Source organism: Haliotis cracherodii, unplaced genomic scaffold (assembly GCF_022045235.1).
Source record: "Haliotis cracherodii isolate W230 unplaced genomic scaffold, xgHalCrac1.p SCAF_5, whole genome shotgun sequence".
Classification (NCBI taxonomy): Eukaryota; Metazoa; Mollusca; class Gastropoda; order Lepetellida; family Haliotidae; genus Haliotis; species Haliotis cracherodii.
The window spans coordinates 13082844-13154932 of record NW_027266308.1 but is presented as its reverse complement, the minus strand read 5'-3'; the positions used below and the strand labels follow the sequence as shown (position 1 = coordinate 13154932).

At 42.3% G+C, this 72089-nt stretch overlaps 2 protein-coding genes across 3 annotated transcripts; one reads left to right on the top strand and one right to left on the bottom strand.

Annotated features, from left to right (window-relative positions):
• The first annotated feature begins 20712 nt into the window (after positions 1-20712).
• On the top strand, positions 20713-28445 carry LOC139443977 (uncharacterized). 2 transcript variants are annotated; one of them, XM_071224865.1, is made up of 5 exons: positions 20713-20861; positions 21609-21893; positions 24288-24519; positions 26429-26576; positions 28163-28445. In XM_071224865.1, exons 2-5 carry the CDS (start codon positions 21615-21617, stop codon positions 28329-28331), a joined length of 828 nt encoding a protein of 275 aa, XP_071080966.1. In that variant the 5' UTR covers positions 20713-20861; positions 21609-21614; the 3' UTR covers positions 28332-28445. The 2 variants fall into 2 exon arrangements, with proteins under 2 accessions (XP_071080966.1, XP_071080965.1); XM_071224864.1 differs by having other exon boundaries at positions 21604-21893.
• A 6264-nt stretch (positions 28446-34709) lies between these two features.
• LOC139441963 (C-1-tetrahydrofolate synthase, cytoplasmic-like) lies at positions 34710-70287 on the bottom strand. The gene is made up of 24 exons (XM_071222708.1): positions 70207-70287; positions 64070-64154; positions 62361-62474; positions 60820-60879; positions 60499-60575; positions 57473-57573; positions 55966-56102; positions 53668-53779; positions 53116-53285; positions 52357-52415; positions 51793-51966; positions 51128-51264; positions 48212-48441; positions 47283-47385; positions 46590-46666; positions 45798-45938; positions 44414-44482; positions 43883-43994; positions 42702-42883; positions 41893-41993; positions 39520-39697; positions 38579-38686; positions 36511-36663; positions 34710-35180 (listed from the first exon to the last, which is right to left on the bottom strand). The coding sequence occupies exons 1-24, from the start codon at positions 70239-70241 to the stop codon at positions 35091-35093; spliced, it is 2805 nt and encodes a 934-aa protein (XP_071078809.1). The 5' UTR covers positions 70242-70287; the 3' UTR covers positions 34710-35090.
• Positions 70288-72089: the final 1802 nt, after the last annotated feature.

Below are 72089 nucleotides of genomic sequence, written 5' to 3'. Positions count from 1 at the left end.
GTGGTGGATTATTCGGTGCCCTAAGGAAACAACCTTCCCCGAAATGTTCCATATCTGTTCCCGAGGTTTATTTGTCTTTCCATATACATAAGTAATGTTTCTTTTCTTAATTTTTTATCCTCGTGCGAGAAACTCCACATTGTGGATAAAAGCGTGCAAGAAAAATCAACCCTCGGATGAACATTCACAAGTCATGAAGACGAAATCCTGCAGGAACATATCTGTTTTTCATGGCGGTAGTAGCGGTTTTGAAATGTCTAGGTTATCGTAAATCACATTAATTCTTTCTTGTGACAAACGGAAATGGTATTAGGGACGCTTCGCGTGGGAGTGACGAAGAGAGGCGGGAAAAAGCAGGGTGTTGGTTGGGGGGGTGGGGTGGGGAGGGGGGGGGGGGGGGGGGAGTAGAGTCACTTGCTGTCGTTCTGTTTTAATCTTTTGGAGGGAATCTGTGTTTCCATCGTCATACTTTGTTTCTGACGACGAAACTAAAATACAGATTTCTTATTTAATGAACCTTGCAAATATCTTTAAGAGCCCCGGAGCTACCTCAAATACATCACTGTAATCTAGACTTGCCACAACATAGTTTTGGTTTGAAGTCACAGGGGTGAGGGTCGCAGTCACAAGTTACGTTATATATATTTTATGCACGTCCAGTCTCCTGTTTCAAAATGCTACATTGTGCAGAAAAAACACTGCAATAAGGCGTGACGTTTCAAAACATAGGTTTTGATACGCGTGAGTGAGTATGATTTTAGGCCGCTTTTAGCAATATTCCAGCAATATCACGGCGGGGGACACCAGAAATGGACTTCAAACATTGTACCCATATGGGGAATCGAACCCGGGTCTTCGGTGTGATGAGCAAGCGCTTTAACCATTAGGCTACCCCACAGCCCAGGGTTTTGATCCGGATATTGTGAGTGTCCTTGTGGGGTGTGATTGCTTGGACATGTTGTAATACGGAGATTGTGAGTGTCCTTGTGGGGTGTGATTGCTTGGACATGTCGTAAAACGGGTATTGTGAGTGTCCTTGTAGGGTGTGATTGCTTGGACATGTAATACGGATATTGTGAGTGTCCTTGTGGGGTGTGATTGCTTGGACATGTCGTAATACGGATATTGTGAGTGTCCTTGTGGGGTGTGATTGCTTGGACATGTCGTAATACGGATATTGTAAGTGTCCTTGTGGGGTGTGATTACTTGGACATGTCGTAATACGGATATTGTGAGTGTCCTTGTGGGGTGTGATTGCTTGGACATATCGTAATACGGATATTGTGAGTGTCCTTGTGGGGTGTGATTGCTTGGACATGTCGTAATACGGACACTGTGAGTGTCCTTGTGGGGTGTGATTGCTTGGATATGTCGTAATACGGACATTGTGAGTGTCCTTGTAGGGTGTGATTGCTTGGACATGTCGTAATACGGATATTGTGAGTGTCCTTGTGGGGTGTGATTACTTGGATATGTCGTAATACGGATATTGTGAGTGTCCTTGTGGGGTGTGATTGCTTGGACATGTCGTAATACGGACATTGTGAGTGTCCTTGTGGGGTGTGATTGCTTGGATATGTCGTAATACGGACATTGTGAGTGTCCTTGTGGGGTGTGATTGCTTGGACATGTCGTAATACGGATATTGTGAGTGTCCTTGTGGGGTGTGATTACTTGGATATGTCGTAATACGGATATTGTGAATGTCCTTGTGGGGTGTGATTGCTTGGACATGTCGTAATACGGATATTGTGAGTGTCCTTGTGGGGTGTGATTGCTTGGACATGTCGTAATACGGATATTGTGAGTGTCCTTGTGGGGTGTGATTACTTGGATATGTCGTAATACGGATATTGTGAGTGTCCTTGTGGGGTGTGATTGCTTGGACATATCGTAATACGGATATTGTGAGTGTCCTTGTGGGGTGTGATTGCTTGGACATGTCGTAATACGGACATTGTGAGTGTCCTTGTGGGGTGTGATTGCTTGGATATGTCGTAATACGGACATTGTGAGTGTCCTTGTAGGGTGTGATTGCTTGGACATGTCGTAATACGGATATTGTGAGTGTCCTTGTGGGGTGTGATTACTTGGATATGTCGTAATACGGATATTGTGAGTGTCCTTGTGGGGTGTGATTGCTTGGACATGTCGTAATACGGACATTGTGAGTGTCCTTGTGGGGTGTGATTGCTTGGATATGTCGTAATACGGACATTGTGAGTGTCCTTGTAGGGTGTGATTGCTTGGACATGTCGTAATACGGATATTGTGAGTGTCCTTGTGGGGTGTGATTACTTGGATATGTCGTAATACGGACATTGTGAGTGTCCTTGTGGGGTGTGATTGCTTGGACATGTCGTAATACGGATATTGTGAGTGTCCTTGTGGGGTGTGGTTACTTGGACATGTCGTAATACGGATATTGTGAGTGTCCTTGTGGGGTGTGATTGCTTGGATATGTCGTAATAGTTTTGCTTTTGGTATTCAGCTTGCCAACTGAATTATCACAAGCTTCATGGCAAATTAACTAAACATGTGTACACACTTTACTTCAATAATTGTCTCCTAGTTTCGTAACACTATGAAACATCACAGTATCCCATACGAGCAGTATAAACATGTATACACATATGCATGTATATAAAACAGAAAAAAACCCAGAAAGTTCTCATTCGGCGGAATTTGTGCAAACAATATGTTGAACTGCAAGGAGGCTTAACCGACACTTCACACGCTGCAATATACCCAGTAAATTTTTAATAGCAATAACAAATCTGAATTAGTGGTTTTCTTTCCACGCTACCGACCAGTATATTTTACGCCTAAAAATCAGCAAACCAAGAAATACGAAATCTTGACTAAGACTTCAGCGTTCACAAATACGATCCAACGCCATCAACAACAGCGTCAATAGACTAAAATCTAGTCTCTGAAATGAACATATCGTACATAAAAAACAGTTGTTCAGTTATCTTAATAAAAATATAATAAAATGGAGCCCAGTGACTCTCTTCATTTTCAGATACTGCAGTGATCTAGACTTGCCAAACATTATAGACTTGCATGGGCTGTATTTGATATATATTTGTATCAGGGTCTGTATGACAGACCACAGCGTCAATTGCTGGGCGTTTTAGAAGCGACAAAATAAGATCTAGTGGACAGGCTCTGTGTCTTGACTGACTTCTGCCATTGTTTCCCGGTGGCGTGGATGACTGCCTTTGTCATGAGTCTCTGGTTTGAATATTGAGAAGCTTCCGAGACAGAGGTGGAATATTGGTGACTGGGGCCTTTAACTACCGCTCTCCACTACGCAAATACAATCCTTATTTATTGACGATCCGCTTCCGCTCTATAAACTGACGCTGCTTTTGGATTTACTTCACGTAGCGCCAAGCTTATAAACAAGCCGAACAGAATCATTAAGCTTATTCCAATGTCGATTTCTGCTCGGGAACGTAATACCCGTAAAAATCAGACCCGAAAACACAGAGGATTAATACAAGTCTTCCTGAAGCTTCACACAGGTGGAAGATAAGAGGTTCGTTAGGAACCATTTTCTCCATTCTACAATTGGTTGTCAGAAATACAATACTCGGCGATTCCTCAAATATCCGCTTCCTTGCTTCAGTCACCCAATGCCCCACAAAGAACCTCTCCTCAATCAAACAATGGATGTTGAGAAGAGAGGATGCCATCACTTCACATATCCGTTAATAGAGCGGCAAAGAATTATTGTATCATTAAGTGGAAACGCGCAAACGCCAACGCGCAGTGCAGACGGTTTCCGGTCAACAGCACGTGGCTGTCACAATGAACTGAGTGTATATAATCACGTTTGTCATGTGTGTATGTTATGTAGCCATTTATGATATACAGACTTGTGTGTTGGGGAATAGAGGGTCATAAATTAAAGGCTCGCCGCGCGGTGTTTATTAAAAAGGTCAATTTTTATTAGAGCAAGAGAGATAGTTCAGTGGATATACTAGTTCTTTATTACAATCAGTGCGACGTTTCGGTGTACATACTAACATCGTTATCAGATTCTTTTCAGTTTCAGATTCAGATTCTTTATTCTCCATAGACCACCGACGGTGGCACAAGAGCATACATAAAGTACAGCGATAAATATAATATGTACATCTAGACGGCCGTGTGCATTTAGATTTAGCATTCAAAGTGTTAAATACAAATAATACATATTTTGATAGACGTTTTAGCTCGTTTAGTTTGGTCGTTGAAAATAGGCTTCTTAAGGAAAACACATTTGACCAAGTTAAATATCTTCTAGGAATAAATGCAAGTCTTTTGTTATCAAAAGGTTGACATCGAAATATATAATGGAATTCATCTGTTATTGCTGGGGAGTTACAGAGTGAACATTGACGTTGTTCTCTGGGTACATTATTCCAGCGGCCAATTGTGGATATTAGTGCGAAATTTTAAGAGCGGGTAATAAACAGATTTAGGTAGGAAGAGATAGTTTTCAAATAATGGCATTTCTTTGAGATATTTATAATAGAAACCTTTTGAACTCCAAAATATTGAACTTCTTCAGGATTGTAGAAAATGATCGGTCAATATACAAGGAAGTCACTCAATGTAATAGAAAAGTTGCTCATACAGAGTACGTTTGTCCTTGCACATACCAAGCACATCGCATTTCACACCATACGGGGTCGGGTGGTCAGGCTCGCTGACTAGGTTGATTCATGTCATCGATCCCAATTGTGTGGATCGATGCTCATGATATCAATCACTGGATTGTCTGGTCCAGACTCGATTATTTACAGACCGCCGTCATATAGCTGGAATATTGCTGAGTGCGGCGTTAAACAACAACAAACCAAAAAAACCAAAGCATTTCACACCACACACGTGCATGGCTGAAGGATGGACCTTTTAAATGAGCGAGTTGGTTTGACGTTACGCCGCTTTGAAAAGTATTTCACATATATCATGGCGTGTCAGCTTATCAACGCTGCTCTCAGCAATATTCCAGTATATACAACGACGGTCTGATATTGTGAGTCACATTCAGGTATTCATTTATGCATATATGCCAGTTACTCACAAACCGCGCGTGTCAATAATGGTCTGAGTTGAGAGCCCCGTTGAAGAGCCGCTCTCTGATGACGTTACTGAATGGGCATTGCTAAACATGCACAAACAACCTAATGCAGATTCACTCCCTTCATCACGAGGAAGACGACCAAGTGAGATCTCTTGACAGATATTTCGTTACAACAACCAATATGAGTATCGATCTCTGTCAACTAGGTGAATTGTTACGATCTGTGATTGTTTGGTATTCGCTTCAGCCAGCGCCGCCAAGTCTCCTCACAGCGACTTTGCCGTGCAGCGCATGCAACACGGTTGACCGGAATGGGCCACGTGGTTTAGTGCTGAGAATTAGAGGCCCGGTGGGCTCTCTGGCTTTCAGAAAGCAGTGACATTATGCCATTATCATTTGACCGGTTCCATAAAGATGGCATTGAAGCAGCGCTCCTCGATTGATCCCAGATAGATACAAGAGGTCGGCACCATGGGAGAAGGGAACTTGTCCACTATCCTAAATCACAGGGGGAATAAGCGGCAGTGTCAGAGATCGGGCGCATAGGCTCTCAGCATATATATGGTGGAATGACTGGGCAGTGGGAAACTTGAAAATGTTAAGATATATATGTCGAGGTGAGATTCTTGTCAAATCATGGTTACATGGTATTACTGCAGAAGGAATGAATTGTATTTTAACCCATACTCTTCTGTGCGATGTTAACATGGAATAAGCATGACACTTAAACCTTGTTTGTTTGTTTGTTTAACGCCGCACTAGGCAATGTTCTAGCTATTTGTCGGCGGTCTGTAAATTATCGAGTCTGGACTAGACAGTCCAGTGAGCATCGATCTACGGGATTGGAATACGATGACGTCCAATTAACCAGGCCAGCGAGTCTGACCACCTGATCCATTTAGTTGCCTCTTACGACAAGCATAGGCTGCTAGGGACCTATATTCTTACCTGGATATGCACGGTTTAGTCAGCAATGAGTGAGTGAGTTAGAGTAACACTTTGAACATATCATCACAGTGTGCCTCGTGAATACTGAAACAAACCCAACACTTGGCCAGAAACCTACGATTGTGGGTTCGAATCCCGGTTCGACCCGATTATGTTTCTTGGTTTGTCAGCACTATACCCGTGCTCGTGTGTTTCACCGAAGTGGTAAACGTCTGAGACCTGCATCACTTCGTGCTTTCCTCCCACATTAAGCTGACACGCCGTGATATAACTGGAATACTGTTAAAGCGGCGTTGAACCCTACTTACTCACTCACTCTTTCAAATGATTATGAGCCAGAGGCCTTTCTGAATGTGCATATTAAACAAGTAAAACTGACGCAACTATGAGTCATTTATGCTTAATTAATAGAGACATAACATATCAACTATGTCCTGGTTTTAGTCAGAGAAATCACTTGAACTTGTTCCTTCCGAAAGTGAATGAGTTGCGTTTAACGCCGCTTTTAACAGTATTGCAGTTATATCACGGCGTTTACCACTTCGGTGAAACCCACGGGCACGGGTATGGTTCTGACAAACCTAGAAACATTATTGGAGCGAACCGGGATTCGAACCCACAATCATAGGTTCCTGGCGTGTCTAAGGGACGTAACTCTGCACAGCGAATCGCGGCGCCTTAGAAGACTAGAAAGTAGAATCAAGAGAATCTCATGACTTCTTCATTGGCTATATCCTCTGTTCGTGAGGACCATATACCCATGGTAACCCTGGAGATCCAGGTTAGAATTATATTCAGCAACCCATGCTTGTCGTAAGAGGCAACTAACGGGATCAGGTGGTCAGGTTCGCTGACTTGGTTGATGTATGTCATCGTATCCCAGTTACGTTGACTGATGCTCATGATGTCAATCACTGGATTGTCTGGTGGACTATTGACACACTGTCGTCATGTAGCTGGATTATTGCTAAGTGCGGCGTTAAACAACAAACAAACCATATCCATGCTTGTTTTCACGAAACTGGTAACGTCTATCACTTACGTCGCGTCGGACATGGCCTCACACATTGACAGTAAAATAGTACAAATTATGTTCAAAGGGAACTCGAGTCACCCCACTCTCTGACGTTAAGGTATGGGACGTAACGATCACTTCAGCGCTAAGATCTCTTTGTACACGCTGGTCGTAAAAGGCGACTAAATTGATTGTGTGGTCAGGCTCGGTGACTTGGCTGAAGGTGTGTCCTCGTACCTCGTCGGGGGAACGTCGCTCACAATATCAATCACAGAATTGTTTGGTCCAGATTCGATTCTTTACGACACCGTAATACACATAGCGTTGGTATTTTGACAAGGCCAGAGCACACAGCAAGGGAAATATCACCCACGATCAACCTTTACCGAGCTGCCACCGGCCGGGAATCCTGCTACGCATTGAGCTGTAATCGCCAAATTACGCCATATCTGTGTTTATTACAAAACACTTCCATGGGACCGAGGCACCGTGTGGCACTAGAGTCTAGACGCCACACTTATATGAATCATATAAATCGTTATATCCGCGTGTCTTGTGGCCAGGAGCACTACTGGGGTCGGCTGCTATTATCTAATTATTACTGTAATTTCCCTATATGTTACTATTCTAGAAACCAGCTTATCACAAGGCAATTAAGATACAAACAGGACTGGAATGTGTCCACGTTAATCGCATGAACGGACGCTCTCCATTCTGATATTAGCTGCTCTATGAAGCTGCTTATTTTCCCGATCAAGGGAAAAGAGTGGAGATCTAAACCGATCCTGTAACATATTAATTATGATATTCATTGAAAGACGTCAGCGGGGAGACAGACGGTGCGTGAAGGAACGATGTAACTGCCATCTTTAACGATCTGGGTTTGATCTACACGCAGTGTTATTGTTAGATGAATGAATGTCCAAATGATTATATGGATAGAGACGTTTCATTGATATATCTGATGATTTATTTGCGCTTTGATATTAATTTGACGGATGCAGAAGTTAACGGTGCCTGCTTCAAATGATGATTATCAGTGTTTTAAAAATATTATCTTTCTACACACTCAATCATTTTGGAATCGATTGGCAACGTACGTGTCTGTATAGGTGTTGTCAATGTGTTTGGTAAGCATGTCTGCTGTCTGTTGGAGGAGTCTGTTTTCTGGATAGACGTTTCTGTTGGATGATGTCAGGATGTTTGCAGGGTGTACGTGTCTGGTGGGTGATGTCAAATGTTTGCTTAAAATGCGTGTCTATGGGTGATGTCAAGATGTTTGCTTGAAATGCGTGTCTGTGGGATGTCGTCAAGATGTTTGCTTGAAATGCGTGTCTGTGGGTGATGTCAAGATGTTTGCTTGAAATGCGTGTCTGTGGGATGTCGTCAAGATGTTTGCTTGAAATGCGTGTCTGTGGGTGATGTCAATATGTTTGCTATATGCGCGTTTCTGTGGGATGTCGTCAAGATGTTTGCTTGAAATGCGTGTCTGTGGGTGATGTCAATATGTTTGCTATATGCGCGTGTCTGTGGGATGTCGTCAAGATGTTTGCTTGAAATGCGTGTCTGTGGGTGATGTCAAGATGTTTGCTATATGTGCGTGTCTGTGGGATGTCGTCAAGATGTTTGCTTGAAATGCGTGTCTGTGGGATGTCGTCAAGATGTTTGCTATATGCGCGTGTCTGTGGGATGTCGTCAAGATGTTTGCTTGAAATGCGTGTCTGTGGGATGTCGTCAAGATGTTTGCTTGAAATGCGTGTCTGTGGGTGATGTCAATATGTTTGCTTGAAATGCGTTTCTGTGGGATGTTGTCAAGATGTCTGCTTGAAATGCGTGTCTGTGAGTGATGTCAAGATGTTTGCTTGAAATGCGTGTCTGTGAGTGATGTCAATATGTTTGCTTGAAATGCGTTTCCGTGGGATGTTGTCAAGATGTTTTCTTGAAATGCGTGTCTGTGGGTGATGTCAATATGTTTGCTTGAAACAGCGACTTTGCCGTGCAGCGCATGCAACACGGTTGACCGGAATGGGCCACGTGGTTTAGTGCTGAGAATTAGAGGCCCGGTGGGCTTTCTGGCTTTCAGAAAGCAGTGACATTATGCCATTATCATTTGACCGGTTCCATAAAGATGGCATTGAAGCAGCGCTCCTCGATTGATCCCAGATAGATACAAGAGGTCGGCACCATTGGAGAAGGGAACTTGTCCACTATCCTAAATCACAGGGGGAATAAGCGGCAGTGTCAGAGATCGGGCGCATAGGCTCTCGGCATATATATGGTGGAATGACTGGGCAGTGGGAAACTTGAAAATGTTAAGATATATATGTCGAAGTGAGATTCTTGTCAAATCATGGTTACATGGTATTACTGCAGAAGGAAGGAATTGTATTTTAACCCATACTCTGCTGTGGGATGTTAACATGAAATAAGCATGACACTTAAACTTTGTTTGTTTGTTTGTTTAAAGCCGCACAAGGCAATATTCTAGCTATTTGTCGGCGGTCAGTAAATTATCGAGTCTGGACTAGACAGTCCAGTGAGCATCGATCTACGGGATTGGAATACGATGACATCCAATCAACCAGGCCAGCGAGTCTGACCACCTGATCCATTTAGTTGCCTCTTACGACAAGCATAGGCTGCTAGGGACCTATATTCTTACCTGGATATGCACGGTTTAGTCAGCAATGAGTGAGTGAGTTAGAGTAACACTTTGAACATATCATCACAGTGTGCCTCGTGAATACTGAAACAAACCCAACACTTGGCAAGAAACCTGTGATTGTGGGTTCGAATCCCGGTTCGACCCGATTATGTTTCTTGGTTTGTCAGCACTATACCCTAGGGCTGCAACGATACAGGAAGGTCACGATACGATACGCATCTCGATATTCTGGTCACGATACGATACGTATCTCGATACGCAATGATAAAAAACAAGACTTAAAGCATGTTAAGATTGAACCTTTCATGATTTTGGAACAGTCAAAATTATTTTATAATAACAAGACTACTGAAGTTGTTCAACTTTCCTACAAAACAATTCAAAGTTCAAACACCAGAAAATAATTAATGTACTCCACCAGTGATACAACTTCAAAGAATTTTGATGCAATGGTCGAAGAAATTGTATCTGAAATTAGTTTATCAGGAATAATTTATTCCAATATCGTGTTACCTTAGTTGCAGCTTTTACTATATAATTATATATTTATAATTATAAGCACCACAAGTGTAGCATTTTGGTACTGGTGATTGCTGTTGCAGGATATTTTTACGTATGGAACAATTTGACCAGTCACTCTAGGGACTTCCCGTGCTACATGTATTTCGATTGCGATAACGTGATGTTGACATATATTAAGCACATTGCCACAAATATGACTTTTAACGAGTCAAAGTATGGCATTTTTAATATATGTATCCATTCTCGGGCAACTAAAGTTCGTTTCAATGCGTCAAAAGCGGTAATCTGACCGTGGTTGCTGTATCTCTTCACACATGATTTCACATAACTTAATGAAAACAATATTAAATGAAATTTTGAATAAAATCAATAAAATATATTACAAACACAAGTCCAGATATACAATGAACACGTTTTAATAACAAGATAGTATAATAATGGTATTGAATTGCGTACTTCAGTTCGGATTTGCTGACTGGTATTTTCGGTGTTATGTGCTTGCGGTGATCAGCTGATAATGTTTTATGAGATGGGGAAAAACATCTGTCGGTGTAAAACCTGAGCTTATTAAAAATGTAAGTACGATTTTGGGAGCCATGCGTTACCGCGCGCTATAACCAAGTTTGCGGTTTATTGAAAGGCACAATACCGAGGTAACGCTGTACTTGAGATTTGCGTTCCGTATCGTGGCGTATCGATAAATGGGCCCACGTTTATCGTATATCGTATCGTGGGTCAAGTATCGCGATGCATCGGAATATCGGTGTATCGTTTCACCCTTACTATACCCGTGCCCGTGGGTTTCACCGAAGTGGTAAACGTCTGAGACCTGCATCACTTCGGGCTTTCCTCCCACATTAAGCTGACACGCCGTGATATAACTGGAATACTGTTAAAAGCCGCGTTGAACCCAACTTTCTCACTCACTCTTTCAAATGATTATGAGCCAGGGGCCTTTCTGAATGTGCATATTATATTAAACAAGTAAAACTGACGCAACTATGGGTCATTTATATATAATTAATAGAGACATAAAATATTAACTATATCCTGGTTTTAGTCAGAGAAATCACTTGAACTTGTTCCTTCCGAAAGTGAATGAGTTGCGATTAACGCCTCTTTTAACAGTATTACAGTTATATCAGGGCGTGACAGCTTAATGTAGGAGGAAAGCCCGGAGTGATGCAGGTCTCAGACTCTTACCACTTCGTTGAAACTCACGAGCACGGGTATGGTGCTGACAAATCTATAAACATAATCGGGGCGAACCGGGATTCGAACCCACAATCATAGGTGCCTGGCGTGCCCAAGGGACGCAACTCGCGGCGCCTTAGACGACTAGAAAGTAGAATCAAGAGATTCTCGTGACTTCTCAATTGGCTATATCCTCTGTTCGTGAGGACCATAAACCCATGGTAACCCTGGAGATCCAGGTTAGAATTATATTCAGCAACCCATGCTTGTCGTAAGAGGCAACTAACGGGATCAGGTGGTCAGGTTCGCTGACTCGGTTGATGTATGTCATCGTATCCCAGTTACGTTGACTGATGCTCATGATGTCAATCACTGGATTGTCTGGTGGATTATTGACACACTGTCGTCATATAGCTGGATTATTGCTAAGTGCGGCGTTAAACAACAAACAAACCATATCCATGCTTGTTTTCACGAAACTGGTAACGTCTATCACCTACGTCGCGTCGGACATGGCCTCACACATTGACAGTAAAATAATACAAATTTTGTTCAAAGGGAACTCGAGCGACCCCACTCTCTGACGTTAAGGTATGGGAGTAACGATCACTTCAGCGCTAAGATCTCTTTGTACACGCTGGTCGTAAGAGGCGACTAAATTGATTGTGTGGTCAGGCTCGGTGACTTGGCTGAAGGTGTGTCCTCGTACCTCGTCGGGGGAACGTCGCTCACAATATCAATCACAGAATTGTTTGGTCCAGATTCGATTCTTTACGACACCGTAATACACATAGCGTTGGTATTTTGACAAGGCCAGAGCACACAGCAAGGGAAATATCACCCACGATCAACCTTTACCGAGCTGCCACCAGCCGGGAATCCTGCTACGCATTGAGCTGTAATCGCCAAATTACGCCATATCTGTGTTTATTACAAAACACTTCCATGGGACCGAGGCACCGTGTGGCACTAGAGTCTAGACGCCACACTTATATGAATCATATAAATCGTTATATCTCCGTGTCTTGTGGCCAGGAGCACTACTGGGGTCGGCTGCTATTATCTAATTATTACTGTAATTTCCCTATATGTTACTATTCTAGAAACCAGCTTATCACAAGGCAATTAAGATACAAACAGGACTGGAATGTGTCCACGTTAATCGCATGAACGGACGCTCTCCATTCTGATATTAGCTGCTCTATGAAGCTGCTTATTTTCCCGATCAAGGGAAAAGAGTGGAGATCTAAACCGATCCTGTAACATATTAATTATGATATTCATTGAAAGACGTCAGCGGGGAGACAGACGGTGCGTGAAGGAACGATGTAACTGCCATCTTTAACGATCTGGGTTTGATCTACACGCAGTGTTATTGTTAGATGAATGAATGTCCAAATGAATATATGGATAGAGACGTTTCATTGGTATATCAGATGATTTATTTGCGCTTTGAGATTAATTTGGCGGATGCAGAAGTTAACGGTGCCTGCTTCAAATGATGATTATCAGTGTTTTAAAAATATTATCTTTCTACACACTCAATCATTTTGGAATCGATTGGCAACGTACGTGTCTGTATAGGTGTTGTCGATGTGTTTGGTAAGCATGTCTGCTGTCTGTTGGAGGAGTCTGTTTTCTGGATAGACGTGTCTGTTGGGTGATGTCAAGTTTTTTTCTTGAAATGCGTGTCTGTGGGTGATGTCAAGATGTTTGCTTAAAATGCGTTTCTGTGGGATGTCGTCAAGATGTTTTCTTGAAATGCGTTTCTGTGGGATGTTGTCAAGATGTCTGCTTGAAATGCGTTTCTGTAGGATGTCTTCAAGATGTTTGCTTGAAATGCGTTTCTGTGGGATGTTGTCAAGATGTCTGCTTGAAATGCGTGTTTTATTTTGGATGGTGTTAAGATGTTTGCTTGAAATGCGTGTCTGTTGGATGTTATCAAGATATTTGCTCAGTGTGATTAAAAAAATCAAAAATACACATTCTTCCTTCCTCGAGGAAACGCGCAATCACATTTATGACTTGTTGTTTCACAAAGCCATCCGAGCTGAAGAGTAAGCGCGTAGGTACATACGTCACGATGTCGCTCGTGATTAATAGCAACAATGTAGACACAAGATAGGTAAAACCATAACGCTCTGTCTTCTCGGACACAGCTGGTATCAGCAGACGAGGAAGACTATTTCATCTCATAAATCAAAACAATGCTAATGAGAAAGGTAGAAATGAGTAACATGCGTCTAATGGAGCAAACGCATATTCTTTTAGCTCACCTGCTTGACCCCCGTTCAGCCATATTGAAAATTAGGGCTGCAACGATACAGGAAGGTCACGATACGATACGCATCTCGATATTCTGGTCACGATACGATACGTATCTCGATACGCAATGATAAAAAAACAAGACTTAAAGCATGTAAAGATTGAACCTTTCATGATTTCGGAACAGTCAAAATTATTTTATAATAACAAGACTACTGAAGTTGTTCAACTTTCCTACAAAACAATTCAAAGTCCAAACACCAGAAAATAATTAATGTACTCCACCAGTGATACAACTTCAAAGAATTTTGATGCAATGGTCGAAGAAATTGTATCTGAAATTATTGTTTTATCAGGAATAATTTATTCCAATATCGCGTTACCTTAGTTGCAGCTTTTACTATATAATTATATATTTATAATTATAAGCACCACAAGTGTAGCATTTTGGTACTGGTGATTGCTGTTGCAGGATATTTTTACGTATGGAACAATTTGACCAGTCACCCTAGGGACTTCCCGTGCTACATGTATTTCGATTGCGATAACGTTATGTTGACATATATTAGGCAAATTGCCACAAATATGACTTTTAAGTATGGCATTTTTAATATATGTATCCATTCTCGGGCAACTAAAGTTCGTTTCAATGCGTCAAAAGCGGTAATCTGACCGTGGTTGCTGTATCTCTTCACACACGATTTCACATAACTTAATGAAAACAATATTAAATGAAATTTTGAATAAAATCAATAAAATATATTACAAACACAAGTCCAGATATACAATGGACACGTTTTAATAACAAGATAGTATAATAATGGTATTGAATTGCGTACTTCAGTTCGGATTTGCTGACTGGTATTTTCGGTGTTATGTGCTTGCGGTGATCAGCTGATAATGTTTTATGAGATGGGGAAAAACATCTGTAGGTGTAAAACCTGAGCTTATTAAAAATGTAAGTACGATTTTGGGAGCCATGCGTTAGCGTGCGCTATAACCAAGTTAGCGGTTTATTGAAAGGCACAATACCGAGGTAACGCTGTACTTGAGATTTGCGTTCCGTATCGTGGCATATCGATAAATGGGCCCACGTTTATCGTATATCGTATCGTGGGTCAAGTATCGCGATGCATCGGAATATCGGTGAATCGTTTCACCCTTATTGAAAATACTATTTGTGACCATTACTCGACCTGTTTAGTTAATATAATTAAATTTGGCATGTGGTTAGTTTCAGCACTTGTTCGTTTTGGGGGATACTTAAAAGTTTGAGCTTGTTTTGAACCACGCCCTTAAATTATCTCAAAAGGCACATTTGGTTGACGGATCTGAAATTTGGCATGTATGTTTCTTTTTTTGATAACATCATAATCTTGTTCAAACGTTTAGTGTTAGTCTTTAGTCCTCAGTATTTATGCTGAAAACATTTGTTAAGAGTCTGTCTTTGTTAACATTATAAACAGTTCACTGCATATCCAGGTGAGCTACAGTGCCTTGGCAATATGTTTTAACATAGTTTGTCAGATTAACTAGTATTGACTTGAAATAAATATCAAATTTAAATAGTGGAAGATATTCACAGTGGTGGTAAGTGGGTAGCAACTAATTTCTAACATATGACAAATTATGGACATTCCAACAAAAGGGGGGACGGGTAGCCTAGTGGTTAAAGGGTTCGCTCGTCACGCCGATGACCCGGATTCGATTCCCGACATGGGTACAATGTGTGAAGCCAATTTCTGGTGTCCACCGCCGTGATATTGCTGGAATATTGCTAAAAGAGGCGTATAACCATACTCACTCACTCACTCCAACAAAAAGGAATTTCATCTCCGATTGCAGTTCTGCACCATGTACATTTCTTCCCATGTCCAACAAGTAACCTGTGATTAGTAGTTCTAGAGCGCGTAAAACAAATACGTTGGCAAGGTAGTAAAAATACTAGGTATGGCTCCAAGGAAGGTACCTCTTAATATATCTTATAATATTAGCCTTTTGAAGAATTTGCTCTCAAATGTTGAAAAAAATAAGAACGCTTTTTGTGTTTAACCTTTCGCGGGAAGTAGTTGAGATAGGTGTGAGAGGCGTGTGATGTCTGGCATGTCAGACGATGAACGGCTGGGTGTTTTTATCTCAGGTCGGGGAAGCTGGGATTTTATATAAAACAATTATTCCCTTAACACTGCAACTGCAGTTTATTTCTATCCGGCAGAATATTAGCACAGATAGTATCAAGAAATGTCTGTCTGTGTTTATATAATGTACACAACAAAGGAACACCCCTTTGTAAATTTGCTATAAAAGGCGCAAGCATTGATCAAGATTTTTGTAGGTACTACTACTACTATTACTACTACTACTACTACTAGTAGCTACTACTGCTGCTGCTACTACTACTACTACTGCTACTATCATTACTATTACTACTGTTACTGCTACTTCAACTACGACTACTACTAGTGTTACTATATAGCTACTACTACTAATAATAATAGTAATAATGTTACTACCACTGCGACTAATGTTACTACTACTACTAACACTACTACCACTACTACTACTACACTTTCTGCTACTGCTACTACGACGACCACTACTGTTCCTCCTCCTACTACTACTACTAATTATGATAATGATGTTACAACTACCACTACTACTAATGTTACTACTACTTCATACTTCTACTACTGCCTCTCGCACTACTGGGATGTTAGGGTAGCCTAGTGGTTAAAGAGTTCGCTTGTCAAGCCTAAAATCCGGGTTCGATTCCTCACATGGGTACGATGTTTGAAGCCCATGTCTGGTGTCCCTCTACGTGATGTTGCTGGAATATTGCTAAACGCGGCGTAAAACCATACTCACTCTACTCTTACTATTGTTGTTACTACGTCTACTGCTGTTACTACTACTACTACTACTACTACTACTACTACTACTACTACTACTACTACTACTTCTTGCTCATTATTAATATTAATCACTTGATCGTCTGGTCCAGCCTCGAATATTTACAGACCGCCGTCATATAGCTGGAATATTGCTGAGTGCGGCGTTACACAACAAACAAACCAAACCAAACTACTACTACTACTACTACTACTACTACTACTACTACTACTACTACTATTACTATACTACTACTACTACCACTACTACTACTACTATTACTACATTATTCAGATACAGTGAATACAACATCAAATGTCTTCTGATTGTACAACACAACCTCTGGTCTGTATAGCTCGTGTTGGAACAATGAAGACAACGAAAAATCCCAGTCCCCCTGAAAATGAAAAATAAGATCGTTCTGTACCATGAGCCTTCGGAGAAAACGTGCGAAAACGTCATATGACTGGCGCTCTCGGTAGATATCTCGTCGTAATCAATTACATAGTTATCTTTGGCATGGCAGGGACAAATAAATGTAGCTGTCAGCTAAATGCCAGGCGCCTTTTAATGTTGTCTGTGTCGGTATGCCGAGAATGGTAAGTATCTTAATACTGTTACCCTGTCAACTCGCTACAAAGAACAATACACGTACTAAATGGTGACACGAACATGGTGGTGGCTTGTACAGATTGTGTTACAATGGTGACAACTATTACCTTGTTGTAATACTACTGACTCGACGAATGATGTATCTCCGCCACCACTACAACAACTCCCACTACTACTACTACTACTACTACTAATACTACTACTATACTATGTTTACTACTACGACTACTGACCCATGAAGATTCCGGGGTAGAATAGGTCTTCAGCGACCAATGGTTGCCGTAAAAGGCGACTGCGCTTGTCGTAAGAGGCGACTAATGGGATCGGGTGGTCAGGCTCGCTGACGTGGTTGATGCATGTCATCATATCCCAATTACAGGGATCGATGCTCATGATGTCAATCACTGGATTGTCTGGTCCAGAATCAATTATTTACACACCGCCGTCATATTGCTGAGTGCGGCGTTAAAGAAAACTACGACTACATGTACGTATCGCGGCAAATTTAGCTGCTGCTACTCCATTTTCGCTGATGCTGCCGCCGCTAGTGAGGTGAGGGAAAATGAGGTAAACGTCGCGTCCAAGATTATTGCACTTATATAGCGACGTGCATGCACGTGTGTGAATGTGGCTGCTTGTTCTAGTTCGAACTAATGCCGATTTTTATAGTGCTAGCCCACTGAGATACCATGCCACAATGTAACATGAATACCCCACTCAGACACAGTATACTGACTCCGAGCCGACCAGTCCTTGTTTGTGCCCCTTTTTGCCGAGCGACAGACAGGGTAACAGCAAGTACCATCTTTTTACGTCTTTTGGTATGACGCGGCCGGGGATCGAACCCTTCCGCTCTCCGGGCGGACGCTCTAGACTAGACCACGGAGGCCGCCGTCACCCCAAGTACTGTAATTATCTAAAATTACAGCGTCAACTACTACTCCTGAGACAGCAGCTACTGCTTCTGCAAGTGCCCATGCTGGTGCAAGTGTAACTCAGTCGTCTGAGGCGCCACAATTCGCTGTGAATAGTTGCGTCCGAAATTGGGCACGCCAGAAACCTATCATTGTGAGTTCGAATCCCGATTCGACCCGATTATATTTTAGGTTTGTCAGTACCATACCTGTGCTCGTGAGTTTCACCAAAACTGTAAACACCAAGCTGTCACGCCGTGATATAAATGGATTACTGTTCAAAGCAGCGTTAAACCATACTCACTGCTACTCATAAGCCAGCATCACTGCTACAACTACTCCTGAAGCAGCCTCTACGACTGCTAACACCTACTGCTACTGCAACTGCTCTCCTGAAGTAGCATCTACTCCTACTGCTACTACTGTTACTTCTACAACAACTACGACCACGGTGTCTACGTCTGCTGCTACGACATCATGTACGGCCCCTGCTTTTACTGTTGAAAATGTACAAGGGACGCTCGTTTAGTCGTAACCGTCACAGTACTGCAATATATACATGGCATTACCCTACACCCCTACCTTTCGTCACTACAAGAATGTATCGTGATCATCTCTTAGCAGAGGACGACGCCCCCAAGGCCTGGTCTCGTATTTACCAATAACAAGGTACTCATTGGTATTAGCTAGGGCTGGAATAATTACAGTTCACAAGAACAAAGCCAATCAGGATCAGATTTGTAAACAGACACATCGTCCATCATGCGAGCGGTCAATGTGTGCCAGACAACGTGACGCCATTGGTGTCTTTGTGTCTGCGATTTGCAGGAAATCTCGGCACCCAGCGTCACCATATCGTTCCTCACCTGCAATGGCGGATTATAAGGACCATTAGCCGAGGCCATTTCTGAACGCTCCATTTCGTCCCAAACCAACTAAAGGATTAACGTATACTACATCAAGCAGAAATTCACTTACATCCGATGTTGGGCCACTCAAGCTACATTATGGCTAGTAATGGGAGTTTCAGCGCCGGCACTAGACTTACACAAGTCTCTAAGGCAATAATTATTAGTTTAAATCATTAGTTCTAGATTATGTTAATAATTAGAACAAGTTGTCTCTATAAGGGGCTGTACTGTCCACATATATAGACTTGCCTATTAGGAGGATAGAATTACTACACCTCCATGGATTTTTCTTTCAGTAAAGCCCTGGAGCAAGGCTACGCCGGGTCATGGACAGAGGGGACATAATATTGCCTCGCAAAGCCAACAGAATCAGGATAAATTGTCGAATATGGACATGTCTAATTTAAGATTTAAGTATTTCATGGCACAGTCCAACCTTCTTGTGTCGAACTCTTGGGGACCTGGGGAAGGTTCGAGTTATCCGGGACTTGAGATATCAAGAGAAGTTTAGGCTCAATTTGGATACCTGGGAATTCGACACATCCAAGTTCAACATAACGAGGTTCGACTTAATATGTATGGTGAAATAATGGGACCGGGGTCTAGTAGAAAGAGGGTCTGTCCGGAGAGGTTCGGTCCCCGGCTGTGTCATACCCAAAAGACGTTAAAAGATGGAACTAGTAAACGCAGACACACACGGGAGCAAGTGTGGCCTATTCGTCTTAGAAGGCGCCCCAATTCTCTGTGCTGAGTTGCCTCCCTTAGGCGTGTCTGAATCCTATGATCGTAGGTCCGAATTCTAACTTCTTATTATTATTCTAGGTTTGTGAGCATTATACCCGTGAGGTGCTTTTTAAAAAAAATTGACACAAAAATGATTTAATTCTTTAATGGGCCTGAGGTAAGGAGTTTACATCGATAGAATAGATTCATAGACATGGAAAATATTGTTGGCTGTAAAGATAAAAACGTCAAATATATTGTATATTGTAAATGCAGTAGGTATCTATGAAATACATTTGCACAAATAAAAGTTATAAAATATTGGCTAAGATTATTAAGGATGCCAAGAACTCATACATATCCAGGAACGTGTTATATGATGTTTTTGGTCTTAAGCAACCCATGCTTGTCATAAGAGGCGACTAACGTGGTCAGGCTCGCTGACTTGGTTGATGCGAGTCATCGTATCTCAGTAACGTAGATCGATGCTCATATTGTCAGTCACTGGATTGTCTGGTCAAGATTTTCAGACCGCCGTTATAGAGCTGGAACATTGCTGAGTGAGGCGTTAAACAACAAACACACAAAAACATATACATCGGTGCGTGCTTTAACTTCTTTTGAGTAGTATAGCTAAGTTGACATGTTGTTAGCTTTATTTCCTAGGGGCGGTCGGGAAGCCTAGTTGTTAAAGTGTTCGCTCGTTACGCCGAAGACCCGGGTTCGATTCCCGGCATGGGTAAAATGTGTGAAGCCCATTTCTGGTGTCCCCCGCCGTGATATTGCTTGAATATTGCTAAAAGCGGCGTAAAACCATATTCACTCACTCACTCACACACTCCTAGCTAGTAAGCTAGTATGTGGTGGATACATCTAATTGTTGCTTCAACGTTTGTCCCGAAGAGTTGATAAGATCGGAGGATTTCTCTGATTTCTGGACTCAAAATACCGGTGTAGCTGTCTGGGTGACCCGGGGAAGTGGAATATAGTTCGAGGTTGTGGAGCGCCGAGCGTTCCCTGGCTTACTTCCCCCACCCGAGTAAGTAGGACAAGGCCGGTCAAGCGGTCTCATTTAGCGACATCTTCGGGGTCAACATAGGCGCGAAATATACCCATCTTGTTCGGAGTAAGTTCATGTCTGACTAAGGACCTATCGTGTTTAACCTATATGGATAGTGCCGTTCTAAAGTTAATGTTTTGATGCTGTTGTTCTAGTTTAATACATCTCACTGACCCAATAGATTTAGGACTGGGTGTACCACTGTACTGAAGTGACACCTAGTGAGAAGTTAGTACATACTTTAAAGCTGACACATGAAGCATTCGTCAGTCCTCACAGTATATTTGTATTGTGGACAGAGGGAGCCAAGACAATGACGAGTTAAAGATCAGTCATTGTAAGGGAGGTAACCCAATCATGACTTTTAATGTTCAAAATATGTATTTGGATGTGAACGGTTCGAGCCTCACGACATGAAAGTCACATGTTATGGAACAATGGTTTTTCAACATTAAATCATTTTGTGTTTTTTTTAACTAAAGACAAGACATAAGAAAACATATGGGGAAAATAATTTGGATCTACTAAAATAGTTCATTTTATTCTTATCAAATTTATGATGAGAAGCCTTCTTGAAAAAAATAATGCAGTAATATACATAGTTCAACACTTGTTAATTGCTTAATTGTTATTCTTATAACAATAAATAACAAAGCAAATAATTTGTATCGGTGAGATCACTCTGAACTTCAAATGTAATCTGTTATGGGCACATTTTGTACATTTTGCCCATGTATATAATCATTGTCACAAACATTTATTTAATTTTCTATATAAAAATAATTGCAAAAAAGGATGTTTTCTTTAGAATAGATAAACATGCCGAAAGTATCCAGGTCTGCCCTAAAGAAGACAGCTGATGTGGTCAAGTCCCTCAAAGCTCGGCCTGCCAGGGAGAACGGAGGAAAGAAGAAATTCCAGGAAAGCACACAGGCAGTGCTTTCTCCTCTCACACCACAGATGATTATTGTCGAACTCAGGGGAAAATTCAATACACAGAAGAATGAAATTGAAGCAAAAAGAATGAAAAAATACATGAGAGATCAGTTTGCCTATATAGGTCTTTGGACTCCACAGAGAAAGGAGCTCAGCGCAGAGGTATGTTTAACTTTAGACAAACAAAATACAGATATTCTACCATCAGGGGGCAAGACTTGTATTACTTAGAACTACAATTCAAGAGTAGAGTAGGCCTTAGAGATATATAGTGACACTGTGAATGAGTGAGTAGATGCAGTCAGCAATATTCCAGATATATTGCAGCAATGTATGAATTACAGTGTCTGGGACAGACACGCCAGTGCGAGATAATATCAGTAACTTCCCTCTCTGTGTACGATGACTACATCACTGAGCCTGAATAACAGACAAACAGGCTGAGGATTATCCCCATGGTCGGCATGGTGCAACAGACTGGAGGTAAGGTAATGTAGATGTTAGTTTGAGGGTTTCACAATTAGGAAGACATTTATGTGTTGCTTGATGTTGTCACTGCTGGCTAGTGGGTTGCCCTGAAGTGTTCAGTGATGGCTACTGGCTAATGGGTTGCCCCCAAGTGTTCAACACTCTGCCTCCAGGCCTGACTCTCCTGACTACAGCACTCTGTCCCTCTGTCTCCAGGCCCTGTAGTGTTGACTCTCCTGACTACAGCACTCTGTCTCTCTGTCTCCAGGCCCTGTATTGTTGACTCTCTTGACTACAGCACACTGTCCCTCTGCCTCCAGGCCCTGTAGTGTTGACACTCCTGACTACAGCAGTCTGTCCCGCTGTGTCCAGGCCCTGTAGTGTTGACTCTCCTGACTACAGCACTCTGTCCCTCTGTCTCCAGGCCCTGTAGTGTTGACTCCCCTGACTACAGAACTTTGTCCCTCTGTCTCCAGGCCCTGTAGTGTTGACTCTCCTGACTACAGCAGTCTGTCCCTCTGCCTCCAGGCCCTGTAGTGTTGACTCTCCTGGCTACATCACTCTGTCCCTCTGTCTCCAGGCCCTGTAGTGTTGACACTCCTGACTACAGCACTCTGTCCCTCTGTCTCCAGGCCCTGTAGTGTTGACACTCCTGGCTACATCACTCTGTCCCTCTGTCTCCAGGCCCTGTAGTGTTGACACTCCTGACTACAGCAGTCTGTCCCTCTGTCTCCAGGCCCTGTAGTGTTGACTCTCCTGACTACAGCACTCTGTCCCTCTGCCTCCAGGCCCTGTAGTGTTGACACTCCTGACTACAGCAGTCTGTCCCGCTGTGTCCAGGCCCTGTAGTGTTGACACTCCTGACTACAGCACTCTGTCCCTCTGCCTCCAGGCCCTGTAGTGTTGACTCTCCTGACTACAGCACTCTGTCCCTCTGTCTCCAGGCCCTGTAGCGTTGACTCTCCTGGCTACAGCACTCTGTCCCTCTGCCTCCAGGCCCTGTAGTGTTGACGCTCCTGACTACATCACTCTGTCCCTCTGTCTCCAGGCCCTGTAGTGTTGACACTCCTGAATACAGCACTCTGTCCCTCTGCCTCCAGGCCATGTAGTGATGACTCTCCTGACTTCAGAAGTCTATCCCTCTGCCTCCAGGCCCTGTAGTGTTGACTCTCCTGACTACAGCACTCTGTCCCTCTGTCTCCAGGCCCTGTAGCGTTGACTCTCCTGGCTACATCACTCTGTCCCTCTGCCTCCAGGCCCTGTAGTGTTGACGCTCCTGACTACATCACTCTGTCCCTCTGTCTCCAGGCCCTGTAGTGTTGACACTCCTGAATACAGCACTCTGTCCCTCTGCCTCCAGGCCATGTAGTGATGACTCTCCTGACTTCAGAAGTCTGTCCCTCTGCCTCCAGGCCCTGTAGTGTTGACTCTCCTGACTACAGCACTCTGTCCCTCTGCTTCCAGGCCCTGTAGCGTTGACTCTCCTGACTACAGCAGTCTGTCCCGCTGTGTCCAGGCCCTGTAGTGTTGACTCTCCTGACTACAGCACTCTGTCCCTCTGCTTCCAGGCCCTGTAGCGTTGACTCTCCTGACTACAGCACTCTGTCCCTCTGCCTCCAGGCCCTGTAGTGTTGACTCTCCTGACTACAGCACTCTGTCCCTCTGCTTCCAGGCCCTGTAGTGTTGACTCTCCTGACTACAGCAGTCTGTCCCTCTGCCTCCATGCCCTGTAGCGTTGACTCTCCTGACTACAGCACTCTGTCCCTCTGCCTCCAGGCCCTGTAGTGTTGACTCTCCTGACTACAGCACTCTGTCCCTCTGCTTCCAGGCCCTGTAGCGTTGACTCTCCTGACTACAGCACTCTGTCCCTCTGCTTCCAGGCCCTGTAGTGTTGACTCTCCTGACTACAGCACTCTGTCCCTCTGCTTCCAGGCCCTGTAGCGTTGACTCTCCTGACTACAGCACTCTGTCCCTCTGCTTCCAGGCCCTGTAGTGTTGACACTCCTGACTACAGCACTCTGTCCCTCTGCCTCCAGGCCCTGTAGTGTTGACACTCCTGACTACAGCACTCTGTCCCTCCATCTCCAGGCCTTGTCCTCCTGCTCAGAGTTCAACCAGGTCCAGCTCCACCAGCTCCTGAGACTACTGTGGCAGGAACCCGAGAGGGAGTACCAGCTGTTTGCCCTGGACTGCATGTACAAGTACAGGAAAGTGCTGAGTGGGCACAGCGAGAAGGACAGCCTCAAGTCCCTCATGGTGGTCAAGGAACTCATCACTACCAAGAGCTGGTGGGACACAGTCGACATGCTGGCCTCTAAAGGTAGTGTCAGATTAATACATGCTATCACTCGCTCTACAATCTAGACTCCTTTCACCATCGTCAGTGGAACACCATTTTTGTATATAGGCACTCATCTTTAATTTGTATGTGTTATAATTACCTAAAATGGGGAATTTTGTATATTCTACCATGAATTTGGAAAATACTGATTTGTCTGTCAGAGGTTTCAAATCACTATAATCACCTCTGATAGAAACTGCTGATTTGACATTGGCATCAAAGCAGAGGCTAGTATTTGTGAACAGACTGACCGGTAAAACAATTCAATTGGGACCTATTCTTTGTTACACCGGCAGCGCTCGTGACTCCTCTCCTGGAGAGACATGGCTGACAGTAGCTGAATTCATGTCGATCAATACCTGAATAAAAGTAAACTCCACTGCTGTTTCCTCCATAAGTTTACAGTATTCACAGAAAAATACATTCTCAGTCATCGCTTCTCATGTAGCACATTTGGTTCCAAATTCAATTGAATGCTGTGAAATCTACAGGTGACCGTGTTCTACATTTAAACAACAGTATCTGTGTCTCCTATATGAGTCAATGTTGGGCACCAGTCAGCATATCAAGGCCACACAATCCACATACTTTAACCAACCAATCCTCATTACTCTCCTCATTACTCTTACAGGGGGCACGGGTGGCCCAGTCGTCTCAGGTGTCAGCACCATACCCGTATTCGTGGGTTTCACTGAGAGGGGTAACCGTCTGAGACTTGACATTGCTTCGGACTTTCCTCCCACATTAAGCTGACACGCCGTGATGTAACTGGAATATTGTTAAAAGCGGTGTAAAACCAAACTCACTCACTCATTACTCTTACAACAAGCAAGGAGTAATGGTCATCTATTCTCCTCTGGAATCATGCAGTGGGATTAGGTATTTAGGTGGTCAAATGAGTGAGTGAGTTGGGTTTAACACCGTTTTGAACAGTACTACAGTTATATCACGGCGTGTCAGCTTAATGTGGGAGGAAAGCCCGAAGTGATGCAGGTGTCAGACGTTTACCACTTCGGTGAAACCAACGAGCATGGGTATGGTGCTGACAAACCTAGAAACATAGTTGGGGTGAACTGGGATTCGAACCCAAAATCATAGGTTTCTGGGTTGTCCAAGGGACGCAACTCTGCAGAGCGAAAAGCGATATGCGAAGTGTGACGACTGGCCCCCTGTGCCTCCTTAGGTGGTCGAGGATATGCAGCAATAGCTACAGTAGCCTCTTATATGGTTATCAAATTACTATATCATCACAGTGAGGGCACATAATCAGCAAGGTCACTGTAAATGCCAAATACATTTACATGGCTTTCTATTGATTCTTTCATGGTACAGTACATGTACAGACAAAAGAAGGTTTATATACTCAACACAAAGTAACAGTGATTTATGAATTTACAAGCTACTGAAAAATAATAACAATCATGATGATGTGGAAAATATGGCTTTAACAGATTGATCAGTCATTTAACTGTATACACAACAATCACTGGTCAAAACCAGATCAGGGCGGCTCGGAACTGATTAATGCATATTCGGGTCAAAGAGATCATTCCACCTCAGAGTTTATTCCCTTTCAAACTGCATACTTCTGTAATCGAAACTGAAAATAATAATAGAAAAGCACATTAATTTGTGTAAAGATCAGAAAAATGCAAATTTTAAATTTTTACTTTTGTATTAATTTTATTTTTAAAAATTAAAATATTGAGAAATTTCATTTTAATTATTTTTTTTATTTTTTAAAAGTTTCTTGGGGCCATCTTCAGCCCAGGTAAACAGCAGCGAGGAGTTCTCAGCTTCCAAACATCTACAATATGTCCCATACGAACGAGATCCCATTTAGTTTTGTGCTTGAGTGTATTTGATGTGATGCCTCTTGTTGCTAAAGTGGTTGGTGACCTGGTGGCAGCTCACCGGACGTCCTTCACCCTGATCATGGACGAGTGGATCCAGGACGAGCACCTGTGGCTGAGACGGACTGCCATTCTTCATCAGCTCAACTACAAGCAGAAAACAAACCAGCAACTCCTCTTCAAGTAAATATTTCACAATTCTCCATTTTAACTATTTCATTCTGAGACAAACAAGCAAGAGCTGTGTGAGTGAGTGAGGTTTAACGCTGCTTTGAACAGGATTCAGTTATCACAGTGTGAACTAGGTGAGTGAGTGAGTATGCTTTTACACAACTTTTAGCAATATTCCAGCAATATGATGGTGGGGACACCTAAAATTGGCTTCACACATTGCTTGATGTGTATGGAAATCCCAAAGTGATGCACGTCTTAGATGTTTACCATTTTGATGAGTGAGTGAGTTGGGTTTAATGCCTCTTTTAACAGTATTCCAGTTATATCACGGCATGTCAGCTTAAGGTGGGAGGAAATTCCGATGTGATGCAGGTCTCAGACGTTTACCACTTCAGTGAAACCCACGACCACGGGTATGGTGCTGACAAACCTAGAAACATAATCGGGGCAAACCAGGATTCGAACCCATAATCATAGATTTCTGGCGTGCCCAAGGGACGCAACTCTGCATAGCGAATCGCGTTGCCTTAGACGACTGGGTCACCCGTGCCCCCTCCATTTTGATGAAACCCACAAGTATGAGAAAGGTGCTAAACAAACCAGAAACATTATCGGGGCAAATCTTGGATTGGAACCACCATTATAGGTTGCTGACACTCCAAGATGTTCCAGAACGCTGGCGAGCATTATGATGGCAGAAGTCAGTGGAGTCTGAGAAACAAGGCTTACTCCAGTTCATTAGGCCTGTAGTATTTCCTGTGTTAGATGTTTCTGCCCAAGATGGAAGTCAGAAGAAGGAAGGAACTTGAAATTACCTCAACAAGTATCTTTGATATTTGAGCACTCTATGTGTAATGAATGTCCACATTTCTGTAAAGACAGAACTCATGACTTTGTATCACAGCAAACTACAAAAGTTAAGTCATTTTTTGTTTGTTTATTATTTTAGTTTTGAGACAGGTGGTGAAATTTTTTCAGAAAAAAATGTGTTTTTGTTTTATTTATTTTCACATCCTACTAAAGAGCAGTTAATCTTCACCTGATTCTTTCACATTACTGTAGCTAATCTGTCATGACATGGCAGTAATATGAAAGAAATGGGTGGTCCTTAACTTTTACGTAGTGGAATATGTGATGAAAATAGGGGTGGCGAATATGTGATCCAACAAATACAAGATGGACTCCTGTTATGTCTGCACTATTTGAAGGTTCTTGGTTTTTAGACATAGTGCCACATGGTGTTTTGTTTCCATCAGCTGACCTGTAGAAAGTCAGGATTTATCATCATACATCAGACAGGAACATTATTCAGTATTTCTGACCACAAGCCGTTAATCCATTATGCAGCATGCTAAGTACTCAAACTATTTGTAATCTTGTCACCAATTGGAATTTCTACTCAGGCACAGGAATTTGTAGCTGTACGTTAAATATCAATTATCATACCCCCTAATATTACCTGTGGTTCAAGATTGCCTCCGTGGTGTAGTGGATAGAGCGTCTACCCAGAGAGCAGAAAGTCTGTGGTTCAATCCCCGTTCATGTCATCAAACGATAATTGTTTTTACCCTGTCATCTTTGTTCCTTGTTCACAGATACTGTCTGATGTGTGCGGATGAAGAGGACTTTTTCATCAGGAAGGCGATAGGCTGGGCTCTCCGTAACTACTTCAGGACAAACGCTACTGCTGTCAAGACTTTCGTCAAGTCAAACAAGGACAAGTTGTCTCCCTTGAGCAAGAAAGAAGCTCTCAAACATGCATGACTTGGAGTCTGGATTTGCTCATGAACTGCAATTCCTCCATGTTTCTTGTACTCTCAGGAACTTCACCTCATCTGCTACGGTACCAGCAATGTCATCCTCCATTCTATCGTGATAAATTCTTTGGACCAATTTACCGCCGTAATTTGTTTCGGAAGTGATGTAAACCATCTGAATCTCTTATCACCAACTCAGAACAGAATTTCTCTTGTTCATGAGTGTAATTGATTGGTTGGGTATTTTTAGATTATGTAATGTAAGTTAGGCTAAAACCAAATAATGGTGATATAATATACTGTAGAAGCAGGGAAGCAGCAATATCAGGCCACAATAAGTTAATTTTGACATGTTCATTCAACTTTTCTGAACAATTGAGGCGGGAGACACTTTTTGTATATTCCAAACATTTGCATGTGCACCAAAGTCAGTTAACCATTCACAACATTGTTGCAGCCTCCGGGGGCACGGGTGGCCCAGTCATCTAAAGCGCCACGATTCGCTGTGCAGAGTTGCATCCCTTGGGCACGCCAGAAACCTATGATTGTGGGTTCGAATCCCGGTTCGCCCCGATTATGTTTCTAGGTTTGTCAGCACCATACCCGTGCTTGTGGGTTTCACTGAAGTGGTAAACGTCTGAGACCTGCATCACTTCGGGCTTTCCTCCCACATTAAGCTGACACACCGTGATATAACTGCAATACTGTTAAAAACGGCCTTAAACCCAACTCACTCACTCACTCACTCACAGTTGTAGCCTCCTGCTGCCTGTTATCACACCGCACGTGTCAATAACTTCGTCAAGGAAAGACACAAAGTCATTTTCTTTGTCTGTAGGTTGTTGTTGTTTTGTTGTTTAACGCCCCACTCAGCAATATGCCAGCTATATGAAGGCGGTCTGTAAAATAATTGTGTCTGGACCAGACAATCCAGTGATTGACATGGATGAGCATCGATCCACGCAATTGGGATCGATGACATGCATCAACCAAGTCAGCTAGCCTGACCACCCAATCCTGTTAGTCGCCTTTTACGACAAGCATAGTCGCCTTTTACGGCAAGCATGGGTTACTGAAGACCTACATGTATTCTACCCCGGATCTTCACGGGTCTTGTCTGTGGGTACTTAGAGACAATAAATTATGGGAGTCCAGAGTGTATGGCAGTGAGGAGAATGTTTGGTAGTGAGGAGAATGTTTGGCTGTGAGGAGAATGTTTGGTAGTGAGGAGAGGGTTTGGTAGTGATGAGAGTGTTTGGTAGTGAGTAGAGTGTTTGGCAGTGAGGAGAGTTTGGTAGTGAGGCGAGTGTTTGGCAGTAAGGAGAATGTTTGGTAGTGAGGAGAGTGTTTGGCAGTGAGGTGAGTGTTTGGCAGTGAGGAGAGTGATTGGTAGTGAGGTGAGTGTTTGGCAGTGAGGAGAGTGATTGGTAGTGAGGAGAGGGTTTGGCAGTGAGGAGAATGTTTGGCTGTGAGGAGAATGTTTGGCTGTGAGGAGAATGTTTGGCTGTGAGGAGAATGTTTGGTAGTGAGGAGAGGGTTTGGTAGTGATGAGAGTGTTTGGTAGTGAGTAGAGTGTTTGGCAGTAAGGAGTATGTTTGGTAGTGAGGAGAGTGTTTGGCAGTGAGGTGAGTGTTTGGCAGTGAGGAGAGTGTGGATGAAAATATATAACAATCTATTCATCATGGCCTTACTATGGCATTTCTGGGTTTTGCGTTGGGTTATTCAATCACAAGAAGTCCTGTATACCAAGGTTCAGTCAGGTCATTGTGGATGTCCTTTTTTTGAGAGTGTCACATTATTGTTAAATCCCTCTATTCTGAGGTTTAATCAGTTCTTTGTTAATGTCCTGTATACTGAGGTTCCGTTAGTTCATTGTGGATGTCCTCTATACTGAGGTTATGTCAGTTCATTGTGGATGTCTCTATATTGAGGTTCTGTCAATTATTTCGGATGTCCTATATATTGAGGTTCAGTCCATTATTGTGGATGTCCTCTATATTGATGTTCCGTCAATTATTGTGGATGTCCTCTATACTGAGGTTCAGTCAATTATTGTGGATGTTCTCTATATTGAGGTTCTGTCAATTATTGTGGATGTCCTCTATACTGAGGTTCAGTCAATTATTGTGGATGTCCTCTATACTGAGGTTCTGTCAATTATAGTGGATGTTGTCTATATTGAGGTTCCGTCATTATTGTGGATGTCCTCTATACTGAGGTTCCGTCAATTATTGTGGATGTCCTCTATGCTGAGGTTCCGTTAGTTCATTGTGGATGTCCTCTGTTAATGAGGTTTTATCAGTTCATGTGGATGTCCTCTATGCTGAGGTTCAGTCCATTATTGTGGATGTCCTCTGTTAATGAGGTTTTATCAGTTCATGTGGATGTCCTCTATGCTGAGGTTCAGTCCATTATTGTGGATGTCCTCTGTTAATGAGGTTTTATCAGTTCATTGTGGATGTCCTCTATGCTGAGGTTTCGTTAGTTCATTGTGGATGTCCTCTATACTGAGGTTCAGTCAAATATTGTGGATGTTCTCTGTATTGTGGTTCAGTCCATTATTGTGGATGTCCTCTGTTAATGAGGTTTTATCAGTTCATTGTGGATGTCCTCTATATTGCGGTTCAGTCCATTATTGTGGATGTCCTCTGTTAATGAGGTTCTATCAGTTCATTGTGGATGTCCTCTATATTGAGGTGCCGTTAGTTCATTGTGGATGTTCTCTATACCGAGGTTCTGTTAGTTCATTGCGGATGTCCTCTATACTGAGGTTCAGTAAAATATTGTGGATGTTCTGTATATTGAGGTTCCATCAGTTCATTTAAGATGTCCTCTATACTGAGGTTCTGTCAATGATTGTTTCATTGTGGATGTTCTCTGTATTGAGGGTCTATCAGTTCATTGTGGATGTCCTCTATACTGAGGTTCTGTCAGTCATTGTGGATGTCCTCTATATTGAGGTTCTATCAGTTCATTGTGGATGTCCTCTATATTGAGGTTCTATCAGTTCATTGTTGATGTCCTCTATACTGAGGTTCAGTCAATTATTGTGGATGTTCTCTATATTGAGGTTCCATTAGTTCATTGTGGATGTCCTCTATACTGAGGTTCAGTCAATTATTGTGGATGTACTCTATATTGAGGTTCCATCAGTTCATTGTGGATGTCCTCTATACTGAGGTTCAGTCAATTATTGTGGATGTTCACTATATTGAGGTTCAGTCAATTATTGTGGATGTCCTCTATATTGAGGTTCCGTCAATTATTGTGGATGTCCTCTATACTGAGGTTCAGTCAATTATTGTGGATGTTCTCTATACTGAGGTTCCGTCAATTATTGTGGATGTCCTCTATGCTGAGGTTCCGTTAGTTCATTGTGGATGTCCTCTATACTGAGGTTCAGTCAATTATTGTGGATGTTGTCTATATTGAGGTTCCGTTAGTTCATTGTGGATGTCCTCTATACTGAGGTTCAGTCAATTATTGTGGTGCCCTCTATACTGAGGTTCCATCATTTAATTGTGGATGCCCTCTTTACTGAGGTTCCATCATTTAATTGAGGACGTCCTCCAAACGGAGATTCAATCAAGATCCGAGTGTGTTTTTTTCACAAATATTCCAGGAATGTGATCCGAGGACGATGCCATGTGGCTGGGGAAACAGACAAAGTGGCATCCCCAGTGACACTGAGATTGGGTCATCCAGGTTAATAGCCACATGCCCACATTCCTCCCAATCTACAAGTACGGTATACCATAGAAAACAAACACATAAAATGGAATATTCTTCATTTATTACCAAAACCTCAATCATTCTTGAGTACAGGCACTGAACATAAACATAATCAAATCCTTAACACCATTCTGTTCCAGACCCATCTCTGAACCTGTTTCCACAACTGAACAATGATGTTGATAAAATGCTTGGTAAGTTCAAGCACATGTAGTACACTGCTTGGTAAGGTTTTGATTGTGACTCAACAGGCGATTGCACCAAATCTTCCACACAATAAAAGCTTAATGCCACAAAACCTAGTCCCATACACCTAGAGCACCACCAAATATGGAGTTGCCACTATACATTTCTTGGAATGTTTTACCCCCCCCCCCCCAGTGGTATGTGCAAGGGTGGATCCAGCAAGAGGGAGGGGTCCTAAAGTACTCACGGAAATGAAAAAAAACTGTTTTTTCGACCTCAGATCTTAAATTATTGCAGTTAATATACAAAATATGTAAATATTCAAACAACTAAATTAATACTAATTGGGCCATGACACAAATACAGCGTATCAAATGTTTTTATGCCTTTTTACACGTAAAAGTGTGTAAAAATGTGAATAAAACAGACTATTGTGAAACAGGGCATAACCAGGTGTAAGTAGATCAAGGTGACCTATGACACCTTGGCGACAGGTGAGAACAGGTGCATAATGCCTATAGTCTGTTTCTGCTATGTCAATTTGGACTTAGTTTTATTTTTGAATGTTGAAAGTGCCGAAAAATTACCTCCTGTAAAGTACATTTTGTATTGTTCACTGAGATCAAACTAGCAAATCCAGACTAGTACTTTTCGAGTTGTTTTGTTATTTCGTATTTACAGCTACGTAACACTTTGTGTCGATTTTTAAATTGAGAAAAACAGTTTTTTTTCATTTCGGTGAGTACTTTAATTATCCAAGATCCTCTGGGTTATGGGTGGGGGGATGCTGTCTCTGGATCCTCCTCAATATATGTACATGTCATGTGTCAGAGATCAATGAAATCATGCTGTTACATGGAAATAGTATTCATGAATATTTCCCATGGTATATAGAGTGTTTTCTGAAAATATACTTTCTAAAACAGTGGTTTGTTGTATTAAATCTTCACGTTCCCACCTTGCACATCACACAAGTGAATGACTGATAAGATTCATTAACTGTAATGAATCTTGCATTTTCGAACCTCTTATACCACAATTAACATTACGATCATGTCCGAATATGAATGTCACCAGCAGCACAACACATTGAAAACAATGATTTGGGAAGTCAATGATTTCAAACATTAAATTCTCTTAAACAGTGTCATCAAATGTACAGATAACATCTGAATAGAAAACAACAACATATAACAAATCAATTTGAATCTCAAACAGAATTCGTACAATTCATAACAATCCAACTCCAACATCCATGCATGAATCAGCGATTGATTTACATCACTTTTAGCAATGTAATCAACCCTCACTCTAACACAACTAGCTATCCATGAAGCGTGAGAGCTCGTCACCATGAGCTAGGGAGCGCTCCTGGGAAACTGCGGTTAAAAAATCTTCAACACATGAAAGATATGATCCAATATAAAAGCAGTATTCATTGAGCACCAACAGCACCTATCCAATAAAATCAGATCTTAGTGCTTGCTACCATTAAACATCTTGTGAAGCAGTATCTAGTACCAAGGGTGATCAGTCTTACATGGAATTACCCCCATCTGAACAAATATTGCCAGCGTAATTGTATTGTGGAAACATTTTTGTTGTAAAATCTGTTCGATGGGAGTAATTCCCCTGGAGAAATATAGCAAAAAGGAACAATTTCTCTCCAGGAACAGACACCCTATGACACTCGCAGTAACATCTGATTTTAATGACATCACAACATGAACGAAGCAACATTTAAAAGTGGTTTGAGCGGCATACTCCATTATATCCGTGAATATTAATGATCAAATACTGACTTCCACAGGATATATACAGTTATATATTTTCAAATCTAATGCAAGAGATTCTAATTTTGACTAGTTTTAACTTGAAAACAAATTTTAAGGCTATTTCTATGTCACTAAACAACTGTCAAAACATCAAACTCAAATCTCATTTCATGCCAGGAACGTCGTATCTTCTGACAGTCATTAATTGTATATTTTGTACAAGAGAAAGACATTTTGGTCTTTAGTTCATAAACACACAAATGCAGCAAAAAGGTATAACTATAACTATGACTCCAATAAGCACGATTTACAATAATACAAATTACAAAATTCTCAAGCAGGTATCTTGATTACATTAGGCCATAAATGAAGTTATACGCATCTGCAAATAGACGAGTCTGGACCAGACAATCCAGTGATTGACATCATGAGTATCGATCTACACAAATGGGATATGACATGCATCAACCAAGTCAGCGAGCCTGACCACCCGATCCTGTTAGTCGCCTCTTATGACAAGCATGGGTTGCTGTAGATCTTCACAGGGGCATTGGGTCCATTAATTTCATGAGTGTTGAGTGTGTCAGCACCATACCCATGCTTGTGGATTCCAACAAAGTGGTAAAGATCTAAGTGAGCGAGCGAGTATGGTTTTTACGCCGCTTTTAGCAATATCACGGGGGGGGGGGACACCAGAAATGGGCTTCACACATTGTACCCATATCGGGAATCGAACCCAGGTCTTCGCGTGACTAGCGAACGATTTAACCACTAGGCTACCCGACTGCCCCGGTAAACATCTAAGACATGCGTCTCATTGGGCTTTCCTCCCACAGAAAGTTGAGACACTGACATTACTGAAATGGCGTTAAGGGGCGTCAAATCTGGGTTGCTTAATCAAGCTCTTATTAATCGGCCATTTATACTAATTATAAAGTCTGTTTAACTGACATGCACTGGCATAGATAAAACTTTCACAGACATCTAGCAATTCCATTCATGTCATTTCAACCACCTATAATACTTCTAAAATTGCTACAACCAATGAATATGTACACAGGTTGTCTGAACCGTTAGGAGAGTCCTACGATCTCCTCAGTTTCGGGGTCGATGTCAATGTCGAAGAAACATGGTCTGGTTGGCAGCCCAGGCATTGTGCTCATCTGAAAAAAATAGAACAATTTTTAAGTCAAGAAAACAATTTCCCCCTATGTTTTAATAGACCAATTGAATTGATCAGCAATATTCCAGCAATATCCCAGCAGCGTGTAAATAATCAAGTCTTAGCAAGGTTGACCAGTGATTGATAGCTCGAGCACACAACACCCAATCAGTCAGGTTACACCTTGAAATCAGCTGGTACAACAAGCAATGGAGAACCAGGAACTGACTCTGCCATGAATCCCCACATCGGAAACAGTTAGCATTCTCTTTGCACTTAATATGAGTAGGCAAATAAGTGAGTGAGTTTGGTTTTACGCCGATTTATTCCAGCAATATCACGGCGGAGGACACCAGAAATGGGCTTCACACATTGTACCCATGTCGGGAATCGAACCCGGGTCTTCGGCGTGACGAGCTTACGCTTTAACCACTAGGCTACCCGACCGCCCCCGTAGTAGGCGAATAATGTCAAAGGTTACATAAATAAATTTTTGTTCTTCTGCAGCCTTTAGATTTCTGTTGGGCAAATACACAGTACTAGATTCCCTTGATGTGTTCTTGTATTTGACCTTCACCCCAGTGAAAACCCGGGGTCAAGGACAGATAATTTTTGGAAAAAACAATCATGTGAAATACATGAAAAGATTTACAATCATTTATTAAACAAAGAGACAGCCATAGTCTGTGTGTGTGGATTAATGCTGTATATAAAGGTGGTCATCAAGTTAAGCTTAATGGCTGGAAGACCTACAGAAACACAAATTTTAATTTGTTATAACCATAGTTCGTTATAAGTATATGTGTAACATATGCGAACAATGGACAGAGCCAAGAAACAGTTCTTTATATCCATCAGTTCATTATAAGCGTGTTCATTATAAACATAGTTTACAGTATTACCTAATACATAACAATGGTATAACACTCATGCACACATCAGCAGTAGAACATGATTAGCTGGAGTGAAATGGAATTTAATTTTGCATTCAAGATGAAACATCATGATTAAATGAAAAACAATAAACTCAGTCAACATAGTAATGTCCTATGGTTTTGCCACCAATCAAGCCGTTCATGAAATCTCCAAGAGCATCACCCTTAGATCACAGCACAGCCATGTCAGCTTAATGTAGGAGCAAAGCCTAAACTGACCAATGTTGTAGACGCTTACCACTGCAGTGAAACCTAAATGATCTGCAGATCCTGTCACGATCAAGGGACGCAACTTTGCATACCAATTTGGGCATCTTGGATCAAATTGATATTCATGTCTTATCTTCTAAAATTGAAAACTACAATTTTACTATTCGTTGTCATGGCAACACTTACAGTCCCCACAAGTGGGTATATGAACCCAGCTCCTATGCTGGCTCTTGCCTCTCGGATGGGAAGTGTGAACCCGGTCGGGGCTCCCTTCAGCTCGGCATTGTGGGAGAGAGACAGGTGGGTCTTGGCCATACAGATGGGAAGGTCATTGAATCCCTGGAAGGAAATGGCTGTTGTATTGGACAGTCTCAGCAACAGATTCTTAGACATAATAACATTTTGTGATGTGAGGCCATCAAGGATTGATGCCTATTAAGAAAACTCTATTGGTTCCTGCCTGTAAACAATGATCAACAAAGTTTATCGACCAAGCTCCTTCCCAGCGCATGACACCTTCGTTACACTCTCGGTAACATCGCTGCCACCAGTGTGGGCGCGGCCATTACAATATCTTGAAATTTGCCCTCCAACCCTATATGTAGTAACGTTTATAATTTTGTTTATGTCTTTGGGAATGCCATCATATTTCAATTTGAAAAGGTTTACGACTGACAATGTTTTCCAGATGAATTTACTTTGTTGTTTTGATAATCAGATTGGTTTGAGATTGCAGACTAACGGAAAATCAACCAACTTCTCCCTAACATTCTTACTATATCAATAACACGATAGTTTTAATGAAACAGAAATTTAAATTGACAAACGAAGAAAGTAATTTAGCAGCGATAAGTGTGTTCGGCGTCACAACAGTCGTCACTTGTTTGTAAACATAACGGTCATTCGATTGCGAGTTCAACTCCAAGCATGGTTGTGGCCACCTATTCACAGTGGGGAGTTTTGACTGGTGGCAGCGATAGTATAGAGAGCTCCGGGAATGTACTATCGCTGTGAGGAGCTTGTTTATCGACATAGGAAGGGAAGTAACTCTATGACATACAATTATGGTGCATAAAGTCTTGGCCTCATTTCATGACTCCATAAATATTTCCATCACCGAGTTACCGGGAATAAATATTAAGTGATAACATTTTCATTTTTACAAAACACTTGTTAAATAACCTATCACCACCAGTCTTTCAAACAGCATAACCAAACGTTCAAATCAATCCGGAATCCACCATTTTGTCAGACAACTTCAAACCACACAGGAAAATATTTTGTTTGTAAAAATATCTTTTTGGTACAGTGCAATTACCCATAACATGTAGAGTGAGAAGTTTTGAGCAATTAGAAAATTGAAAACATACAATTAAAATTAACTGAATATATTCGTAAATTAATCTATAACCACTGTTAAACACAATGATGGGTGAAATACAATCAACATGGTCAATCATTATATGGAAAACATCAATATCTCGAGAAATGTTATGTAATATTATTAGAGTGAGTGAGTTGGGTTTAACGCCGCTTTTAACAGTATTCCAGTTATATCACAGCGTGTCAGCTTAATGTGGGAGGAAAGCCCAACGTGAAACCCACAAGCACGGGTATGGTGCTGACAAACCGAGAAACATAATCGGGGCGAACCGGGATTCGAACCCACAATCATAGGTTTCTGGCGTGCCCAAGGGACGCAACTCTGCACAGCGAATCATGGCACCTTAGACGACTGGGCCACCCATGCCCCCTAATAATATTATTAGAAGCATACAGACATAAAACATCTTCAGTAGAGGACTACGTCTTGCTTGATTGACAGGGATGTGGGCATGATGTGTAAACGCTTCAACCACTAGGCTACCTGACCGCCCCTCTTGCTTGATTGACACAGACGTGGGCATGACGTGTCATCGCTTCAACCACTAGGCTACCCGACCGCCCCTCTTGCTTGATTGACAGGGATGTGGGCATGACGTGTAAATGCTTCAACCACTAGGCTACCCAACCGCCCCTCTTGCTTGATTGACAGGGATGTGGGCATGACGTGTAAACGCTTCAACCACTAGGCTACCCGACCGCCCCTCTTGCTTAACTGACACGGATGTCGTTTGTTATGCAGCCATGTTGACCTTATGTTTATTTATTTGTCTAACAATAGCTAATTTCAAGGCTTTCTTTTGTGTGCGAAGTGTTTTCTAGAACAGCACGTGTAACTGATAACTGTTCAGTGCCAGGTACTCCACTATACCTGTTTCTTGTATCTCTCAATCTGTGTCTTGGCTTCAGGCAGAATCTCAATACCGTCTGCTCCGTAGATCTCGCGGGCGATAGTTTCGATCTTCTCCTCAATTGGCAGCTACAAAATAAGACAGAAGTTTTCATAACATTTGGCAAAAATAAGGGATGTAAACTGAAGTCGTTCACATGAAATTCCTTTTACTCCTTGAAGATCACTGGAGTTCATTTTCCTTGTAACACACAAAAAATATATTGCGTGAAGTATCCAGGTCGATATTGTCGCTTTAAGAGCATCTGCTGGTATCAATTTGTGATCCTTGAACAAGGTGGTATCTACCATGACATTAGTTTGTTTGTTGTTGAACGCCGCATTCAGCAATATTCCAGCTATATGAGAGCAGTCTGTAAACAAGTATTTGTCACTAAGTGACGAAATGTCCCCCGCCTGTATATACACCATAGTACCAAATATGAAGACAATCCAGCGATTAGTTCTTGAGATATCGCGGCAACACCGTTTTCCAACTCCAAAAGCAGATTTGCCTGCTGTGACCTTGAAAATGGGGTCAAGGTCACCAAAACCGACTGGTGTCTGTGGAGTCTGTATATACACCATAGTTCCAAATATGAAGACAATCCAGTGTTTAGTTCTTGAGATATCGCGGCAACAAACAGGTGGGACGTACCGACGGTCGCGCTGCGGGGGACAATAATCAAGTCTGAACCAGAAAATCCAGTGATTGACATCATGAGCTTCAATCCACGCAATTGGGATACAATGACATGTATCAACCAAGTCAGCGAGGCTGACGACCTGATCCTGTTAGTCGCCTCTTATGACAAGCTTAGTCGCCTGTTACAGCAAGCATGGGTTGCTGAAGACCTGTTCTACCCTGAATCTTCACAGGTCACCATGACATCACAGAGAAACTAGAACAGGGTGGGACCTACCGTGACATCGTAGAGGAACTTGAACTGGCTTGGCTGCAGTGTGGCTCGATCCACTGCGGCGGCAAGGTCAGCAGCTCCGAGTCCTCCCTTGGCCCAGTGTTGACAGATGACGGCATCGAAGGCTCCATCTTCCACTGACTTCCTCTTGACCAGGTCAAGCTCAGCTGGAGTGTCAGTCCTGTATGTCCGAAGTGACAGTAATATATTCTGTTTACACATTTTAACATACTGTTGTGTTATCAAAGAAATCAGAGAAATCATGTTATGGTCCCAAACCAGGTAACTGACCCAACATTTCTCTTAGCCCATGTCAAAATAGCTGCAATGGAAATTCTGAAATAAACACTTCTAAAACTCCTTAATATCAATCGGCACCAGTTCTGTTCAGTATCTGCTTTATATATAGACATGCAATGTTTGGCAAGGAGATATTTCTGGAAATAATGCCCAGTAATACAAATTTCTAAAATTCATAAATAGCAAAAGGCAACAATTCAGCATGTGTTTGATAGATGTGGAAAATTTCATCCGGATTTGAACCCTACCCTTTTCTAAGTCCAACCGGAATCGAACACTACCCTTTTCTAAGTCCAACTTGTTGCCATGGAAACGTAAAATATAGAAATTTCTAAAAGTGCACCAGTTCAGTATGTACCTGGTAGACATGCAAAGTTTTGTAAGAAATATTTAACGGTTTCTGAGTTATGCTCCGGAAATGATTTCGGGATGCAAACCCACACATACACACACACACACGCACACACGCACGGACGGACTGACGGAACCCATTTCTATATCCCCCGCCAGCTTCCTTGGGGCGGGGAATAAAAACCAACATTTACAAACAACTGACATCAATTATACTAACATAACTGTGCTTCATATAAAGTTCAACAAATATAAATATATTTTGAAATTAAGTAATGCAACTTTCAAGACATATTTATGAAGACATCTCGACTTGAAGGTCGTGGATCACAATTTGGATGTTTGCAGGGTTTTTGTTGGAAGTAAGATACACAAGTACTTTTTTTTATTGTGAACAGCACTCGAAGATTGTTAGCCATCAGGTGCTCTTACAAAAACGTTTGTTTAACTGTAAAATACTCTGATGCAACTTCTACGTGCCATGGGTATGCTGCAAATGGGGATGGTGCAAAATGAAGATGCTAGTCATTATGATTTTCATCTAAACACAAAAATATCTCTTTGGAGACATTATCTACAGCAGGGCAACACTCATGACTTGCCACGGGCTGTTGTCTGCATGTCACGTCACTTCAACAAGACAATCACATTCGGCTGGTGCATCTATGGAATCGATACAAAACTGCCACATTAACAGTTTGGACAAGTGGTGGCGGAACCATATGCAACCGGTTGATAGATCACAACATCTGGCCCCATTATCAAGTGATACGCCCAATGTTACTAAAACATCACTTCAGGCATGCCTAGCTTGGTGTACACAGCATCTGAGGTTCAGAAGACACTACTGGGACTGTATACTGTTGATAGAAGACTCCAGGTTTCACCTGGACAGGTCTGTTGGTCGCACAAGGTTCTACAGGAATTCAGGAAAACATTTTAGCGATGCTCGTGTGACTCAATGTCACCCATCAATGGGTTTGAAGTGTAATGGTATAGGGTGGCATCAAAACTCATGGCAGAACACAACAAATCGTTGTTAATGTCAATTTGAATGACGTATTCTACCAAATGGTCGTTGTTCCAGACCATGTTCTACCCTTTGAGCAAATGAAGGGATGTAACGTCACAATGCAGCAGAATAATTCCCACCCACGTGTTTCAAGCGGGTAGCATAACATTGCTGTACAGTCTGATAGAACATGTCTGGGATGAGATGGAACGACACAAACCACAGGATCAGAACAAGACGGTAATGCTAGTTTAGTTGAGCCAAACTTAGGCTGAAATTTAGAACAACATCCCACAGGCTGTTTTCAATCATCTGGTGTCTTCAATGCACCACCACTGCTCTACTCGTATCAATGAAAATGGTGGTCACATCTGATACTGACATTGTTAATTGAGTTGTCACACCGCCCCTCTTTAAGGGTGTGTCGCTCTGTCTCCTGTTACCAGGTATGGGTTTTGTCAAGAAAATTGTTGTGATTAAACATTAACCAAAATTATGTTAGTAACAAAATATTTACACAGCTCTATATGACGTAGTTACTTTTTTCTGTGAGTATACATCAGATTTTTAAGATTAAATATAAACAAACTCAGTTTTATACAGGGAAACAAATCACCAATCACAACCCCTACCAGTGTTAAGATATTGTGCATTAAACCAGCAATCCTTCTGGATTGACACTGAGGTCAACTTGGCACTGCAGGACAACTTACGTCATGGCGTTGACGGCAACAACCACAGGGACACCAAACTTGTTGGCATTTTCTATCTGCTTCTTCAAGTTGCTGCAGCCTTTCTCCAGCAACTCCAAGTTCTGAAAACAAGTACATTGTATGACACATACCTTGCCATGGACAAAAGAAACAAAGGCAGTACTGCAGTGACCTGCAGACAACATGTAGACAATCAGCCTAGGTTCTGTTCCACAAAGCGATCGTAGCACTATGGTGATCGTAGCTTCTATACTTTAACACTGCTCTGTGTGTCATAGCTCTGTGATCGCTTAGTTGAATGAACCCCAGCCCACACATCGTGATCCATCACATTCTCATCTTTGTAGAGTCTAACAAAAACGTTTGTAAGTGTACCGGCCGATGAGATTCGAACCATGGACCTTATCATCTGAGGATGGACACCTTCACCACATGACCAAAGAAGACTGTCAGCAAGCGGACATGGCAAGAATGTCATCAGCAGGATGAACCACTGCACAAACTATGAAGTACCGACAGGTATGACAAGGGTAAGAATTAATGCTCAGGGATGAAATGATTGCTCAAAACTATCCATGGTTTGATTGTTATAAAACCTAAAAATGCAACCGTTAAATAACAGCTTAAGTTCACAAAAAAACAATTTCTACTCCTAACATAGGACATTTATGACATGAAAACAAACTTTGTTAAATCATCGATACCATTTGCAAGACTCATACCATGCTAAAACACAAAAACAGTGTGCTTCAGATTTTGAAAAACATGAGCATTCTTTTGTTCTCTTTTTCTGTCTCGTGTAGTCCTACCTCTTCAATGTAGGCTTTAGGCAGAGTAACACCAGCAGTAACCGTGGGCCCGCCGCCATGCATCTTCAGAGCCCGGATTGTGGCCACGAGGACCACAGCGTTGGGGACAAGTCCAGAGTAGCGGCACTTGATGTTGAAGAACTTCTCCATACCGATGTCAGCGCCGAACCCGGCCTCAGTCACTGCAACCGCAATACTAGAATGTTGACACAGCAATAACAATGCAGTGAGAGTTCTTGGACCAGACAAATATGTGATTGACAGCACAATCCTTGTTGTGTCAGGAAACCTAATAATCAAGCTCACATGACAGCTGATTCTGCATCGTATACACAAACAAATACCCAAGTGACAGATTTGGTGTTTCACCATAGTGAATACTAACAATGTCCAAAATGATTGTCATAGAATTCTTGCAAAATCATACAGCCATGTTGAAAGCAGTAAAGCCCCATCTTTCCAACCCTGGTTATCCGGAACCCAATCTGACAGAATCTGGTCGTCTGGGACCTTCATCTTTGAGACCATTGTTGTCATGAAAGTCAATATCAGTTTAACTGGACATTACCATGTAGTCAGTCAAGAAATTTGTTAATCAGGTAGCAGAATGAGTCATGAGGTTTCGCTACATATTTTTCACAATGCCAGCTTGTGCTTTGATGAAATTCAGCATATAAAATAATAACAAGAACAAAATGCCATTGCGCTTGTTCTGAAATAGTGAGTGAGTGAGTGAGTTGGGTTGAATGACACTTTTAACAGTATTCCAGTTATATCGGGGCGTGTCAGCTTAATGTGGGAGGAAAGCCCGAAGTGATACAGGTCTCAGATGTTTACCACTTCAGTGAAACCCACGAGCACGGGTATGGTGCTGACAAACCTAGAAACATAATCGGGGCGAACCGGGATTCAAACCCACAATTATAGGTTTCTGACGTGCCCAAGGAACGCAACTCTGCACAGCGAATCGCACCGCCTTAGATGACTGGGCCACCCGTGCCCCCTTGTTCTGAAATAACAGTTGTCACAAAGTTTACATTATCATGATTATGATGAGCAGTAAGTATGGGATACATATCCCAGCATGACAGAATCATGTCAACAGGTAACAGATCGGAGCTACAATCCCAACTCGGCTGTTCTGGTTCAGGAATCAGAATGGAAAGGTTTGCACCACGTACCTACAAAGCCATCTTCCCCAACCAGTTTCAGTGCGATCTTGTCGGCCAGGATGGAGGAATTGCCATGGGCGATGTTAGCAAATGGGCCAGCATGTACGAACACAGGGGTGCCCTACAAGCAGGAGGATTGCATTATCATATTTTGTCATTTGAAATGCTATTACTGACAAACAGTCATTGGCATAAGTCTAAGCATTTTATTGTAATTTCTTGTTTTTACAAATATAGATTAAATTAATCGTTTGACAGTATTTTTTCAAACAATTAGGTCATTAGACGAAATATTAAAATATATATGCATCTGGAAGGGGTCTCATAAGAGCTTGGATAGTTAGAAGCTTCTTATAATTAAAGGAGACAAAAAAGATCCTGTTCTTACAATATTAATAACTTGATTCCACAACAGTTTGGGTTAGAAAATCAATAAACCAAGAAATAAAAAAATTATGACAATAAATAAACAGATAACGTTTTTTTTCATAACCGGAGGAGAACATGGTAAAGCCATTCAGAGCCTCAACATCATCTTACCTCCAGTGTCTGCATGAGGTTGGGTCTAATGGCATCCTTCATCAATACAGCCAGGGCCCCACTCACTCCCTGCAAGCATCGACACAGATACTGACAATACGTTCATATCAGCTGGGGTGAAATGAGGGTGAGATTATTGCACTTATATAGTGACGTCATGCACGTGTGTATTCCGATTTATAGTGCTAGCACACTGAGATACCATGCCGCAGTTTAACATGAATACCCCACTCAGACACAGTATACTGACTCCGAGCCGATCAGTCCTTGTTTTAGCCCCTTAATGCCAAGAGCCAGACAGAGTAACAAAATATACCATCTTTTAATGTCTTTTGGTATGACGCGGCCGGGGATCGACACCTGGACCTTCAGCTCTCCGGGCGGACGCTCTACCACTAGACCATGGAGGCGGTCCCCTACATATCCAACACGCCACCTATTACTCAGCATTGACATTATTTCCAAACCATTTCAGTTTTAATAAGGTACTATCAAACTTAAGTAGAGCCAGATCAAGACACACAAATTTATGAAAGATATTTTTGTTTTGTTAGCTGTTTGTAACGGCCTGACAAAAATATAGTCCAGACCAGGCAAACCAGTGACTGATTGGAAGACCAACATCCCATGTCTTTTGGGTATGAAGACAAATAATCAACCAAATCACCAAGTCTGACCATCATACCATAGTTCCCCTATTAAATACTGGGCATCAATATATTTCACACAAGCGTTGACCTAGCAGTCTGCATCCATTAGAGACATGGCACCTATTCTGTCTAATGCTGGCACAGTGGCAACTCACTACCTTACTGATCCCAAAATCTACAGTCATACAAAGGGTATATTTACAGGAAACGGTCAATATTAATCACTTGGCTCTATTTTTTGGACAGAATATATGTCATGGCGTGTATTGAGAGTCTTCTAATACAGGAGATACAGTAGTCACAACAAGCGTATGTTGCTGGGAACCTATTCTAACAAAGAATTTCCATGTATCCTTGTTACGAACTGTGAATGAGGATTTTGACACCACTTGGACTATCAGTCATATCAAGCTAGTGGTGGATCAAGTTAATGTGCAGGTCTTCGTTGTTTACACACTGGTGAAACCCACGAGCATGGTAGGACGCTGACAATCCATGGATCATAATCAGGGTGAACTTGGGATTCAACCCCATAATCAGTGGATCCTGATCACTAAGGGAGATAACTCTACAAAGCAATTTGGGCAGAATGCTTGACAACCTGTGCCCCAGCAAACTATAAATAAAATGACAGATCATATATCATATCAAAGGAATAACTTAAGCAATTATCTCACATCAAATTTTCGTATCAATCAGTGTTTAGGGGCGATGCAACACATGCTATACTTTACCAAGTCATCGGCGGTGACCGGATCTCCTGCTCGACTAGTGGCGACAACCATGTTGCCAAGCCTCTCTCTCATGTTCTGCATGCTAGTGGTCAGTGCCAGCACGGCCATAATCTCACTGGCCACGGTGATGTCAAACTGGGTCTACAACAGAACACATTCCCTGATTTTTTGTTTGTTTGTTTGTTTAACGCAGCACTCAGCAATAATTTCAGCAATATGACGGCGGTCTGTAAATAATCGAGTCTGGACCAGACAATCCAGTGATTGACATCATGAGCACCGATCCACGCAATTGGGATATGATGACATGCATCAACCAAGTCAGCAAGCCTGATATTCCCTGTAATGAGTGAGTGAGTGAGTGGCAGTTTTACACTGCAATAGTCCAGCAGTATCATGGGAGCCAAGAAAAAGGCTTCACACATTGTACCCACATGGGGAATTGAATCTTGCTTTCGATGTGATTAACAAACGCTTTAACCATTCTGCTGCCCCACTGCGCATCCCTCCTTATAAGTGAACAAGTCACACACTGCTATTTACTTACAATTAAATTTAGGGCATTAGTTTTGGCTCTTAGAAATTCCAATGGATTACCCTGGCTGGTAAAAATACATTTTGTATTTTCTTAGAACTCTCATTATCAGAGTAGGGGAAAAACATTTATGCTAAATTTGTTGAACATAAACAAACGTTTATTAACAACTCAAAATGTTGAAGATTGCTGTCACCTTTCAGTAATGAGTCCTGCAATGCCATTCTGACATGGCGGGAATGAAGTCATTGTCTCACCTCTCTGGTGTGCCCCTTCTCCTGAGGGCCTTGTCCCACTGTGATCTTACGCAGGAACCTGTCGTTGGTGTCCATCACTGAAACGCACAGTCAGGTTTTACATGGGATTTGCTTGATGTTTAACGCCGCACTCAGCATATATTACAGCTAAATGACAGTGGCCTGTAAATAATCAAGTTTGGACAATCCAGTGATTGACTTTATGAGCAACAATTCACATTGTCGGGATGGTTGGTTGGTTGCTTATTTGTTTAACGAGGCACTCACAAATTCTAGCTATATGACGGTGGTCTGTAAATAATTGAGTCTGGACCAGACAATCCAGTGATTAATATCATGAACATCGATCCACACAATTGGAATCGATGACATGCATCAACCAAGTCAGCGAGCCTGACCTCCCGATCCCGTTAGTCACCTCTTACGACAAGCATAGTTGCCTCTTACGGCAAGAATGGGTTACTGAAGACCTATTCTACCCCAGATCTTCACGGGTCTCGTCGGGATGGGATGACCCTAATCAACCATGTCACCGAGCCTCAATAATCCATCCATTTAGTCGCTCTGTACAACAAACACTTCTAACCTGGATTCCCCACAATAGCAATCATGTCAAGCGCTGACACAGCAACGTGATATAAAGTAATCATTTGTCCAGTTGTTAAATCATATTTTCTTCTTTCATGGTCTCACCTCTCTGCCATGTTATTGTTTCTGGGTCGATGTCAAGCCGAGCAAACTGACGTATTTCTTCCGGCGTCAGTTCATTAGGATCGGTCTTTGTGATGCCAAGTTTCTGATGAAAAACAAAAACATTTCTTAAACCCCAACAATGCACATAATACTCCTTGCAGTCCATGAGTGAGGCCAACAGCACTGCAGGAACACCAACAAAAGACTTCTTATTACACCATTGTGTGGAATCAAACTATCTTTTCACCTGAAGGAGAAGCACTTTAACAATTGGAGTAGGTCCCCATTTCAAAAAGCGATTTCATCACTAGATACTGAGGTTTGAGATTGGTTCATTACCTACAACACTGACAACCAATCACTATGTCCTGAACATCGTTTTCATAGAAACCTATGATTGTGGGTTCAAATACCAGTTCGCCCCGATTATGTTTCTAGGTTTGTCAGCACCACACCTGTGCTCGTGGGTTTCACAGAAGTGGTAAACGTTTGAGACCTGCATCACTTCGGGCTCTCCTCCCACATTAAGCTGACACGCCACGATATAACTGGAATATTGTTAAAAGCGGCGTTAAATCCAACTCACTCACTCACTCATATCTAGCAAGGAGGCAGAAGAAAAGGTTTTACGCCGATTTTAGCAATATTCCTGCATCATCACAGCAGGGGACAGCAGATATGGTCTTCACAAATTCTATACATCAGGAATCGAACCCGGGTGTCTGGAGTGGCGCTCTAACCACTGGTCTACCCCTCTGCCCAATATAGAAGAAGGTCCCACCAAAAGTTAATAAAAGATTGAAATTGTCCTCTTGCCAAATGTTTCCAGCAAAACCAGAGCGACTTTTGTCAGTCAATGTTGAAGTATGGGAGCTACGATCATTTTGTGGGACAAGGTCATGGCCATTTTATGACTGTGGTGAAAATACCTGTATCCTCTTCATCTGTATCTTACAGAAGGCTCGCTTGCCTCCCTTGGTGGGAACAAGCCTCTTGTAAAGGGCCTCGTCCTTCTGGGTACTCTCGTGGAACATGCGTGCCTCGATGGCAGCGGCAGTGAGGTTGTTTGCGGCGGTGATGGCGTGTATGTCCCCCGTCAGGTGGAGGTTGAACTCCTCCATGGGGATCACCTGGGAATACCCGCCCCCAGCAGCGCCACCTGGAGGTAGAAATAATCTGTTCATAATCTTTAATACATAAAGATTACTAGCCAACAATGTTGCCATTTTGCAGTATCATATAATAGGAATAAACATGTGTTGTTATTTTAGCCTGTGGAAAGCATAATCATATTTTTTATCCAACACATGTACCGTATTGGATGTAATAAGCGTCCATTCTAATAAGCGCCCATGGCGATATTTGCTAATATATTGGCTAGTGAACAATCCCAATTAGCACCCTTTCTGATTGATCAATGTACACAAGACTTATTTATTCGCGTATAATATGCACTCGTGTGTTATATGCACCCTTAATTACGGGCAATTACACTCTGGAAAATATATCTGTCTTATATAAACATTTCAGGCTGTCAGCATAAACCACGAAATCTTTCAATTCTGTTTTTTTTAAAAAAAAAATATTCTTATAGGAGTCCACTTTTTCTAATTTTGAGAGTTCCCTGAGCGCTTATTAGGTCAAATATGTTATATGATATTCACTATGTGGAAAAAAGTGTAATTAGCTCTTTATCATGTAAGGTCATTCTTTAAATAATGGAAGTCTGAGATGTATTCCCACTGAAGGAAGTAACTTTAGAGTGAGTGAGTGAGTTAGGTTTAACGCCGCTTTTAACAGTATTCCAGTCATATCGCGGCGTGTCAGCTTAATGTGGGAGGAAAGCCCGAAGTGATGCAGGTCTCAGACGTTTACCACTTCGGTGAAACCCACGAGCACGGGTATGGTGCTGACAAACCTAGAAACATAATTGGGGCGAACCGGGATTCGAACCCACAATCATAGGTCTCTGGCGTGCCCAAGGGACGCAACTCTGCACAGCGAATCATGGCGTCAGTAACTTTAGAAACCTCAGTGAAGGTCAATGTCCCACTGCAGATACATGAGTAAGACTTGCCGCTTTGAATATGTTGAATGCTCTGCCTGCTTCTACTGATAGTTAAAAAGCCTTGATGATATGCTGACTGGTAGGGCTGTAACAATTCACCGATACCTACGATATCGATACTTAGCTACAGACAATACTTGAATCGTCAATTTGTGAGATCTCACGATATGCTGTAACAGAACAGGAACTAATAGAGTTACCTCCCATAATAGCAGAAGTAACCTTGTGCCACCTGTATGCATGGCAGAACACAAGCACTTGAGGACTCGCGTACCTTTAATAAACATCCCTTCATTTAAAACTGTTCTGTTCTTGTGGTTTTCTTTGTTAAAGGTTTTGAGATAACAAGTGCAAAAGTGAGTGTGGCTCACTAATACCCCCGACCCGCCTAGTGTGTCAGTAGTTACAAATTAAATAGCTAGGATAGGGTTAGCCTAGGGTTTGAAAAATTCATAAAAAAATGGAAAATTAATAAAAACAATTTTCTTCTTTGGACTGCACCCCTCCATATGACACAGATTATATGTACGAAGGTTGAGATGAATCCACTGAATAGTTTAAGAGAAATCGCGTGGACAAAGTTTTCAGACGGACGTTAGGGTTTGAAAAATTCATTAAAAAATTGAAAATTAATAAAAACAAGTTTTTTCTTTAGACTGCACCCCTCCATATGACACAGATTATATTACTAAGTTTGAGATGAATCCCCTGAATAGTTTAAGAGAAATCGTACGGACAAAGTTTTTGGATGGACGGACAGACGGACGGAACCTTGGTATAACTATATAAATAATAAATAAATGCATGAAGAAAGAAGTTTTACAGCGGTATTTCAGTGATTTCATCATTTCTTCCCATTTGACGAATCGTGATACCAGTAGTATCTTCAGTCCGTATCGAGATACAACTCATATTGCAAGATAACAGGTCATACTCAGCTCTACAGATTAGTAAGTTCACTTGCTGCAACCTACCATGGAGTTTGTCATATCCACATTGAGAGAGGCAGCGGGGTAACAGATCTGACTCCAAGGAGATTGAATCTCATTTCCAGTTGACATCATGCCAGTGACATAGATTTGAGACCATTCACGCTCTCACAGCATGTTGAGTGAGTGAGTGAGTTGGACTTAATACTGCTTATAACAGTATTCCAGTTATATTACAGCATGTCAGCTTGATGTGGGAGAAAAGCCAAAAAAAGTCCATAAATATTCCTAACTCAATGGTAGTCAAATACTGTATTCCAGTATTATACTCATCAAGGAATACATTTATGTATGGAGGCCCTTTCCCAGGTTGATTGTACACAACTGTTTCTATGCTTACACAACTGATTTTATTTGGTTACATATTAGTTTGAATAACAAAAAAACACAAAAAAACACACGGCCCGCCTGCACTAAAGGCCATTGCCTGAGAACCAATTCTTTTATTTTTTAAGCCTCAGCATGCAAAACTATCATGCATGTAACTTCAGTAGTTTCTGAGAAAACTTGTCCCCATTTTTACGCAGTGTGCACAAAGATAAAAAGCATGGAGCAAGGGACATAACTCTCAAAAATTAAATTTACGGTACCATTTTTTTAACTCAGTCTTGTGGGGGAGTGACAATAAAGGACACTACTGTTCTCCACAACAAAGCAATCTAGCATCATTTGCTTCAGATGAATCAGTTTCATAAATCACAAGAGCTGATGATGGAAAGCTATTGTTCTAACATGGCAATCCTTGTTGGTAGCATACAGAGGTAATCATGTCGCAATATTCCCGCTACCTTTGATGCCAAATGTGGGGCCCTGAGACGGCTGCCTGACACAGGCGAAGATATTCTTCTTGAGCTGTGATCCCATAGCTTGAGCCAGACCGATGACGGTAGTACTCTTTCCCTCTCCCAGTGGTGTCGGCGTGATCCTACAGCATAATCATATTTATCCAGAGGGAGCACATATGAACGTAGGCACATGGTTTTTCTAGCAAATCAGGTGGCATCTTTTTCTAATGGTTTGTCCTCCCTATACATGTATCTTTAATTTTGCCAACATTGCCCATCGCAAGTTGTTGTCGGCCCTTATTTTTCTCCATTGGGAACTGCCCTTTTCATTTGTACAGAAGCCTAGAAACCACAACTCTGACTGGCTGACTATAAACTTGACCTGATATGACATCCTGTGTAGGCATTGGCAGATGTTGACGGAGACAGGTATCGAATCAGAGTTAAAGATCCTGTTATAATGAGATTAAACATTTTCAAGAATTATTTTAGACATTTGAACTGCATCAACCAGTTCACTAAAACTTGAGCTTCAGAGAAAGATAGATGATCATTTATAAACCACCTGTTGATTCTGACCTATTCTTGACCTTTTAAACTAAACAAGACATCACCACTTGTCAATGTCTTGTTTAGTTTAAAAGGTGGAGACCGACTGGTCAACTCACCCTGTGACCACTACATAGCGTCCATCCTTCTGATTGGCCAATCTCTTTAGCACCTGCAGGGAGACCTTCGCCTTCTTCTTCCCGTACAGGTCGACCTCCTCAGGTTGAAGATTTATCTCCTTTGCCAGGAGCGCAATGTCCCGTGGTGTCTGGGACTGGGCCACTTCGATGTCACTGAGGAGACAAGGTGGAATGAGGATTAACGTCACATTCAAGATTATTGCATTTATGTAGCAATGTGCATACATTGTGTGTAGCTGCTTGTACTAGTCCAGACTAATGCCGGATTTACAGGGCTAGCTCTCACTGTCTTTCGTTTATCAAATTAATTATCAGGTAGGTAAACACATAGTAGTCAAAAACATGATTTAAGATGAAAAAAAAAAGAAATTGAATTGAAACTAGTATTTTTCATATTGTTTAAAACATGCCTGTGTTGATTAAATATTTTTGGTTAATTATCCTACTGTAAAAATAATTTGACATACCAAGTGTTTGCGGCCGAGTTGATGCGTCGCATCCAAAGTTTTCTTGTTAATTTATTATGGGTGTTACATTTCTCACCTTGGCACTGGGGTCTTCAGTTGCAGCGGTAACAAGGTCAGGCTCCATTTGTTGACGCCCTGAAAGTGGATTGAGCAAGTTTAGTTTAACGCCACTTACACCAGAATGTCAGTTAATATCATGGGTTTGTAGGAGGAAAGCATGTAGGACATATAACACTATGGGGAAACCAGTGAGCACGGGTATGGCCCCGATAAGCCAAGGAACAAAATGAGGACAAATCGCAAATTAGAACCCATGATCACATTTCTGGCACATCTTATGGATCTCAACTGCAATCATCAATCTCAGCTGTTGTCATCAATATTTCCACTGTAGTCATTAATATCTCAGCCGTAGTCATCAATATTCACCTGTTGTCATCAATATTTCTGCTGCAGTCATCAATATGTCACCTGTTGTCATCAATATTTCAGCTGCAGTCATCAATATTACAGCTGTTGTCATGAATATTACAGCTGCAGTGAATATTACAGCTGCTGTCATGAATATTTCAGCTGCAGTCATCAATATTTCAGCTGCAGTCATCAATATTACAGCTGTTGTGATGAATATTTCAGCTGCAGTGAATATTTGAGCTGTAGTCATCAATATTACATCTGCAGTCATCAATATTACAGCTGCAGTCATCAATATTTCAGCTGCAGTCATCAATATTTCAGCTGCAGTCTACTACAGAGGACAGTTCATATCCTGGTGTTCACCAATCTGAAGTCCAAGACGATCACCTACACCCTGTCTGTGAGCTGCGCCACTCACCCCAGCTCTCTCCATGGCCCGTTTTGCCTGGTCCACAGTATTCTTCAGCAACATGGCCACGGTCATCGGCCCCACTCCCCCTGGGACCGGCGTGATCCATGACGCCACCTCCTTCGCCTCGCTGTAGTTCACGTCCCCAACCAGCCTCTTCCCGGACTTCTTGGTTGCATCTGCAAGTAGGTCGTGGGCATCACACTGTCAGTGAGTTACACTCAACATCTCCTTGACTAAACCTCACCCGCCTTCATCTTCTGTACCGTCACAGAGCTATAACTCTTATGATAATGATTAGACTTAGTGGTCATTATTAATGATCAAATAAAAGTGGGAGAACCCTTTCCATAATAATAAGAAATCTCTACTAAAAGCAGAGGACATTGTACGATGAAGTGTGTGTGTTCAATCTCTATCAAATAGGGATGACACCAAGTGTTCACGAAAAAGGTGAGCATATCCTGCCCCAATGGTGGCACCCATCACAAACACATGCAAAGACAAGTCAACTGTTCCCAGATGAACCCAATGGTCCCCTAGTTGTATGTGGCTCCCTACCTGGAATGGAGTTGATGCCGCAGTCCACTACCACAGCCCCTGGCTTGATCCAGTCCCCCCGAACCAACTCAGGCTTGCCAATAGCTACTACAAGGATGTCGGCCTTCTGTACCTGTGGTCATAGTGAGGTCTGGTCAGCAGAATGAAGGGCTAATCGACAGCGCTCTGCCGGGATAGTCATACAAACACAGAGTGTTTTGAAATACCACAAAAATAATACCACACAGAACTTGCAACTGAATGTCATGGTCTACTGTATTGAGGTTAGACTGTTTGTTTGTTTGCTGTTTAACGCTGCACACAGCAATATGACAGCAGTCTGCAAAACATCGAGTCTGGACCAAACAATCCAGTGATTGACATCATGAGCATCAATCCATGCAATTGGGATACGATGACATGCATCAACCAAGTCATTTGAGTCTTGCCGCCTGATCACGTAAGTCGCTTCTTACGACAAGCATAGTTGCCTTTTATGGCAAGCATGGGTTGCTGAACACCAATTCTATCTCTGATCTTCATGGGTGAGGTTAGACTGTCTCTTAGCCACAAAACCCATCCCCAAAACAACAAACACCTCTGCTTTGGGGCCAGCTGTCTGACACAACACTCACCTCTGCCTTGAGGTCAGCTGTCCGACACAACACTCACCTCTGACTTGAGGTCAGCTGTCCGACACAACACTCACCTCTGCCTTGAGGTCACCTGACACAACACTCACCTCTGCCTTGAGGTCACCTGACACAACACTCACCTCTGCCTTGAGGTCAGCTGTCTGACACAACACTCACCTCTGCCTGAGGTCAGCTATCCGACACAACACTCACCTCTGCCTTGAGGTCACCTGACACAACACTCACCTCTGACTTGAGGTCAGCTGTCCGACCCAACACTCACCTTGGCCTTGAGGTCAGCTGTCCGACACAACACTCACCTCTGCCTTGTTGTCAGCTGTCCGACACAACACTCACCTCTGCCTTGAGGTCAGCTGTCCGACACAACACTCACCTCTGCCTTGAGGTCAGCTGACACAACACTCACCTCTGCCTTGAGGTCAGCTGTCCGACACAACACTCACCTCTACCTTGAGGTCACCTGACACAACACTCACCTCTGCCTTGAGGTCACCTGACACAACACTCACCTCTGCCTTGAGGTCACCTGACACAACACTCACCTCTGCCTGAGGTCAGCTATCCGACACAACACTAACCTCTGCCTTGAGGTCACCTGACACAACACTCACCTCTGCCTTGAGGTCACCTGACACAACACTCACCTCTGCCTTGAGGTCAGCTGTCCGACACAACACTCACCTCTGCCTTGAGGTCAGCTGTCTGACACAACACTCACCTCTGCCTGAGGTCAGCTATCCGACACAACACTCACCTCTGCCTTGAGGTCACCTGACACAACACTCACCTCTGCCTTGAGGTCACCTGACACAACACTCACCTCTGACTTGAGGTCAGCTGTCCGACACAACACTCACCTCTGCCTTGAGGTCAGCTGTCCGACACAACACTCACCTCTGACTTGAGGTCAGCTGTCCGACACAACACTCACCTCTGCCTGAGGTCAGCTTCCGACACAACACTCTCCTCTGCCTTGAGGTCACCTGTCACAACACTCACCTTTGCCTTGAGGTCAGCTGTCCGACACAACACTCACCTCTGCCTTGAGGTCACCTGACACAACACTCACCTCTGCCTTGAGGTCAGCTGTCCGACACAACACTCACCTCTGCCTTGAGGTCACCTGACACAACACTCATCTCTGCCTTGAGGTCAGCTGACACAACACTCACCTCTGCCTGAGGTCAGCTATCCGACACAACACTCACCTCTGCCTTGAGGTCACCTGACACAACACTCACCTCTGACTTGAGGTCAGCTGTCCGACACAACACTCACCTCTGCCTTGAGGTCAGCTGTCCGACACAACACTCACCTCTGACTTGGGGTCAGCTGTCCGACACAACACTCACCTCTGCCTGAGGTCAGCTTCCGACACAACACTCTCCTCTGCCTTGAGGTCACCTGACACAACACTCACCTCTGACTTGAGGTCAGCTGTCCGACACAACACTCACCTCTGCCTTGAGGTCACCTGACACAACACTCACCTCTGCCTTGAGGTCAGCTGTCCGACACAACACTCACCTCTGCCTTGAGGTCACCTGACACAACACTCATCTCTGCCTTGAGGTCAGCTGTCCGACACAACACTCACCTCTGCCTTGAGGTCACCTGACACAACACTCACCTCTGCCTTGAGGTCACCTGACACAACACTCACCTCTGCCTTGAGGTCAGCCGTCCTGGAGTGACACTGGGTGACAGTAGCATGGTTCCACAGCAGGAGGTCGGACATCGGGGCTCCCACGATCTTGCTCCTGCCCAGCACCACAGCTTGTTTGCCCTTCACCTCCACCCCTGCACACACCACCAACTTGACATTACAGGGTTGTATCTAGGACTCCAAACTAAGTGCCCTTGGCACACAAAGTGAGGAATAACCCACAATTTGTCTTCCAAAGAGTCCTTATTTTTCAAGGGTATTTTATTGTGTCATTGAATACAAAAATGCAAACAACACATTAAAGCCTCTTTTTGTTATTGGTCCTGTTTTCAGTGAAATGCAAGCTGCCTCTGCAAAGCAATAACATTTGTTATTACTATAATCACGATAACAACATCATTGGCAAATGTCTTTTTCAAATTTGTGAATTTTTACAGACAATTGCTTCAGATCTGGGGGCAAATATCAGCCTGTGAGCAGGTCTAGATAAATCCCTGCATCATAAGACACTGCCCTGCAAGTGATTCTGACAATGTCTCCCACTAATGCACTATTGTTATCCCCATGCAAGCAATACTAAATTCTGCTGTTTTTATCTGCCTCATGACAGCTGTAACATGGCATCCTCCTGTTTGTCCTCAGCAGTGCTAACCCATTTGTCTCGACATTCCATAACACACATGACACAATACAAGGGAACCCAAGTCTTTCCTCATGCCGAAAGATGGTTTGTTTGACCATATGCAACACATACACTGAAAAATCTTTTACATATCTTAACAAGAGTCATCAGGAGATGACATATCCCCCGGTCTGGTGCAATTCTTAAAAGAAGTTTGGCCACTTTTGGTTCATTGCCATTGGATACCTTCAGTGAAGAAAATAATAATGCTGTTCAGTATTTTTCAATATCTCAAATCATCAAAAAGGCACCAGTTCACCACTAGACTGATCTGTATAGGAAGTTTCATCAAAATTTTCCAACAATTTTGGTGTTCTGCTCTGGAATACCCTCATTTTCAGTCTAAGTCCAACTTGTCGTCTTGGTGATTTTTTTTTTAAATCCCAAAATATCTCCCACTAGACTGATCTACACAGAAAGTTTAAACAAGACTTATTGAATGGTCTTGAAGTTCTGCTCTGGAAATGGAAAACAAATTATTTTCATCATGAAAAATTAGGAAATAAAAAAGAAAGAAAGGAAAAAATCCAAATTATCAAAAGGCACCAGTTCCCCGCTAGACTGATCCTTATAGAAAGTTTCAACAAGAAGGATGGACATGGTGATTGCTATATCCCCCATTTTTCAAACCAGGGGATAAAAGCTGAATATGCTGATATTCAGGACAGAAAATGGAAGTCTTGATGCTAACAAAATGCCTCTCATCAAACAAGCTCAGATACACATGCCATTAACATGATTAAGGGATTAAACAAACCAATATATTTTTAGGGAAGCCCCACTAAACAGCTTTCACATAAAGTCCATCATTGACATATTCACCTGATCTGTGAATGAGGTCCAGACAGCCTCGAGGAGTGCATGGGAGAATACAACTGTCTAGGGCACCGCGAGACAGTCGACCAGCATTATCAACATGGAGGCTGAAACACAATAAATGGAGTGTCAGTATTTGTCAGTCAGTGAATGAGTGAATTCTTTTATAATGTTGCTGTCGGCAATACTACAACATCATGTAAATACCAAGTATAGTCCAGGAAACAGAAATCACAAGCAAAGTGATCCACACAATCGGAGTACAATGCCATGCAAGTTACAGAGACATACAATCCTATTCTCCTATTGTCACCTCTTTCGACCGGCATGTGGAGGACAACATATATTATCATACCTTCATGCCAGAATCTGAGATCTGATTGGTCCACATGATCTTGATAAAATACTGTGTATCCCACCTTGGAGAGGAATAAATTTCTCAGCGGGGGAATAAATCTCTTACACCCTGCCAAGAGCAACACAGACTGCACCTGGATTTTTGAGAGGCAAAATAAATCTCTTATACGCTGCTTCAAAGAAAAAAGCGGAGGTAATGAAAGTTATGTGACATAGCACAAGTTAACCTCCGCTCAATCGAAAACCTGTTTTCTATCTATACTGAACTACAAAAGAAACGTCACCATGGATAGATATATGAGAAACCTTATTTGTCCAAACACTGTAAACATACTTTGAGACATATTAAAAATATGAAACTTGGCAAAACTGAACATCAAGGTTGAAATTAAAGTGTCAAATGTTCAACAGAGCATTAGTCTTTGGGAAAATGGCATCACAAGTCTGTATCTTGTGTGTCCGCAACGTGCATTGATGACTGACGTGCAACGTCGATACATGGAATGGGTGAGGCGGTTGATGAAGGCCAAAGGCACTTGAGCCCACACTCTGAGGAACGCCTGACGCAGTTCAGCTGCAGTTGTCGGCCTTGGTCGGACGTCATTCAGCAGTCTTTTAAACTCGTCCCACAGGTGCTCGATGGGATTTAAATAGGGACTGAGGGCAGGCCACTGCATGGTTCTGACGCCATTCTGCTGGAGGAAGTCTCTTGTTGCTCTCACAGTGTGGGCGGTATCATGCTGAAACTCGTGGTAATGTCGTGTGGTCTCAAGACTTGATCAATGTACCCAGCTGCTGTGACACCATTGCCTCTCCCAGGACTGATGTTCTGGAAGACCACAGGGCCGACCCTCTGTGCAAGATCAATTCCACCCCACACCATGATGTGGTCCACCCCACGAGTCTCTCTCAACAACACAAGCATCTGAATAACGTCCCCCACAGCGTTGACAATCTCTCTCTCTCTCTCTGTCTGCCATATGCTGTTGAGATATAGTAACGTCTCTCATCTGAAAAGAGGACTCTTCTCCACTGTTGGTGGCGCCAATGCTAGTGCTGTGTTACCCACTGAAGACGGTCCCAGCTATGACGTGGTGTCAGAATGGCTCCTTGGTGTGGCCTCTCACAGTGGTGTCTGCTCGTCAATCGTTGACGCATGGTGTCCGCACTAATGTGTCGCTTGTGTGTCCCAATGATCCTTTGAGCAGTTTCCACAGCAGTAACAAAGCGATCTTGAAGATGCTGTTGCACAATCTGAAGATCCTGATGTCGGGTGGTGATCCTTGGTCTTCCACTACGGGGTCGGTCATCTGTAGTGTTGGTGGTCTGTATATGGCCCTTACTTGGACTTGAAATGCATTGGCTACTTGCCGGGCGGTTTGTTCAGCTTACAATCGTCCAAGGGCTTGGTGTCGCTGATTTCTTGTCAGTCTTGGTATGTGGTAGCAATTCAATAAGGACTGAATGTTATCCGATCTGGGTGGATTTTTATAGGGCGAAAAATGGGGGAACGTATGTGCATTTCAATTTGCACGGAACTCACGTGCATCGGGTTACCATGGCGGTTGCCGTGATGCATATTGGCGATCGGTTTTATCGTCATCTGCTTTGATTTTTTTATCATCAAATTTCATTTTTCTGGACAAGGTAATGTAAATTTTTAGAAACTTTGACAAAAATTACACAGATATTTAAATGACAACTTTTCATGCAATGTTACTTGGGATGACGCTTCTTCTGCGGTTCAGGATATTTTGAATTTGTTTTAATTCACTTACTATGTCATATTAAAACATGTCAGTAGGATAAATTTGTTGTAGAACCTAACACAGAACGGATAAAACCCCATGTACCCGTCGTGATCCTGCTACAACTTATGTGCCATCATTGTACCACAAAAAGCAAAATACTATGACAATTGCCTACCATATTTTGGTACAGCAGTTTGTTACGCTCCAACATTGCAATGTTCTCTACATTGACAGTTAGTGAATGTGTCGATGACAGTGCTGCCTGCATCATTATCTATTCAAGTTTTATGCCATGAACTAAGTCCATTGTCCAGAGACAAATAAAGTACATCTCCATCACAACATGTCAAGGGGGTGCAAGAGGAACATTTCACCATACAGAGTTGTGTCCCTTAGTAGTATCATGATATGATAAATCTTAGGGGGTACAAAATCTACCCCAGATATGATGTGATGATGCTAGTTGGTTGTGGTCAAATTTACAACCTGAATCCCTTTGGGATCTCCTTCCACACACTTGAGTAGGGTAATACCGCAGAGTTCAAACAAAACTTGAGTAGGGTAATACCGCAGAGTTCAAACAAAACTTGAGTAGGGTAATACAGCAGAGTTCAAACAAAACTTGAGTAGGGTAATACAGCAGAGTTCAAACAAAACTTGAGTCACCACATTTAGGCATTCTGAAGGCCTTTCAAGGTCATGATCCTACTGTAGCAGCTAAGATTAGAATGGCTCCAATTCACAGCCCATGATTGCTAAGATTAAGGCCTTTTTTTTGGTATGTATTGAATCATAAGGCCCTGTCAACTGATATATTCAAATTTAAGGACTCTTAAGGCATTTTATCAAATCTTACAGCCTTTTCAAAGGAGATTCAAATATAAGGAGTTTTTAAGCGTGTGTTATAGAGCATACAATACCCACCCGTCAACATCCTTCACCTGCAGTATGGTATTTGTCACCAAGTTGGCATCGACTTCATTGTCTGTGTCCAGAGGGAGCTGGAATACAGGAATGCGGGTTAGTCGTCCAGGATACAGAGGCATCTCACAACTTGTCTTTGACAGGCATTTACAGCTTGAGACACAGGATACATACAATGTTTGAAATTAATCATTTCAATGTTGGGGTCCTTCTTATAACTCTATACAATTAACACTAGCACTTGCTCAGGTGAAATGTTTATTAAAGATCTATCACAAGATGCCGTGGCTGTAATAGATGAAGCGTCAAGCATAGCTCTACCTGTACAATGATTCCATGGACGTCGACATTGTTGTTGAGATCTTCTACTGTCTTGATAATCTGTAGAGAAACAGGGTCATGAAGGAGATGCTTGTCACTCAAGTCTGGGCTGCTTCATAATTACATGAAACTCAAATTGCATGTGGCCAAAACTTTGAAGGTTCCACAAAATGATATGTGGAGCTGTGTGGCTATGTCACAGTCTGCTTGGGTTCAAATTCCAGATACACCCCAGATAATGATGCCTGTTGCCATGATACCAACATTGGTGTTGCCGAAAGTGTAAATATACCCAGCCTGCATCAAACTGTTCCATCCTTCCACGTGAAGCTAGCATGCAGTGATATAACTGATACTGCATAAAATTGCTTCAAAGTGAAGGCAGTGATTACATGCATTGGTTGCTGGGGTATTTTACTCACCAAGTTGTGAGTGAGTGAGTGAGTGAGTATGGTTTTACGCCGCTTTTAGCAATATTCCAGCAATATCACGGCAGGTGAAACCAGAAATGGGCTTTACACATTGTACCCATGTCGGGAATCGAACCCGGGTCTTCGGCGTGACGAGCGAACGCTTCAACCACTAGGCTACCCGACGGGCCCCTCACCAAGTTGTACTATACCATGTATGTAAGGGGCAGTGGGGTAGCCTAGTGGTTAAAGAGTTCGCTTGTCACGCCAAAAGCCTGGGTTTGATTTCCAATGTGTGAAAACAATGAGTACAGTGTGTGAAGCCCATTTCTGCTGACCTTGTCATGACAATGCTGAAATATTGCACAGAAGCAGTGTAAAATAATCTTTACTCACTCACGTATATAGGACTTGTTGAAACAAATTTCTTGTTCCTCATGATCAACCTGCCCTAAAGTTACCCCAATCCCTTATTGTTTGCTCAGGTATATTTAAGCACTGTTAAGAAAAAACTTTTTCAACTAAAATTTCGCTTTTGCACCAGAATTTTTATGGTGTTTATGGTGTGTCTGATTCACAGAGTAACCTCAGCATGGTAACACTGGCCCTGGGGACCATCTTTTCATACTTTCAGAAGCGGGGAGCTTGGAAAATAAGGGCAGGTGTACATCACAATTAGGTTTACTATAATAGATTTGTGACGAGCTGAAAGATAAAATACTCGTCAGTTTTGAAAAACATGAAAAACATGAAAAACATGAAAACATTTTTTTACTGGACTATTCATGCTAATAGGTAATTCAATACTGTATTGATGACAATATGTGGAAGATATTGAAAGTTTAACCTTATTAACGCATATTGCATACAATGGTGCTACTATAATGTAAAACATAATGATAAAGCATGAACATCATAATATTGCCAACATTCTTTACGTTGAACTCACAAGGTCAAACATTTATCAATTTCTTTATAATCGTAACTGTAATCCTCTCTATCTTATGATTCTTATCATTGCATCACAATTACATTATTATTGTCAGACGACATATTGATGATTAAGTTTACTGCACTACTATATCATGTATATGGCCAATTGTACTAACATAGATACCTACTAATACCTACTTCATTTTGTGTGGCAGTTCGGGATATTTTGATGTGTCGAGCGTCCACGCCAACCTCGGCCGCCGACTTGAGCTTCATGTTGATGTAGACATTTGAATCCTCTCTCCCACCAACCTACAAAATAGTTCATATCATGTATAGACCTCAAAACAAATATTTATAGGTAGCATCTGATAAAGACAACTCATCTATTTAGACAATCACAGCAGAGCCACTTAAATACTTACATGGTTGATAGCATAAACAAAGGATTAACGTTCTCATGGCAAAATCGCCCCGTCAGTTTGTAAATTGTAGCCACCTATCTTTGGATGGCTCTCACAATCATGGCGTTAAATTTTAACTCATTCCCCTCCCTTAAAAATCATGGGGTACAGACCTCCTCTGCTATGGTGGTGAGGTGAAATGGGGTTTAACATCGTGTCCAAGATTATTGCACTTATATACCGACATGCATGCATGTGCGTGTGGCTGCTTGTACTAGTCTGGACTAATGCCGATTTATAGTGCTTGCCCACTGAGATACCATGCCGCAGTTTAACATGAATACCCCACTTAGACAGTATACTGACTCTGAGCCAACCAGTCCTGTTTTAGCTCCTTAATACCGAGCACCAGGCAGGGTAACAACAAGTACCATCTTTTAATGTGTTTTGGTATGATGCAGACGGGGATCAAACCCCGGACCTTCTGCACTCCGGGTGGACGCTCAACCACCAGACCACGGAGGCAGTCCATCTCCCCTGGAATCCCTCTAGGCACCGACCTCCTCTTGGAAGAGTACGGGGCACCGACCTCCTCTAGGAAGAGTACGGGGCACCGACCTCCTCTAGGAAGAGCATTGGGCACCGACCTCCTCTAGGAAGCGCATGGGGCACCGACCTCCTCTATGAAGAGCATGGGGCACTGACCTCCTCAACGAAGAGCATGGGACACTGACCTCCTCTAGGAAGAGCATGGGGCACTGACCTCCTCTAGGAAGAACATGGGGCACCAACCTCCTCTAGGTAGAGCATGGGGCACCGACCTCCTCTGAGAAGAGCATGGGGCACCGACCTCCTTTAGGAAGAGCATGGGGCTCCAACCTCCTCTAAGAAGAGCATGGGGCACCGACCTCCTTTCATAAGAGCATGGGGCACCGACCTCCTCTAGGAAGAGCATGGGGCACCAACCTCCTTTGGAAGAGCATGGGGCACCAACTTCCTCTCAGAAGAGTACGGGGCACTGACCTCCTGTAGGAAGAGCATGGGGCACCGACCTCTAGGAAAAGCATGGGGAACCGACCTCCTCTAGGAAGAGCATGGGGCACCGACCTCCTCTAGGAAGAGCATGGGGCACCGACCTCCTCTAGGAAGAGCATGGGGCACCAACCTCCTTTGGAAGAGCATGGGGCACAGACGTTTCCCCAAATTTCTAAATATGATACTCAAGATCTTTTCTAAACCAGAACACCCCATTGAGAGACATGTGGTGGCCATAAACTTTCCTAGTTCTGTAAAGGGATTAGTATCAATGCAAGGTCAGCAAGGTCAGATACCATTTCCTCATCACATAAAGCAAGCTGACATCTGTGGAACAACTCAACAGACAGTTACATAGTCTGTCAACAGAAGGCACATTAATTGTTCCACATTTGTTTTCTCTAAGCATGGTGAGTTAGGGACCTACTTTGCCCTGGAATCCTAAGGAAGTGGCCTAAGATGACCCACCTGTACAATGGCCAAACATGGCACCAGTCCTGGGTACTTCTGCTGTAATTCTTGCACTTCTACCTTCAGCTTACCCCGGATGTCTCTGTAAACACATTCATACATGTATAGCAGCACACAACATGCAGTGCGAAGATACACCAATGCGTCAATGGATTGCGAATTTTTAATTCTCTATACAAGTATCGATTACAATCACACACTAAGTAAAAAGTATCCATTCTTACCTTAAATGCTTTCTTTACTATATGTTACACAAAACAATTACTTGTGAAAATGAGTAGTGAAAACGTCAACATTTTATCTGTTGCGCCATACTTGACACTGCCAACTGTAAATTGTTAGTGTGCCAGGTATTTGGCCATTTTGTCTATGAAAAAGAAATCTTATGCACCACACATAAGAGCACATGCAAGTATCGTGATACATATCAGAGTGAGTGAGTGAGTGAGTGAGTGAGTGAGTGAGCGGGTTTTGGTTTGACGCTGCTTTTAGCAATATTCCAGCAATATCACGGCGGGGGACACCAGAAATGGGCTTCACACATTGTACCCAAGTTGGGATTCGAACCCGGGTCTTCAGCGTGACGAGCGAACGATACATATCAGATCATGAGCAAGGTATTGTGATACGTATCAGATCGCACACTTGGTGTATCGTCCCAGCCTGCACAAAAACAGTGTAAAACAGTACACTTTAAAACAAAGAAACAACCAACAGGTGAACCAATGAGGCACTAAAGTTACTTAATTTATTAGTAAAATGTAGGCTAATGATTTCAGCAGCATCTATCCACTCAACAACCTCCTTAAAGATGGAGTATAATTGATCTGTGATGATTCGTGTCGACATGCATCCTGTGAACATCTTGACACACCAATAGCCACTATGATATGGACCTTCCCTTGAAGTTAGCCTGTGAGGCCTCAAGTTACTGCCTTGGAGCTGTCATATCCCATGTGTTACCAGATAGTTCAGAAAAGCCTGTAGCATATGCTTTGAGAAGACTTGCCTAGAGTGAGCAGAAATATGCACAGATTGAAAAGCAGGCGCTCTCCCTAATTTTTTCTCGAGAGACATTTTACACTTGACACAGATCACAATTCATATGACATCCAGTTCAGGAAAACAGAATTCTGATCTCTCACATCTTCCACTCCGGAACAACGATGGTCCAGAAGAAACCCCAGTGTTCCACTTCACGCAAGTTAATAAGCTACCAGCAACAGCCGCAGACATATCTGAAGCCACGAAGAAAGATCTTGTTTTGTCCAAGGTGTTTGGCTACACGCCATACGGATGGCCTGTCACATGCAGAGGATGACATGAAACTCTCTCAGCATGAACTATTGTGCTATGGGTGTCGTGCTATGGGGACTACGGGCCATCTTTCCCCCTACTCTTCAAAACCGTGTCCTGGATGAACTGCACAGTGAACATACAGGAAGAGTTATAAGGAAGAGTCTAGCCAGAGGCTTTGTGTGGCGGCCAACATTGGATGAAGATATAGAAGCAGTGGTGAAGTCATGTCGACAGTGCACTGAAGTCAAAGACACTGTATTGTCACACCTTCACCAGCTCCCCTATAAGGCCGCTTCTGCACTGGTAGAAGTAATGTTATGATGTGCATGATGAGTGTAACGAAGTTCTGGAAGAAGCATGGCCAGAGACAGTATAGGGGAGATAACTCTCCCTAGCAAGCTGCTGAGTGAAAGCAAAATCAGTAGTTGACATACTTGGTCGATGTACCCTATCCGGTAAGACTAAAATTTTCTGTTGGACTTGAAACCTACAAAAAGTGGGTTTGTTAGAAATATGTAAAATGTCTGTCAAAATTGATCAATATTGTAGAAAATTAGTTGGTATTGCCAGGGTTCAAACAATTCTTGTGTCAAAGTGACAATTGCACAGATGAGGTGAGGTGAAATGGGGTTTAACGTCGCGTCCAAGATTATTTCACTTGTATAGCAACATGCATGTATGTGTGTGTGTTTGTGTGGCTGCTTGTACTAGTCCGGAATGATGCCGATTTATAGTGCTAGCTCACTGAGATACCATGACACAGTTTAACATGATTACCCCACTCAGACACAGTATACTGACTCCGAGCCGACCAGTCCTTGTTTTAGCCCCTTAATGCCGAACGCTAGACAGGGTAACAACATGTACCATCTTTTGACGTCTTTAGGTATGACGCGGTCGGGGATCGAACCCTGGACCTTCCGCTCTCCAGGCAGACGCTCTACCACTAGACCACGGAGGCGGTCTAATTGCACAGATGAAATCATCATGGAAGGGCCAGAGTAAGTTCAGTGCTCCTGCTGGCTCTTGAAACTGCCAGTCCTGGTGGACTGGTAACTCTAAAAATTACCAGTCCCCACTAATATTTGTCAGTCCCAACTTTCAACAAATAAAAAAACATAAGAAAATTACCTGGTTATAATTTTTTCAACATCATGTTCAATGCAATGATATCATCTCTGAAGTAACTCAGTTTGATTAACACGTTATTCACATGAAGTTCTGTCACAATTTTTTTTATATTTCAAGACGAAGTCACTACAAATATATTTTTAACCTTGAAGCAAAGCAAAATGTCATTTCCTTGCACTAAAAATCAACCAGGGGAAACAAGCTGACTTCGTTCGAAAAATATACTTAAATGAATATCACAGATTTATAAGGTACTTTAATTGCCGATCCACAGAGACTGGCACTCACATGAATTACCGGTCCGAGCCTAATTTTAATGTAAAAAACTGGTAGTTCCCTGCACCTTAATGCCGCACAGACATATTTTTTTTCAAAATACCTTGTGATGGGATTGTTCTTTATGTGAAGCCAATAGTAGATGGACTTTCCCACAATGAAGTTGGTTGAAGTGATGAATATGCCTACGGAACAGAATTTCAACGAATTGATATCTTTTTCATTAAAAAGTATTTTCTTTGTTTTCAAATGTAGAAATCTGAAAGGGCACACATTAACATCTTCATGAGTGCCATCAGCATGCTGTGACATGCAACTGCAGTTGCGAAGGGTTCAGTCGAAGCTGCAGCCTTAGAGATGGCCTCAGGTAGAAAAAACTTGTTATCACGGCAGTAGATGAAGGAGAAAGACAAGTGTCATGAGATCAACATGGGAAGAAAGTACAGGAGCGATTGGATCCAATACCAACTAGAGAATTTTCCGTACGTCTGCAACAGAAGGTTGAATTAACATAGACGTTGACGGTACATCCTCTCGAAGGGACCGAGCAGTCGAGACAGAAATGTCTCCCATGAGAAAGCTGCTAGAAACTCCATCATCATCGACAGACAAGATAGGAAGCGAGGGGTTAACGATCTGCTGATTGTACCCATGTGGGGAAATCGAACCTGGGCCCTCGGTGTGACGAGCAAACACTGTAACCACTAGACTACCCCACTGCCCTTGACACACTGTGAACAAAGCGCATATGAACTGCAGCGATGAACCAACAATCTGAGCAGGCATCACGGGGGTCGAAAGGGGAAAAAACCTGTCTGTAAGTCAAGCATGAAAGTCGGCACATAGTCTCTTCGTCCGTGTTGAAAAACAACCCGAGGAAAAGAAGTCTTAAAATCTTCAAAGAAGGAAAATGATGATTTTTTCCCCCTTTTTCTATTATTTTTTGTTGTACACGAGGCTATAATAAATTAATTTTCAGATTCTCATCCAAAAAAGTTAGGCATTTGACAAAGTATGCATGTTAGTCCTGTTATTACAAATCTGGTTATAAAGAGTGTTCGTTGTATAATGGGACTTATTTTTTTATTGATTTTATTAAAAACTTCAAAAATTACCGGTACTGTTTACATTATTTCGGCAGATCACTCCTACTCACTGTTATTTACAGCAGTGATGATCAGAAACTGACGTCAGTTGACAGAGAATGAATACATATATCCTAAATGCCATATTTTGACTCGTTAAAAGTCATATTTGTTGTAGTTTGACTATTACATGTCAACATATTCATTTCGCAAACAAATTAGCAAAAACGTGGGAAGGCTCTAACGGTGACCTGCCAATTTTTCCGTACGTAAAACAACATTCCAGCTCTATATCCAAGTGCCACATTTATGTTTTATTATTATTTATTTATATTACTAATCTATAAAGCTGCAAATAAAATACCCCAAAATTGGAATATATCATTGCTGGGAAAATAAGTTTCAGATACAATTTCTTCCTATCACTGCATCAAAATACCTTCAAGTTATATTATTGGGTATTTTTTACTGAGTCACCAGTAGATTTTAATCTCTGCATAGAACACAATGCCTAGCAGAACAGGAAATATAATCATCATGTCTAGTGCAATTTTCCCATTTTCAGTGACCAAGTTTGTTATCGCTCTTTAGTTCGTTCCCCTGAAGTGATATGATTTAGTTTTTGTCTGCGGATAGCCTAATACTCGACACCCGTGAAGATTCCGGTGTAGAATAGGTCTTCAGCAACCCATGCTAGCCCTAAAAGGTCACTATGCTTGTCGTAAAAGGCGACGAACAGGATCGGATGGTGAGCTCGCTGACTTGTTTGATGCATGTCATCGATCCCAATGGTGTGGATCGATGCTCATAATATTAATCACTGGACTGTCTGGTCCAGTCTCGATTATTTACAGACCGCCGTCATATAGCTGGAATATTGCTGAGTGCGGCATTAAACAACAAACCAACCTAATACTCGAAATGTAGCAGTGTAATGTCAGTGTGTGTGTTTGAGGGAAAGCAAGGGGAAATAACTCTCAGCATTCAGCATTGCGTTAGATTATTTACTAGACTATGGAAGTCCTCAGATAAGAGCATCTGCGCATGTGTCGTGCATCTTGACCGCTGCCAGGGGAGTGAGTGAGTGAGTATGGTTTTAGGCCCCTTTTAGCAATATTCTAGCAATATCACTACGGGGGACACCAGAAATGGGCTTCACACATTGTAACCATGTGGGGAATCAAACCCGGGTCTTCGATTTGACGAGCAAACGCTTTAACCACAAGGCTACCCAACCACCCTCGCTGCCAAGAGAAAAGCAGCAGGGCGTCCCAATGCATCAGTTACACTCTGGGGCACAGCAGTGATCCTCAATGATAATCTGCTGCTGAGGCTGGTGCCTCAGTATATGGTCTCTGCCAATATGCACCAATAAATCACAGAAATTATTGGCAAATATTGCCATGCCAGCTATGCTTGTTCAAAACTGATATGGAATATTGTGAGCAGAGTAGAGAAACCATAATCTATACAAACATGTATTCTTGTAGGATGGACAGAAGGATGGAAGGATGGACAGAAGGATGGAAGGATGGACAAAAGGATGGAAGAATAGACCGATGCTCAGCTGGTTGGTTGGTTCGTTGTTTTATGCCGCACTCATCAATATTCCAGCTATATGATGGCGGTCTGTAAATAATCAAGCCTGGACCAGACAATCCAGTGATTGATATTATGAGCATCAATCCACGCAATTGGGATCGATGACATGCCTCAACCAAGTCAGCGAGCCTGACCACCCGATCCCGTTACTCGCCTCTTACGACAAGCATAGTCGCCTATTACGGCAAGCATGGGTTGCTGAAGACCTATTCTACCCCAGATCTTCACTGGTCGACCAATGATCGAACATGAATGTCCGGGTTATATATAGCTAATAAATTAGTTTTCACACTGTTGAAGAATTATATTGATACTCATACACAACAAAACACATTTCAATTATAATTATCTTTACTTTTCCAAAATCATTTTATTCTATTAGATCAAAACCAAGAACTGTACTCGTTTTTTAGTTATACACCTGAATAAAAGAGGCCTCTCCCAATCCCATTTATTATTATAACCTTGTTTTGAGTCCAGTAGATACTGTCTCCTACATAACGCCCGTGCTAAGTCACACTGACTTAGTGCAAACTTTTAAGCTGTCAGTTAGCATGCTGCTAACACGCTGAATCAAAGTGACAAACGAGCTGATACTATAGTGGGTCAAGGAGGGGTCAACCTTCCAGGTGTTGTTTTTTTTGGTTAAAAACGTCGAAAAAACAAATCGACATAAAATGCAATATTCGTATGCATATAGACAAGAGTTCTGGACATGTGACCAACTATTCATGTACTCACGCTGACGCTTCCTTCCCGCTTAACACTTGGGCCATTGTTGAGCTGAGCGACAAACGATCACAAACACTCTGTACCTCGTGGTGGAATACCAAGGGCAGATAACTCTAACCGATTACTGGGCGGGTTGAATCAGTTTCAGTTCATCAGATGTGGTTCAAGCCGCTCTGAACTGTGGTAGATAAGTTGACGTGATATCTAGGTCAGTACCCACTACACACGGATAAAGATATATTGAGCAAGTTTTTTATATATAAAACAGAGTCCAGATATTCGTGCTTGGGAGAGAGAGAGACCGTAAATACAGTAAACTACGTTTATAACGAACACGCTTATAACGAACTGACGGATATCACGAACTTATTGTTTTTTGACCCGACCATTTGCTATACATATGCTGTATATGCTTATTAATAACGAACTACGGTTACAACGAACTGAAATTAGTGGTCCCCTTGAGTTCGTTATAACCGTAGTTTACATTGTTTCCCAATAGATTTTTGAGCTGTTAAAATGGCAATGGATTCGGCTGTAAAAATGGAACTATAATTAGAGAGATTTGTTTCATTGTGGAATGAGCAAAATGCTGGCTGGAGCCACGATGGGGTCCGGCAGTTCAGACATGGCAGTGATGAATGTCGGGCCGAATCGCGGCTCTCGGCTAAGCAACTTTACGACAATTTCTTGAAGCGCAAAACGCTCTCATTTCCGTACATCACGTGTCATGGTGGCGGTGTAGTTTAATTTAACTGTTCAGCACTGAGAAAAGACAACCTGTTCTATGAATCGAGTGTGATTTTGTGTCTCTCATGGTGCACATGAAACTGATGACCTCGTGAAGTCTGGAAGCGCCTGTAAAATCCACATCCAAACATAATGTACATGAATATTTTGGGGGGATATGTTTTTGTATTTTTTGTTATAGTGATATAGCAGGGTAATTTGTTACCTTTATTTTATTATTGTTATTCACATCATTTTTTTCTTACATAATCGTCATAATCATCTATATGTCCATTGTTTGTCTTGTCTACAGTTATTGTCAACAATAGCTCTTTAACGCCACCAGATCTCCCCCTTCAACCGTCTGTCTATCTTTAGACATTTGTTTCACACCTGCAGGGCTTCTCTCAGTCTATTTATATCTTGCATTAAGCACTTCCTTTGATGCTTAATGCAATCTGCCTTCTAATTGGCCACCCTGGTCCTCTACAGGTAGCTTCCTTCCATACCTGACTTCCTCCTCACTTCATGTGCTGCTGTTGAGGAGGAAGGATATGTTCTTTTCATCAGGTATGGAATGGCCACTTTTCAATCTGTTTTCATCTGCTTCTGTCTATTTAATTTCTATATTAGGGTGCTGATTTAAATTGAATAAAACATATAATATCTTTAAAAGTAATATTAAATTAGTAAATGAAATATTAATATAAAACTAATTTGTAAAATAATTAACAACATTGTCCATATTGGTCCATGTGCTTTTTAAAGTATTATATGACTTTAATGTTAAATTACATTAGTTTTATAATGGTTTTTAAATGGCTTTGTACTCCATGTGCTGCTGTTGAGGAGGAAGGTTTTGTTCTTTGCTTCAGGTTATTTCCTCAGCAGCAGCCACCCCCATCATATAATAAAATCATATTCATCGTCTGTCTGTGTCTTTAATCTCCAACGGCTTGACCCGGACCGAATACACCACCCGGCTACAAATTTGGCACCCAACATGAGGCTCAAACCCACGACCCCGAGATTAAGAGTCTCGTGCTCTACCGATTGAGCTAGCCGCCGCGTTGGGCACTCCCCCTGGTACGTACTCTTTAGAAACGTCGGAAGCAGCAAGGAACGGGGATGCTGATGCGTTGTCCAGGTTGCCACGTGAGATC

What these genes read in the sequence shown, in the direction of transcription:
- LOC139443977 (XM_071224865.1), top strand. Translation starts at nt 21,615, where the DNA reads ATGCCGAAAGTATCCAGGTCTGCCCTAAAGAAGACAGCTGATGTGGTC. An exon ending in GAAAGGAGCTCAGCGCAGAG is followed by an intron (nt 21,894 to 24,287) that starts GTATGTTTAACT and finishes CTCCATCTCCAG; the next exon opens with GCCTTGTCCTCCTGCTCAGA. An exon ending in CGACATGCTGGCCTCTAAAG is followed by an intron (nt 24,520 to 26,428) that starts GTAGTGTCAGAT and finishes TTGTTGCTAAAG; the next exon opens with TGGTTGGTGACCTGGTGGCA.
- LOC139441963 (XM_071222708.1), bottom strand. Translation starts at nt 70,241, where the DNA reads ATGGCCCAAGTGTTAAGCGGGAAGGAAGCGTCAGC. An exon ending in CAGGTGAAGGATGTTGACGG is followed by an intron (nt 57,574 to 60,498) that starts GTGGGTATTGTA and finishes ATTGTGTTTCAG; the next exon opens with CCTCCATGTTGATAATGCTG. An exon ending in CCCCACATTTGGCATCAAAG is followed by an intron (nt 48,442 to 51,127) that starts GTAGCGGGAATA and finishes TTCTACCTCCAG; the next exon opens with GTGGCGCTGCTGGGGGCGGG.